Below are 71,526 nucleotides of genomic sequence, written 5' to 3' on the forward strand. Positions count from 1 at the left end.
CTTTAAAACACGCCACCGAAGCAGAGTCACAGATGCAATAAACCTGCACTACATCACAGTCTAACAATGACACCAAAAGCAAGAATCTAGCGTGATTATTTCCACATGCACATCATTTTCGAGCGCTGTCAGTTCATGCTGCGTTCCTTCTGTCTCTCTCTGACTAATAAACAGCCCTATAAATAACATCAGAGCTTTGTAAAAACAGTGGAAAATGTTTGTTGTGGTTTTTTGTTTTGTCGACGGAAGATCCTGCAGACACACAAACATGTAGGGCAGTAATTAGTGTCTGTTGGGTGGGAGACGAGGGACACTCGGAGTCGGCGAGGGGGAAAGACACATGATTTGAACTGGGCCATGGGCAACATACAGTGGGTTTACTGGGACGTGCTTTCATTTGTTGGGGTTCGCCACAAATGCTCTCGAATAAAGAATTCATCGCCTCAAACGATGCAGAAAATGGTCCGTTATAAACATCTGTCCAGACTGTCTGCAGTTATGAAACTCAACACTTCATCCTAAAGGTTTTATGAAGGACGGTTCACTTGACCGTTTCGGCCTAAGTGCTCCTGCGGGGCTTTGGAGAAAACTGCAGATCTATTCGCCAACGGGCCGTCAGATCGGAAGAGGGTTGTTAACACAAAAGGTAGGTTTATCTCTGAAAATTGTGTCGTACTTTGAACTGAATTATGGTCAAAATATGGGCGTAAGTGTGCGTATCGTCACCCGCAAGTTCCTGAAGAGCGTTTCTGAAGCCCAAGTGGGCGGAGCCTGTCGTCGCCATCTTGGCCGTGCGTCACTCCGGATGAGCGGACATGTGCAGCGAGGCGGATTAGCTGAGGTGATGTGATGCTAACACACAGCAGACAAACGGCTAGTAGTGACATCCACCTGTCACTCAAGTGGCCACGCCCTTAATTATGCAGAACTTTAAGACTTAATATACTTTAAACGGATGAGTTATAAAAAAAATTCACCCCCTCACAGTCGTCATGAAGGGCAGGATTAGCTTTATAGACCAAAACCACTTTTTAAACCAGATTGTAAACATGTTCTTTTCTGCTGTAAAGTTGGGCATTTTAACATGCGGGTCTATGGGAATGAGTCTCTCCTGCAGCCGGCCTCTAGTGGCCAGTGGAGGAACTGCAGTTTAACTCACTTCAGTGTGATTCAAGAGAGAGAGCGCTTCGGTGAAACCAGGCGTTTTGCTGGCAAGTTTTTATCCATTTTTTTGTCATAGTCACCCAGTTCGAGATGTTGACTACAAATCTGGGAATCCATGTAATCCGGGTCACTCCCACTGAACGTTAACGTTATTCCTGCACCAAGAACAACAAGTCGACACCATTATGACTGAAAGTTTGCTGAGAAGTATCTCCTACTAAAGCAAGGCTGTATTTGACTGTGGTAGGTGTGTCCATATCAGACTGGTGGGCGTGGCCTTTGACGCAATAACCCAGTGCATTATGGGTGTTGAAGTTTTCCAACATATTTGGCGAAAGGGAGGTTCAGGAGCGCCGATTCATAGAAAGCCCAGTTTGCCAGCGGTGTTTCAACATTCATGGCTTGTTTCATTTTATTGAATATTGATGATACAATATGATTCGTAGTAAAAAAAAAAAATGTTAACATGTTTATAATAAAACAGATAAATTAGATTGGAGAAATAGTCACTATGCTGAATATAGCAGGATATTCTACTGAAATATGTAACTAAATGCTTCCTTAAAAATAAAATATTATTAAAAAAATTATTACAATAATAATTTACATGGACTGCGTTAGATTAAACTGACGTGTCACAGCACTTCGTGTTAGTTTCACGGCTTCTGTTCTCATTTGGATAAAAACATCTGCTAAATGAATAAATGTAAATGTGAATAATAAAGCAAATATATCACCGACATTCTGTTTCTGTTTCATTCATATAAAATGGCTTCGGTTGGGGACAGGTCTGCTGGTGTGGGTAGGGTTAAGCGTGGGTTAATGGATAACAGAGTAATTACAGAAGCAATCACACAAATGAATTACAGATGTGTAATAACATAAGGGTATTGAATGTAAAAACATGTATGAAATGATTCATTTAAATGTTACTTAGTAGTGAAAGTGGGTCCATCTTAACTATAAGAACCGCATCAGTCCGCTTGCAGTAGTAAATATGGAGCGCATCATTTTTATTTTAGAGATTTCGCTGAAACATCATCCAGATTCCAGTCATGCCTAAAGTAAACATCCCAACACTGATTTTTATTTTCGTAAGAGACTTATAATGTTGGCGATTAGACTGATAGCGCTGTGTGAAACTCCAGAGGCGGCTGATGACTAAATGTTGGTTCAGACTCGCTGTGATAAACAGGAAGAGAGATAGTGTGGATCAGGAGTGAGAATCACAGGAAGATGCTGTCGTGTCACGGTATGTCCTCGGAAAGACCGGGAGAGAAAATAAAAGTAATTTTCTCGGTGTTAAACACAAATGTTAGGGATAATAGAGTCGGTTAAAGAGTGACTCCATAAATAAATGAACGTGCAATAAAAGCAATGTAACGGTGACTGTTTGTTGGTATTTTCAGCTGAACTTCTGTGAGACGCTGTCGTACAGACGCTGTGTGAGAAATACAAGAACGTGAGTCGACCGACAACTCTTTAAATCATTTCCCAAATCAATTAGTCTCTCAGTCTCTCCTCTCCGATCCGACTTGTGTCCTATCAGGGCTCTTCTCCTGCTTGCGGACACATGTTGTCTGGAAAACAACAGGCCTGAAATAGCGCCAGTGAAAGAGGAAGTCTAAATCCGGCTGAGACAGGAAGAAAAGTGTGTGAGGAGAACAAACACATGCGTTTATATCCACCTTCCTCTTCCCTCTCGCTCTTCAACTGCAGGAATAGCGGATCGGCTTCTCTGTGTGCCGCCGCACTGCATCATGGGAAGGTTCGGACACATTACAGTAGTGGTCGACAGTGACGTCATCCTTTATTCAAATATTATTAAACATGTTGTAGTTGCACAGTCATAGATATTAACATGATAAATTGTACAACATCATTTTTGTCCAAATAAATGAGGAACACATCCAAAAACAAGAGAGAACCGATGGATTATTAATAACTGATTATGTTGTAGTCAGTGTTTACTCTCTCCGGTCAGATTTTCAGTTTTTCTGTGCATTTTATTCATAGTGAACTAAAACCTGTCAGATAGAAACCTTTACCAAGCTCCGTGTTTTGGTGTTTGCCTCATATTTATTTAAAAATTTCAAATATATTCCTCATATTTTGATGATTTCAGTCAAACTTACAGGGTTATTAAAAGCAAATATAGGGGACGTCCCTTTTGGACACAGTTTTTACATTATATATCAAGGTTATTATTATATTAGACATTTAAACTAAAAGGTAACACACTTTACAATGAGGTTTCATACATCCATTAATCCATTAATATGAACTAACATTTAGTAGCTCTAAAGCATTTATTAATCTTAGTTTATGTTAACCTCAACATTTGCTAGTACATTATTGCTGGACATTATTTAATGAACCTAAACTGACAAAAATTGCAATAAAACAGTTGCATTTTTATGAACTAATGTTAACAAAGATGAATTAAACACTATTGCTCATTAGTTAATGCATTAACTAACTTTACTGTAAAGTGTTACCAACTAAAACCATTAAAAAAATTGTTACTTTAAATAAATGAAAGTGAACTGAAGCAACATTTGCCATGTTCATTTAGTTTACTAAAATAAGCTAAAACTGAAATAAAAATGATATAGATATATTAATGAAAAAACTGACAGCAAAGCGTGTAAAACAATTGAAATTAAAATGTAAATGGTAACACTTTACAATAAGGTTCATTAGTTAACATTAACTAACATTATTGTAAAGTGTTACCATGTAAATATAATAAATCTGCAGTAAAGCATTGAGAAGATGATGATGGGAACTGAAGTGAACTCCTGAACACATGAAGCTGTGTTTCCCACAGGACAGAGAGACTGCGTTTGTTCTCTACAGGTGTGTGTGTGTGTGTGTGTGTAACAGAGAGAGGAAACAGATGACCTCTCTCTCTCTCTCTTCCTCTCCGTCTCATTCACTTGTTCCTTCCAGCTGTTGATTCATTCTCACACGTTTGGAGAACGCTTATTGTTTCTCAAACAACGGAACCGGGGAACCGCAGTGTTTTATTCGCAGCTGTGGAGTGTGTGTAAAGACCCACGTGTGCATGACACTGAGAAGCCATCATCAGCCACGGCTGTGACGAACACACTTCAGGATCTGCACAACGACTACAAGTCAATATAATAACTCTAATAATATTATCTGTCGCCCCCTACTGGAGAGTTACACTAACAACTCTCTCTCTCTCTCTCTCTCTGTGTGTGTGTGTGTGTGTCATTACAGGGTTAGTTACTTCACCCAAATATGAAATGACACGAATCCTCATTATTATTTACAGCTGTAGAAGTATGCCACTGGAACAGCAGTGAAGAGTCTCACACACACACACACACACACACACTCGTGATCTCTCTAAACCTGGAGCGATCACCTCTGCTGAGATCACGGCGCTGGTAAACACTGCGTATATCAAACCCGCTGGAAGGAAGTCATTACGATCGGCCTGACCCCTCCTTGACCCCCGCTCAGATTAAAGCGCAGGGTCAAAGGTCAGGCTGGGTTAGACTTCTACTCTCGTTCTTCACTCTTCCAGCCAATCACAGCTCACTCTGGCACAGACACAGGAGTTCAGCACATGGGCAAGAGCGTTTCTCTCTTTTTTTGTATTTAATTATACGATGAAACATTGAAAATGAGATTCATCTGCAGTTACAGAGCTCACGTCTTAGCCCTGTTTGATCGTTGTATAATTTCCTTTAATTCATATTTATGTTTCAATTCACAGTTATGTGTATCTCGCTTATTGTTTCAGAGCAGCTTTACAGAAAATACACGAGTTTACAGTTTACAGCGATCTGTTATCAGACGAACTGTCTAAGTTATGTATTTCAGAAATGCACATATACCAAATCACAGTGAGCTAAAAATGCATTAATTTAAACAATGTAATAACTAAAGGCAGAAACAATGAGCTCATTGAATTAATGAATGTTTGTTAACAAATGTCTGTGAAATTTAGAAAATGTAGTATTGAATACATGAATAGTTAAAAAAAATTATAGTTTATCTGCAGTTACAGAGCTCACGTCTTAGCCTCACGTCATTTAGTTAAAAAACGAGATAAAAAAATTATGAATAGTTAAAAAATTTATGAATAGTTAAAAAAAAAATTATAGTTTATCTGCAGTTACAGAGCTCACGTCTTAGCTTCACGTCATTTAGTTAAAAAACGAGATAAAAAAATTATGAATAGTTAAAAAATTTATGAATAGTTAAAAAAAAAAATGTATAACTCATCCTCATGTTTTTCCAATGTATGCAGAAAAAAGACATGTATAATTAGAATGTTTAAACGCATCTCCTTTTCATCTAAAAATGTAATACAAAATATGCTCACTGTAAACTAATTATTGTAATTTTAACGGTAAAAGACTGTAACATGCACTGGCCAAACCTTACCTGAAAATTACTGTACTATATATATATATATATATATATATATATATTTGAAGAGTTCAGATGCAAAAGCCTCTAAGTGCCATTTGAAATTTTCTTCTAAAATGACCATTTTTATCAAGCTTGTATATTTAAGTTCAGTGATTTCACTTAAATGGCAATGAAGATTACCTATTAATTTCCATTTAAGTGAAATTACTGAACTTAAATATACAAGCTTGATAAAAATGACCATTCCAGAAGAAAATTTCAAATGGCATTTAGAGGCTTTTGCATCTGAACTCTTCATTTGGTGAAAAACATACTGGGATATTTCTTGGAATATTACAGTAAATACGATACTGTTAATGTAGCTGTCACGTATCAGTGCGTTTTAGTCCTGTTTCGTGATCTTGTTTCCACCTGTTATTGTGACTTTTGGTTTAGTCCTGTTAGTGTTTCCCGCTCTGTTTAATTAGTAAATCCCTTCACCTGTGTTAAGTTAATTATCCCATCAGTCCCTGTTCATTTAAGCCCTGTGTTTTCCTTCAGTGTTGGTTGATCATCGTTGTCACTGAAGTCCTCTGGAGTTTTGTTCTTATGGTCCAGAATGTTCCAGAATGTTCCAGAATGTTCCAGAATGTTCCAGAATGTTCCAGAGAGTTAAGTCTGTAAATAAATCAGCTATACTGCTATTCATGTGTCCTCGTCTTCGGTATCCTGCAACAACCCTGACAGTAGCCTATAGTTTTTGGAAGTAAAAAAAAAAATTTTTAATAATTCACAGTGAAACTTTGTAATTTGACGTTCCCAGAATATATTTATTTGTTTAAACAGCAGCTTTTGTCAATTAATCAACATCAGAAAACATCCTTGAAGCAACATAAAGTTATAATAAAAGTAATAAAGTCATACTAAAGTTGGAACTGTTTATCTCACACAATTGCAAGTTTACATCTCAAAATTCTGACTTTATTTCTTGCACTTGCGACTTTATATCACACGATTCTGAATTTATAATGAGATTGTGACCTTATATCTCACGATTCTGACCTTATAACGCACAATTCTGACTTTCTATCACGCAATCTGACTTTATAACAAACAAAACTGACTTCATATGACACAATTGTGACTTTAAAACACACAACTGTAACTTTATATCATGCAATTCTGACTTTATAACACACAATTGTGACTTTACATCACACAATTCTGAGTTTTTGACACACAATTCTGACTTTAAATCACACAATTGCGATTGAGAAGATAATTCCCCATTACCTTTTTTATTTTTTATTCTGTGGCGGAAACAAGTTTCCATAACAATCCCCTGCTCATATACACAGACTGAGGGTCTGCGCTGCACAAACACACGAGTGAAAACAGAAAATAAATTCTATTCTAATAAATTCTATTAATCAGATCCAGCATTGGAACACTGATACACACATTCCACACTGTTTATAATGAAGAACAAGTCCAAGACCCATCGGACAGACCAGAGTCACATGGTGTCTTCACACTAATAATTAGTTGGAGATAAAGAAAACAGAGGGAAAAGTGTATAGGTTAGATGGGTAAGATGGCCCTTAGGGGCCCAATCTGCCATCAGAAGAGTGATGGTGGCTCCTATAGTCTGAGCCGTCGCCCACCGCTGACCAGTGTGTGTGTGTGTGTGTGAGTGTGAGTGTGTGTGTCTGCCATCTGACCCTCTGTCTGAAAAACGATCCTGCTTTAGCAAAGCAAGCACTGACTCCGTTTGTCCAAAGGTGTGTTTCTGCAAACATCCGAATCCTCCTAAAGCCTCGGTGTCGTCTCAGTGTTCTCACCTGATCTCGTCTCAGTGTTTTCGCCTGATCTCTCCTCAGTGTTCTCGCCTGATCTCGCCTCAGTGTTCTCGCCTGATCTCGTCTCAGTGTTCTCACCTGATCTCGTCTCAGTGTTCTCACCTGATCTCGTCTCAGTGTTCTCACCTGATCTCGTCTCAGTGTTCTCACCTGATCTCGTCTCAGTGTTCTCGCCTGATCTCGTCTCAGTGTTCTCACCTGATCTCGTCTCAGTGTTCTCGCCTGATCTCGTCTCAGTGTTCTCACCTGATCTCGTCTCAGTGTTCTCACCTGATCTCGTCTCAGTGTTCTCGCCTGATCTCGTCTCAGTGTTCTCGCCTGATCTCGTCTCAGTGTTCTCACCTGATCTCGTCTCAGTGTTCTCACCTGATCTCTCCTCAGTGTTCTCGCCTGATCTCGTCTCAGTGTTCTCGCCTGATCTCGTCTCAGTGTTCTCACCTGATCTCGTCTCAGTGTTCTCACCTGATCTCGTCTCAGTGTTCTCACCTGATCTCGTCTCAGTGTTCTCGCCTGATCTCGTCTCAGTGTTCTCACCTGATCTCGTCTCAGTGTTCTCGCCTGATCTCGTCTCAGTGTTCTCACCTGATCTCGTCTCAGTGTTCTCACCTGATCTCGCCTCAGTGTTCTCGCCTGATCTCGTCTCAGTGTTCTTGTCTGATCTCTCCTCAGTGTTCTCGCCTGATCTCGTCTCAGTGTTCTCACCTGATCTCGTCTCAGTGTTCTCACCTGATCTCGTCTCAGTGTTCTCACCTGATCTCGTCTCAGTGTTCTCACCTGATCTCGTCTCAGTGTTCTCGCCTGATCTCGCCTCAGTGTTCTCGCCTGATCTCGTCTCAGTGTTCTCGCCTGATCTCTCCTCAGTGTTCTCGCCTGATCTCGTCTCAGTGTTCTCGCCTGATCTCGTCTCAGTGTTCTCGCCTGATCTCGTCTCAGTGTTCTCGCCTGATCTCTCCTCAGTGTTCTCGCCTGATCTCTCCTCAGTGTTCTCGCCTGATCTCGCCTCAGTGTTCTCGTCTGATCTCGCCTCAGTGTTCTCGTCTGATCTCTCCTCAGTGTTCTCGCCTGATCTCTCCTCAGTGTTCTCGTCTGATCTCTCCTCAGTGTTCTCGCCTGATCTCTCCTCAGTGTTCTCGCCTGATCTCTCCTCAGTGTTCTCGCCTGATCTCGCCTCAGTGTTCTCGTCTGATCTCGCCTCAGTGTTCTCGTCTGATCTCGCCTCAGTGTTCTCGCCTGATCTCTCCTCAGTGTTCTCGCCTGATCTCGCCTCAGTGTTCTCGCCTGATCTCTCCTCAGTGTTCTCGCCTGATCTCTCCTCAGTGTTCTCGCCTGATCTCTCCTCAGTGTTCTCGCCTGATCTCTCCTCAGTGTTCTCGCCTGATCTCGTCTCAGTGTTCTTGCCTGATCTCGCCTCAGTGTTCTCGCCTGATCTCTCCTCAGTGTTCTTGCCTGATCTCTCCTCAGTGTTCTCGCCTGATCTCTCCTCAGTGTTCTCGCCTGATCTCTCCTCAGTGTTCTCGCCTGATCTCTCCTCAGTGTTCTCGCCTGATCTCTCCTCAGTGTTCTCGCCTGATCTCGCCTCAGTGTTCTCGCCTGATCTCTCCTCAGTGTTCTCGCCTGATCTCTCCTCAGTGTTCTCGCCTGATCTCGTCTCAGTGTTCTTGCCTGATCTCGCCTCAGTGTTCTCGCCTGATCTCTCCTCAGTGTTCTCGCCTGATCTCTCCTCAGTGTTCTCGCCTGATCTCTCCTCAGTGTTCTCGCCTGATCTCGTCTCAGTGTTCTCGCCTGATCTCGTCTCAGTGTTCTTGCCTGATCTCGCCTCAGTGTTCTCGCCTGATCTCTCCTCAGTGTTCTCGCCTGATCTCTCCTCAGTGTTCTCGCCTGATCTCTCCTCAGTGTTCTCGCCTGATCTCTCCTCAGTGTTCTCGCCTGATCTCTCCTCAGTGTTCTCGCCTGATCTCGCCTCAGTGTTCTCGCCTGATCTCTCCTCAGTGTTCTCGCCTGATCTCTCCTCAGTGTTCTCGCCTGATCTCGTCTCAGTGTTCTTGCCTGACCTCGCCTCAGTGTTCTCGCCTGATCTCGCCTCAGTGTTCTCGCCTGATCTCGTCTCAGTGTTCTCGCCTGATCTCTCCTCAGTGTTCTCGCCTGATCTCGTCTCAGTGTTCTCGCCTGATCTCTCCTCAGTGTTCTCGCCTGATCTCGCCTCAGTGTTCTCGCCTGATCTCGTCTCAGTGTTCTCGCCTGATCTCTCCTCAGTGTTCTCGCCTGATCTCGTCTCAGTGTTCTCGCCTGATCTCTCCTCAGTGTTCTCGCCTGATCTCGTCTCAGTGTTCTCGCCTGATCTCTCCTCAGTGTTCTCGCCTGATCTCGCCTCAGTGTTCTCGCCTGATCTCGTCTCAGTGTTCTCGCCTGATCTCTCCTCAGTGTTCTCGCCTGATCTCGTCTCAGTGTTCTCGCCTGATCTCTCCTCAGTGTTCTTGCCTGATCTCGCCTCAGTGTTCTCGCCTGATCTCGCCTCAGTGTTCTCGCCTGATCTCTTCTCAGTGTTCTCGCCTGATCTCGTCTCAGTGTTCTCGCCTGATCTCGCCTCAGTGTTCTCGCCTGATCTCTCCTCAGTGTTCTCGCCTGATCTCTCCTCAGTGTTCTCGCCTGATCTCTCCTCAGTGTTCTCGCCTGATCTCGCCTCAGTGTTCTCGCCTGATCTCGTCTCAGTGTTCTCGCCTGATCTCTCCTCAGTGTTCTCGCCTGATCTCTCCTCAGTGTTCTCGCCTGATCTCGTCTCAGTGTTCTCGCCTGATCTCGTCTCAGTGTTCTCGCCTGATCTCTCCTCAGTGTTCTCGCCTGATCTCTCCTCAGTGTTCTCGCCTGATCTCGTCTCAGTGTTCTCGCCTGATCTCTCCTCAGTGTTCTCGTCTGATCTCGCCTCAGTGTTCTCGTCTGATCTCTCCTCAGTGTTCTCGCCTGATCTCTCCTCAGTGTTCTCGTCTGATCTCTCCTCAGTGTTCTCGCCTGATCTCTCCTCAGTGTTCTCGCCTGATCTCTCCTCAGTGTTCTCGCCTGATCTCGCCTCAGTGTTCTCGTCTGATCTCGCCTCAGTGTTCTCGTCTGATCTCGCCTCAGTGTTCTCGCCTGATCTCTCCTCAGTGTTCTCGCCTGATCTCGCCTCAGTGTTCTCGCCTGATCTCTCCTCAGTGTTCTCGCCTGATCTCTCCTCAGTGTTCTCGCCTGATCTCTCCTCAGTGTTCTCGCCTGATCTCTCCTCAGTGTTCTCGCCTGATCTCGTCTCAGTGTTCTTGCCTGATCTCGCCTCAGTGTTCTCGCCTGATCTCTCCTCAGTGTTCTTGCCTGATCTCTCCTCAGTGTTCTCGCCTGATCTCTCCTCAGTGTTCTCGCCTGATCTCTCCTCAGTGTTCTCGCCTGATCTCTCCTCAGTGTTCTCGCCTGATCTCTCCTCAGTGTTCTCGCCTGATCTCGCCTCAGTGTTCTCGCCTGATCTCTCCTCAGTGTTCTCGCCTGATCTCTCCTCAGTGTTCTCGCCTGATCTCGTCTCAGTGTTCTTGCCTGATCTCGCCTCAGTGTTCTCGCCTGATCTCTCCTCAGTGTTCTCGCCTGATCTCTCCTCAGTGTTCTCGCCTGATCTCTCCTCAGTGTTCTCGCCTGATCTCGTCTCAGTGTTCTCGCCTGATCTCGTCTCAGTGTTCTTGCCTGATCTCGCCTCAGTGTTCTCGCCTGATCTCTCCTCAGTGTTCTCGCCTGATCTCTCCTCAGTGTTCTCGCCTGATCTCTCCTCAGTGTTCTCGCCTGATCTCGCCTCAGTGTTCTCGCCTGTTCTCGCCTCAGTGTTCTTGCCTGATCTCGCCTCAGTGTTCTCGCCTGATCTCGCCTCAGTGTTCTCGTCTGATCTCTTCTCAGTGTTCTCGCCTGATCTCGTCTCAGTGTTCTCGCCTGATCTCGCCTCAGTGTTCTCGCCTGATCTCTCCTCAGTGTTCTCGCCTGATCTCTCCTCAGTGTTCTCGCCTGATCTCTCCTCAGTGTTCTCGCCTGATCTCGCCTCAGTGTTCTCGCCTGATCTCGTCTCAGTGTTCTCGCCTGATCTCTCCTCAGTGTTCTCGCCTGATCTCGTCTCAGTGTTCTCGCCTGATCTCTCCTCAGTGTTCTCGCCTGATCTCGCCTCAGTGTTCTCGCCTGATCTCGTCTCAGTGTTCTCGCCTGATCTCTCCTCAGTGTTCTCGCCTGATCTCGTCTCAGTGTTCTCGCCTGATCTCTCCTCAGTGTTCTCGCCTGATCTCTCCTCAGTGTTCTCGCCTGATCTCTCCTCAGTGTTCTCGCCTGATCTCTCCTCAGTGTTCTCGCCTGATCTCGTCTCAGTGTTCTTGCCTGATCTCGCCTCAGTGTTCTCGCCTGATCTCTCCTCAGTGTTCTTGCCTGATCTCTCCTCAGTGTTCTCGCCTGATCTCTCCTCAGTGTTCTCGCCTGATCTCTCCTCAGTGTTCTCGCCTGATCTCTCCTCAGTGTTCTCGCCTGATCTCTCCTCAGTGTTCTCGCCTGATCTCGCCTCAGTGTTCTCGCCTGATCTCTCCTCAGTGTTCTCGCCTGATCTCTCCTCAGTGTTCTCGCCTGATCTCGTCTCAGTGTTCTTGCCTGATCTCGCCTCAGTGTTCTCGCCTGATCTCTCCTCAGTGTTCTCGCCTGATCTCTCCTCAGTGTTCTCGCCTGATCTCTCCTCAGTGTTCTCGCCTGATCTCGTCTCAGTGTTCTCGCCTGATCTCGTCTCAGTGTTCTTGCCTGATCTCGCCTCAGTGTTCTCGCCTGATCTCTCCTCAGTGTTCTCGCCTGATCTCTCCTCAGTGTTCTCGCCTGATCTCTCCTCAGTGTTCTCGCCTGATCTCGCCTCAGTGTTCTCGCCTGTTCTCGCCTCAGTGTTCTTGCCTGATCTCGCCTCAGTGTTCTCGCCTGATCTCGCCTCAGTGTTCTCGTCTGATCTCTTCTCAGTGTTCTCGCCTGATCTCGTCTCAGTGTTCTCGCCTGATCTCGCCTCAGTGTTCTCGCCTGATCTCTCCTCAGTGTTCTCGCCTGATCTCTCCTCAGTGTTCTCGCCTGATCTCTCCTCAGTGTTCTCGCCTGATCTCGCCTCAGTGTTCTCGCCTGATCTCGTCTCAGTGTTCTCGCCTGATCTCTCCTCAGTGTTCTCGCCTGATCTCGTCTCAGTGTTCTCGCCTGATCTCTCCTCAGTGTTCTCGCCTGATCTCGCCTCAGTGTTCTCGCCTGATCTCGTCTCAGTGTTCTCGCCTGATCTCTCCTCAGTGTTCTCGCCTGATCTCGTCTCAGTGTTCTCGCCTGATCTCTCCTCAGTGTTCTCGCCTGATCTCGTCTCAGTGTTCTCGCCTGATCTCTCCTCAGTGTTCTCGCCTGATCTCGCCTCAGTGTTCTCGCCTGATCTCGTCTCAGTGTTCTCGCCTGATCTCTCCTCAGTGTTCTCGCCTGATCTCGTCTCAGTGTTCTCGCCTGATCTCTCCTCAGTGTTCTTGCCTGATCTCGCCTCAGTGTTCTCGCCTGATCTCGCCTCAGTGTTCTCGCCTGATCTCTTCTCAGTGTTCTCGCCTGATCTCGTCTCAGTGTTCTCGCCTGATCTCGCCTCAGTGTTCTCGCCTGATCTCTCCTCAGTGTTCTCGCCTGATCTCTCCTCAGTGTTCTCGCCTGATCTCTCCTCAGTGTTCTCGCCTGATCTCGCCTCAGTGTTCTCGCCTGATCTCGTCTCAGTGTTCTCGCCTGATCTCTCCTCAGTGTTCTCGCCTGATCTCTCCTCAGTGTTCTCGCCTGATCTCGTCTCAGTGTTCTCGCCTGATCTCGTCTCAGTGTTCTCGCCTGATCTCTCCTCAGTGTTCTCGCCTGATCTCTCCTCAGTGTTCTCGCCTGATCTCGTCTCAGTGTTCTCGCCTGATCTCTCCTCAGTGTTCTCGCCTGATCTCTCCTCAGTGTTCTCGCCTGATCTCGTCTCAGTGTTCTCGCCTGATCTCTCCTCAGTGTTCTCGCCTGATCTCGTCTCAGTGTTCTCGCCTGATCTCTCCTCAGTGTTCTCGCCTGATCTCTCCTCAGTGTTCTCGCCTGATCTCTCCTCAGTGTTCTCGCCTGATCTCGCCTCAGTGTTCTCGCCTGATCTCGTCTCAGTGTTCTCGTCTGATCTCTCCTCAGTGTTCTCGCCTGATCTCGTCTCAGTGTTCTCGTCTGATCTCTCCTCAGTGTTCTCGCCTGATCTCGTCTCAGTGTTTTCGCCTGATCTCTCCTCAGTGTTCTCGTCTGATCTCGTCTCAGTGTTTTCGCTTGATCTCGCCTCAGTGTTCTCCTCAGTGTTCTCGCCTGATCTCGTCTCAGTGTTCTCGCCTGATCTCGTCTCAGTGTTTTCGCCTGATCTCATCTCAGTGTTCTTGTCTGATCTCGTCTCAGTGTTCTCGCCTGATCTCATCTCAGTGTTCTCGCCTGATCTCGTCTCAGTGTTTTCGCCTGATCTCTCCTCAGTGTTCTCGCCTGATCTCGTCTCAGTGTTTTCGCCTGATCTCGCCTCAGTGTTCTCGCCTGATCTCGTCTCAGTGTTCTCGCCTGATCTCGTCTCAGTGTTCTCACCTGATCTCGTCTCAGTGTTCTCGCCTGATCTCGTCTCAGTGTTCTCGCCTGATCTCGTCTCAGTGTTCTCGCCTGATCTCGTCTCAGTGTTCTCGCCTGATCTCGTCTCAGTGTTCTCGTCTGATCTCTCCTCAGTGTTCTCGTCTGATCTCTCCTCAGTGTTCTCGCCTGATCTCGTCTCAGTGTTCTCGCCTGATCTCGTCTCAGTGTTCTCGCCTGATCTCGTCTCAGTGTTCTCGCCTGATCTCGTCTCAGTGTTCTCGCCTGATCTCGTCTCAGTGTTCTCGTCTGATCTCTCCTCAGTGTTCTCGTCTGATCTCTCCTCAGTGTTCTCGCCTGATCTCGTCTCAGTGTTCTCGCCTGATCTCGTCTCAGTGTTCTCGCCTGATCTCGTCTCAGTGTTCTCGCCTGATCTCTCCTCAGTGTTCTCGTCTGATCTCGTCTCAGTGTTTTCGCCTGATCTCGTCTCAGTGTTTTCGCCTGATCTCGCCTCAGTGTTCTCCTCAGTGTTCTCGCCTGATCTCGTCTCAGTGTTCTCGCCTGATCTCTCCTCAGTGTTCTCGCCTGATCTCGTCTCAGTGTTCTCGCCTGATCTCGTCTCAGTGTTCTCGCCTGATCTCGTCTCAGTGTTCTCGTCTGATCTCGTCTCAGTGTTCTCGTCTGATCTCATCTCAGTGTTCTTGTCTGATCTCATCTCAGTGTTCTCGCCTGATCTCGTCTCAGTGTTCTCGTCTGATCTCTCCTCAGTGTTCTCGTCTGATCTCTCCTCAGTGTTCTCGCCTGATCTCGTCTCAGTGTTCTCGCCTGATCTCGTCTCAGTGTTCTCGCCTGATCTCGTCTCAGTGTTCTCGTCTGATCTCGTCTCAGTGTTTTCGCCTGATCTCGCCTCAGTGTTCTCCTCAGTGTTCTCGCCTGATCTCGTCTCAGTGTTCTCGCCTGATCTCGTCTCAGTGTTCTCGCCTGATCTCGCCTCAGTGTTCTCGCCTGATCTCGCCTCAGTGTTCTCGCCTGATCTCGTCTCAGTGTTCTCGCCTGATCTCGTCTCAGTGTTCTCGCCTGATCTCGTCTCAGTGTTCTCGCCTGATCTCGCCTCAGTGTTCTCGCCTGATCTCGTCTCAGTGTTCTCGCCTGATCTCGTCTCAGTGTTCTCGCCTGATCTCGCCTCAGTGTTCTCGCCTGATCTCGCCTCAGTGTTCTCGCCTGATCTCGTCTCAGTGTTCTCGCCTGATCTCGTCTCAGTGTTCTCGCCTGATCTCTCCTCAGTGTTCTCGCCTGATCTCGTCTCAGTGTTCTCGCCTGATCTCGTCTCAGTGTTCTCGCCTGATCTCGTCTCAGTGTTCTCGCCTGATCTCGCCTCAGTGTTCTCGCCTGATCTCGTCTCAGTGTTCTCGCCTGATCTCGCCTCAGTGTTCTCGCCTGATCTCGTCTCAGTGTTCTTGCCTGATCTCGCCTGATCTCATCTCAGTGTTCTCGCCTGATCTCGCCTGATCTCGTCTGATCTCGTCTCAGTGTTCTCGCCTGATCTCTCCTCAGTGTTCTTTGCCTTTTTAGTTTATATTTTAATATTTTAATATAGTCCGAGACCGAGTACACAACACTGCCTACAATAGAGGGTTAAAACTAATAATAGAGTATACCGAGAGTTAGTAACTTTAGTAGTTATGAAGTGTCTAGTGTGGACTTTACGGTCCCGTTTCAGAAAGAGTTCATGGAGTGACAGATAAAATAATGCTCTTACACACAGCCTTCGACACTAACAACAGGAGATATGGAAGTCTCCCTGAAGGGGTTAAAATAAGTCTCTGTTTTTGTGTCGTAATCTTATCAGGAGAGCTCACTTCAGGTCACGACCCGCGGTTACAGATCCACGAGTGTGTTCAACAGGATTCTGAAACTACTGGCCATGTGTTCATCTATAGCTCTCACTGACTCACACACCCACTCTGTCCAGGAAAACACTCTCTTACCCAAGTGCCTTCATTGTGTAAGAGACTTTTACAAGAACAGGTAGATCAGGCATATAAGTGTGTATTCTTCCTAGCAATCCCTCAAGGACTCACACACACACACTCACACTGGGATTCACGAGGTCTTCAGGGTACTTTCCCAACACACACCAGCTTACCCAATGAAGTTAGTCAGTGTCCGGCGCAGACAATCACAGGTGACACGCATGTGCACGTATATGAACACACACACTCTGTGAAAGGGTTGATCGACGCGGATGAATGTCTGAGGAAGGACAAGGAGAGGGAAGAGGGGTCAGAGGTCAAACGGGAGATGCTAAGGTCGTATTGATGACAGGGGAAGGAACTTTGAAAGAGAAAGAGAGGTGATGAACGACTTGGAGTGATAAGAGAGATAGAGAGAGAGAGATAGAGAGAGATGGTAACTGAGGAGAGATGTTTTATCAATGAATGACACAATGAGAAAAAGTGGGAATGAACTATGACCTTTGACTTCAGAGAGAAACAAACAGAGGCAAGCGTTCGCCGGACTGCCATGCAACATGCAACATTAAGATTAACAATAATCAAAATGATAATAATGCATTTATTATCCTGTGAACATCCAAAAACACCTTATTTAACACTCCACTGCTCATTTTCTGTCTATGAAGTGCTTTCTCTGGAAAATCTGATAAATAATGTCTTTAAGTGTTGCAGCATTGTGCCGTTTCAAGATAACATTATACAGTTCTGTTCAAAACGGACTTTAGATGGGCTCTCAGATAAAACATGAAAGAGAGAGAGAGAAAGAGAAAGAGAGAGAGAGAGAGAGAGAGAGAGAGAGAGAGAGAGAGAGAGAGAGAGAGAGAGAGAGAGAGAGAGAGAGAGAGAGAGAAACAGAAACATGGTGACATTTAAATCATTGTTTTAAAAGGAAGGGTGTTCGCTCGCCCTCCAGTGGCGGTACTCGGTGTTGCTCTGTGGTTTATCAAATATTACATTAAATATCATCCAAATAACTTAAAGGAAAAGCGAGGAAAAAACTGTATTACAACTCATAGAGAAGATTGACATCACACTTTAGGTATAAAATTATTATCTGCAATATTATAGATATTAAGAGATTACAGTAGTGGCATACGTTTAATATTAAAGTCTTTATCAAATATCGTGAAGCTGATTTGAAACTATTTCTATTGTATAAAGCACCATATAAAGGTGACTGGACTTGAATGTTAGCCTAAATTACATTAACATTTAATCACATAAATGTAAATGAATAGGCCTAATATTTATTTTTACGAGTGGAAAATAAGAACAATTCTCCGTGTTCCACTTCTTAGAGTGAGAATAATGTATTAATTCATTTTTTTAATTAATTAATTAATTAATTAATTTGATTTTCTTCAAAACATGATTTGATTATTATTATCTTCTTAGTCTAATCTTTATTTTAACATATAAGCATGTGTGTGTGTGTGTGTGTGTGTGTGTGTGTGTGTGTGTGTGTGTGTGTGTGTGTGTGTGTGTGTGTGTGTGTGTGTGTGTGTGTGTGTGTGTGTGTGTGTGTGTGTGTGTGTGTGTGTGAGGCTCAGTGTAACTGGAGTCATGTGATCATGAGAGATTTTTATCCTGTGAAAGTCATGAGACAGAAGCCTGACTCTGCCAGAGCTAAACACACAGACAGGCACTTTATATTAAATATATTAAATAAGGCCAATTTTTATGGCTTTTTATTAGTGCAGAGAGGATACATGGAACCTTATATTCGCTAAGAAAATGTTAAAAAATAAAAATAAATAAGATTTTCATGGCATAAATGAGAAAAGAGGAGACTAGGGTCAAAATCATAGAGGAGAAAAGTGACTTCAAACAGAAACAAAACCATATAAAGCCTCTAGGTGGCGCGCGGTGGCTCAACACCGAATCCTCCATTCACCCACATTGATGTTTATTGAGACATTTGAGCTCGAAACGGGTAAACTTTTAGCTTTTAGGCCCCTTTTTCCCTCCAAAGATTGGTAAATAACTGACATATAAACGGGAAAATTAACTAGAAAACTCTACACAATAATTAAACACAGAATCCACAGTCGACTGTGATTGGTCCTCCTTGATAAGCGTTGAGAAAAGTAACATAGAACATTTGACAACGTCGCACGTTTTCTGCTTCAGCAAGGTTATAGACATTATTTTACACATTGATAATGTTCTGAGAAATTTAATAGATATTAAACAAAGCGAATAGACCCTATTATTTAGATCCGTCGAAACTCCCGATAAGCCCCGCCCACTCGAGGCTCGTGCATGTGTTCGTGTTCGTCATTCCTACGCGTCTGGTGTATTTCTGTGAGAGGAGAGCAGCGCGTTCCCGCATCTGAGCATCACAGGTACGCGATTCATTCTCTCACGCTTTCTTTTTTTAAACTGTTCGCTATGTTGGCATTACTGCAAGTGTTACTGCATTATATATGATGACATATAACATTAAAAATAGGAAATATTTGATCAAAGGCCTGGTCAGCCCGAACTCATTTGAAATGTCTTGCATGCGCAGTATTTTCAGATTTTCTCAGCCTGGTTGATTTACGTTTTTTATTAATTTTTTTAAAGCATGACAGCATGTAACCTATAATGCAATTGTCCGTTATAATGTTGGCAAAGCACATTTATATGTCATAAACTGGATGGCATCTGATGAAACAGCTGTGTTGTTTACAGTCATCATGTCTTACGGAATGATTGACAGCTGTCACTCACAGCCGAGAGATTTCAACAATCTCACTCAAACATGCAGCTCAAACATCCAGAAAATCACACAAAACAGTGAGTATATTTCACTTACATGATTACGTTTGTCATAAATGTTCTAATAAAACTCAATCCCAGACAGCAACATAGTGTCAGCCCACATGTGGATTCCAGGCGTACCAGATGTGGGCCGGATCTGTTGCTGTCTGGGTATAATAGCATTAGCATATGTATGCAGTCTTTAATTCAGTGCTGTAATGTCTCATTATGTGTGTTTTCTGTGCATAGCTGGCCAAATCAAGAGCATGCTGTTCCAACTGGGTACCAGACCGGACACACCGGAGCTTCAGGACAGACTGTGAGTACAGTGTCCTCCATCACGGACTGCTCTCACTCATATTATATCAGATATTATATTTATTATATATGAGATATTATAATTATATTATATATATTATATGAGATATTATATACTGTATATTATGTAGGGAGTGTATCCCACACTCGGAGCAAAGGCACTCAGTATACTGAAATAAATACTTTAGCCAAAGTGAATAAAAAATACTTATAGAATTGATTTAATACTTGTTCAAATTTTTATTCAGAAGTGTTAACTTAAGCAACAAATCTGTTCAAAGTCAATCACAACGAATGTAGAGTATATCCAGAGCATATCCAGAGATGAGCATAAATACATGAATATTTATTTCAAATAAAAATATGAAATTAATCAAAATAAAATACCGAACACTGTGAAATTCAATTTTTATTTAAATAAACCCGCTGTCACCTGTTAAATGAATAATCAGATTTAAAAAAAAAATAAAATTGTGTGTATTTTACCTTTTAGTCGCTTGTCAGTGTTTGAATACTAAATATGAGTTCTCCTTTGCCACATATTGCACTTTTAATAACTGTTTTAACATCAAGCACTCCTTACTTTTTATTACTGATTCGTCGTTGTTTCTTTGTCACTCTAATGCAGTGTTTCCCAACCCTGTTCCTGGCGGCACACCAACACTGCACGTATTCTTTGTCTCCCTTATCAAACACACCTGATTCAACCCATCAGCTCATAATCAGGTGGGTTAATGAACTGATGGGTTGAATCGGGTGTGTTTGATTAGGGAGACAAAGAAAACACGCAGTGTTGGTGTGCCGCCAGGAACAGGGTTGGGAAACACTGCTCTAATCTATCAATAACGTCTGTCCACTAAAAGCTACGTGGATATATTTGCATACAACGATATATAAATGATATATCTTAGTCTTAGCGAGTCTTACCAGTCTTAGCGAGCAGTGCTGTTTGACTAGCTACCTGATAAAAACAACAACCGCTTAACTATCAAGACTGACTGGGAAAACTGCTTTATCTGAAAAACTAAAGTTTCCCAGACACACTATTTCAGCTCATTTTGGTCTGAAATTCAATGAATTCCAGCATTATCTGTCATTTCACCAGCTAGGTTAACTTTAGACCTGATATAGTCCAGCTATTAGCCAAAATAAGCTTGAACATTATGCCGTTTTTGCCAGAATAACTTGCGAGATGTTTGATATTCCATCATGTAAGCAAAGTCAACAGTGAATACAAGGTGTTTGGTTTCATTTCTTCCCTCATAAAATTTCTTTGTGATCTAATTGGTGACTAGTCTACACTTGGTTTAGACGTCTATTAAATTTCCACTGACAGCCCAAAATTTGCCGTGTTTTAGCCTAGACGTCTGGCATCTGTTTGGACGGCTATTTGACGTCTTTAAAACGCTTTTTTTTGGGAAGAGAGTGTAATAAATAATCATAATCACTGGTGGTCTAAATGTCTGTATTGTTGCACACAGCCAGCAAATGCAGCACTACACAAACCAGCTAGCGAAAGAGACCAACAGACACCTGAAGGAGCTGGGCTCGCAGCCACCGCCCCGGTCCCCTTCAGAACAGGTGAGCACACTGCGCTCGCTCTTATTACATCACACATCCAGCCGGCTGTTCTCTGAGAATAACCCCGTCAGGGTGATGAGGACGCGAAGCGGAGGGTTCTCCATCAGCCTGAAGGGGTTTATTCTGAGATAACAACCGGCTGGATGTACATTATCTCGCTTATTACTCGGCTACTTGCCACATAAGTAAACAGTTAGGCACAAAATATTGATCTGATTTGAACATTTGTATTAGGTCTTTAAACACAAAGCTTCGCGGAGAGAACAGTTTCAGCGGCAACATTTAAGAGATATGATATACAGTCATAACACTTATTACACAGCATTTCACCACATTAATAATTATGGGGATAAGAGATGTTAATTTCTGATTAAACCGTTTTAAAATCGTACCTCTTTGTATCTTATAACCCAACAGTGTACAGAACAATAGACACAAAATGGCGCTGCGTTTGCATGAAACGAGAGAGCGAGTCCACGATACTGGATGGCATAATTAAATAACTGTACACAAAATATTGATTCGACTGACTTTGAATTCTTTATTAGCTTAGCAAACGCAAAACTTCCACAAAGAAAAAACCTTCCTAGTGAGTGTATAGCGCTGCAGGCTGTGATAATATAATATACCGCCGGATGTTACGATTGACCAATCAGAATCGAGCATTCCACAGAGCCGTGTAATAAATAAGAGATATTATGTATATTATGTTGGGAATTTATTAGAGCCAGAGCGATATATCGGCCGGCCGATATTAGGCATTTTCCATAATATCGGTATCGGCAGTTATAATGGCCGGTAATTTGATATTAAAAAAACATAAAATAAAAACGGACGATACATGCTTTAATCATCTTTCCTTGGCCTGTTATATTGAAAATGTATGTTTTACAATTTGCAGTATGATGTTATCTATTGCTAAGACCGCTAATGAGCTTGGAAACCACAATGAACTTTTTCTGCCTAAATAAAGTAATGATTACTGTATTTATAGCTAGCATATCTCTAGTTACAGTCCCTGCATTGTAAAATGTAAGTTATACTTGCGAGGAGTGAACATTTAGACACAGAGAAAAAGTATCAAACGTATCTTGTGCAGAAAAGTTAGCTTTTCTTTTACATGTGTGTGGAATCCAACAATATTTAATTAAAAATATATATATATATATCGGATTTTAAAACCCAAAAATATTTGTATCGGTATCGGCCTTCAAAATCCTTTATCAATCGGGCTCTAGAATTTATCACACCGGGATAAATCGGCTCGACATGCTAACGCTAGTCTTCTCACAGCGCCAGCAGCGGATCCAGAAGGACCGCCTGATGAACGACTTCTCCGCCGCGCTCAACAACTTCCAGGTGGTTCAGCGTCGAGCCGCGGAGAGGGAGCGCGAGTCCGTAGCCCGGGCGCGAGGCGGATCCAGACTGCAGGAAAATAACACACATTTCATCATTATCTATTGCTGATTTTATTATGTGTCGTTACCTTAGTAAAAAAAACCCTTTAATCTTGCAGGTTGATGAGCTCAGTCAAGACGAACAGCTTGTGACATTTGAAAAGTAGGTTCAACATATTCCTTGAGTTCATTGAGTCTCTGTTGAAGTGTTCAAATCTGCGTGAGAAGAGTTTCACCCAAAAGTGGAGCTTCTGTCATCATTCACTCAGACAGCGGGCCGACATTATGCTGCTAAAAGCCCTGTGACAAAACCTTAAAGCATTTAGAAAATGATGATGTGAACGGCCTGGACTAAGGGGGAATATTTGATTTGTGCCAAACTTAGTTCTTTATGGCTTTGATAATTGGCAAGAAAGATAAAACAGCACGTTTGAACTTGTGCAAGAAACAATCACTCTTTAGATTGACATGAAGGTGAATAACTGATTACATGAGTTTCAATAAGAGTAAGAATCAAATCTGAACAATGTGGGTCTGATTGCGAAATGTTTATTTGAAAAGAAATGAAGGGTGGCGAACGCAGATAGATGAGGAGCCTGTCACTGAAGAGGACCTGGAGCTTATTAAAGAGAGAGAGACCAATATCCGTCAGCTGGAGGTGAGTGAGCACTTCCTGTATGACATCATCAGCGTACCAAAATCATCTTTTCTTCAAGACCCATATGCTAATTCAAGCTAATCTGGTATAAAATCACCAGAGCGTACCCAACACTTATTTGGGGAATGGGAGAAGGATGATTTAATTTTGAATTCCTAGTTATTCATTTCATGTCTCAGAATGTGGATTTCTTCTTTGTAATTTCACCATTGTAAGTTAACAGCATAAAATGTTACCGAATTTACTGTGATCGTGTCAGATATGCCGATGTAATTACAACCGTTCGGAAAACTATTCTATACGGCGAGTCTGAGTGAATAGAGAAGAGGACAGGACACAAAAACAATAGATTTTTTGCCTCCATTGGTATAAAAATAAATAAATAGCCAATCACTGTCGAGTATAAATTAGTGCCCGAAGTATTTTTTCTCCATTCATTTCTCCCATAGGGATTAAAAAAGCAAGCTTTGATTTGAAGCAAAAAAAAAAATCGGAGAAAAATACAAAGATGCGAGACTGTGAACTTTTGAGAGCATAGGAAGACTCGATTACATCATTTGCAGAGCTTCAAGAGAGTGGCCGAGCTAAAGAGCTCTTTTGACATGTTTTTCTAGTTTCAACTCTCTGATTGGTGGGATTTTCTGTGCTGCATTATGAGCAATGTAGTTTTTCATCATGAATTCTGCTGAAACATCTCTACCACTTTGTCATCACTTGTTGATAATGTCATTTGGGGGATGAGTTATTGTACAATGTCTCAGCTGCCTTCTGCTCTCGATTCAGTCAGACATCATGGATGTGAATCAGATCTTCAAGGATCTCGCAGTCATGATCCATGACCAAGGGGACATGATAGGTGGGTTAGACTAGTTCTCTCTCTTCCTATTTCTGCACAGGTTCAGTCGTTCACACATGTTAAAGGGTTAGTTCACCCAAAAATGAAAATTAAGTCATTAATTACTCACCCCCATGCTGTACCAACCCCGTAATACCTTCGTTCATCTTCGGAACACAAATGAAGATATTTTTGATTAAATTTGAGAGCTGTACATAGACTGCCTAAGGGAATGACTCTTGTCGGCCCAGAAAGTCAATGAAGAAAATGTTTAAATATTCCATGTGACTACAGTGGCTCATCTATAAGTTTATCAAGCGACGAGAATACTTTTTGTGCGAAAAAGCAAACAAAGATAACGACTTTATTCGACTATTCCTTTTCTTCATTGTTGGCCTGAAACGAGACTTCCTTAGATTTCCACGACGCATGCGCGAGCCACGGTGAGCCACGGTAGTCACATGTGATATTTAAACATTTTCTGCATTGACTTTCTGGGCCGACAAGAGCCAGTCCCTTAGGCAGCCTATGTGGTAGTGATACAGCTCTCAAATTTAATCAAACATTTGTGCTCCGAAGATGAACGAAGGTCTTACGGGGTTGGTACAGCATGGGGGTGAGTAATTAATAGGGCTGGGTATTGAGACAAATATCACAATTCGATTCGATTTCGATTCACAAGCTTGCAATTCGATTCGATTCAATATCGATTATTTTGGATATCAGTTACAATAAATGGCAATTTTTCTCAAGGAAATCAAATCTCTGAACTAATGCTGTAAACTATGGGAGTCTAGTTGTAGCCTATAGGCTTCATTAGCCTAATATGAAGGTAATAATGAATGAATCACTTAAATTACACTTTTATTTATTTTTATAATAAGAAGATTATATGAAATATAAACATTTAAATGGTGGCTGTCATAAAAACTTGCCAGATTTATTCAAATATGCATTAAATATTGAAGAACATTAAGATAATAATGCATATGTAATATGGTGTATATATTTAGCAAAATGCTCCTCTCTAGAGTTATTTTTTCTAGCTGACTAACGAGTTTATGTGGGTTTTCTGAGGTAAATATGACGATGACATTGATTTCAAGCTGTTTAACTGACGTCTTTCCACGGTTGAAACGCTGATTGAGCGAATCAATGTGACATGATCCGGATTTGGATAAGTTGTACTCTATCTTTAACACACTTTCAGATGCTCATTCATGTTTATTTGGCGCTGTGACTGGTATTATTAACCCGGAAGAGAGATCAGCGCTGCTGCTTCTCCAGAGCGATCTCACGCCACAGCGCCAAAAACACTATTTATGTTTTTGAATTTCTAAAGAAAATGGACGTAATTTGAAAATTGAGACTTTGTTTGATATCAATAGTAACAAAGGACAAAGATTATTGCGATTTTTTGGATGCGCGCAGCCGCGATACAATGATCCATTCATTCAAATGAAACAGGATGACTAATCGATTCTTGAGATTTAAGAATCGATATCGGTTCGTAAAAATGAGAATCGATATTTATTACCCAGCCCTAGTAATTAATGACTTAATTTTCAATTTTGGGTGAACTAACCCTTTATAAAGCCTGCTTTCCTTGTGTCATCATACACAGATAGCATTGAAGCTAACGTGGAGAGCGCCGAGGTGCATGTGGAGCGAGGGGCCGAGCAGCTCCAACACGCCGCTTACTATCAGGTATGACCACCACACCTGCACACATTGTGACAGACGCTATGTTAACGTCTCAGTGCTGGTAGAGACTGTTCGTGATTGTGTTTTCTTTCCTTTTCAGAGAAAATCCCGCAAGAGGATGTGTATTCTGGCTCTTGTCATGTCGCTAGTGGCAACCATCTTTGCTATAATCATTTGGCAAGCAATCAGATAAGATGAGAGCTGAAGCTGACTGAAGTTCTGGATCCTGCTCCGGTGTGTGTCTGTGTGTGTCTGTGTGTGTGAGACATTGATAGTAAGAGAATAGTTTCTATATAAAACGTTTGTCTGTGAATTATCTGGAGCAAATACACTACAGCATTAAAACAAGAATTCAGTTTGCATGAATGTAATTCCTTTTACAACTTGTATTTCGTTGCAGGTCTTGGTAAATCTGAAATTATGCAAAACTCTTAACTTTAAGAAATATTTATTTCTTTAAATGAACTAAAATGAACTGTTTTGATGTTGTTGTGTATGATTTGATGCACAGTGTTTTGATTCTCACAAGTAAATGTATTTCTTGATAGCACATAATAAAGATCAAATAAGTTTTAATACATTGTTCTTCAGCTTTTCCTATCTACATATTTCAGTTGATCAGAGAAATGAGAAATGTTGTTGAGGATCCTGCTTAAGACTTTACACTCCAAATAAAAGTGCCATTATAAAGTAGAATTAATAGTTTATTTATTTAGTTTCTAGAACACAACTGTTTTCAACACTGATGATAACCATAAATGTTTCTTGATCATCAGATCATCATATTAGAGTGATTTCTGAAGGATCATCTGACTGGAGTAATGATGCAGAAAATACAGCTTTGATCACAGGAATAAATTACACTTTACTATATATTCACATAGTAAACAACTGATTTACACTGGAATAATATTTTACTATTTTTATATATTTTAATATTTTACTGTATTTGTGATTAAATAAAATTTTGGTGAGCAAAAGAGAAAAATCACATTTGAAAACTAGTGCAGGTTATATCCTTCAAATATAGGTTTTACTTGTAATGGTTTTATTTCGAAGCCTCCGTCAGCTTTACAAATCATCAAAAAATATAAACATGTTAAATAATAATAAATAATGTCTTGGTCCTATATTCTTAGGAATAAACTGATTTAAGTAGGGCAGCAAAGCGCAATGTAACTGTTCATCCACCAGGTGGCGCACAATAAACACCAGTGACTGGGGTCATCAGGGGTCAAAGGTCACCGATGCTGACCCAATCCTCCAGGTTGTGCTCTGTTGCTCAGATCTGTTTCAGCATCACAGATTATCATAATTACTGAAGATAATGCTGAGTTTGAAGAGCCTGCTGGAGTTATTTTCGAGTGGTTCTTCTGCGTCATTAATAATATGCATGATCAGTCCAAACACCCCCAATGTCCTCCACTGATTATCACACACCTCACTCGGCATTCTGGGACAGTGTTGAGTATGATTGAAGTGTGTGTAGAGGGAGTGTGTAGGAGTTGGAGACTCTGCATTGTTTCTTAGCTCATCCCTTTGTTTGATACATCACAAGTGCACACATTTCCTTAATTTCATGTAAAATTATTTTAATTTGACCACTGACCATAGTTTCACCGGGAATGATTTTTATTGGTCCTGGAGCAACCTTTATATCAGATCTCAGGAATGGGGGATTGGTTTTTAGGCTCTTATAAAACAACATCATTGTGTCTTTAAAATAGCAAAGACAGCCATATAGAAATAGAGAGAGTGTGTGTGTAGGGAAGGTAATGTTATGTTTGTCATATTTATGTTTATTACATATTATCTTTTCATATGAGACTATACTTTTCCCTTCGATCTTTTTCATTTGCTGCTCCAGAGATTATTTTTGCAGAAATCATGAGAACAAAGGAAATGTTCAGTGAAAAGAGTCGGTGGTCCTGAAATTTGTGAGTGTGTGTGTTTAATTAGGTTATTACTGTAAGTCCAAATAAAAACTACAGATTTTTAAATCAATGTTTTCTTAAATGAGACAGAGTAAAATTTAAATTAATATCCAGTATTTATTGTAAGCTTCTTAACCCCCCCCCCCCCCCCCCAATTGCATGCTAGTAAAACCATTCATTTGTTTCCATATTGTTAGCCATTTTATAATGTGTATCAGTGTATTAATACGCAGGATTTACTCATTAGTAACCGGGTTTCTCTGAGGAAGATAATCAGCTGAGATCATGTGTTGAGAAGAACAGTAGCGTGGGTTTCACACACACACACACACACACACACACACACACACACACACACACACACACACTAGGGTGACCATATTTTGATTACCAAAAACCAGCAAACTCAAATGATACTCGAAGTTTACTCAAAGATACCTTGTTAATTTCAATACATTTAAAGTAGGTTATGCCTCCTCTGTATGGATAGAAAATGGTTATATTGTTATATGAAAACAGGACATGTCCTGGGAAAACAGGACAGTTGGTCACCTTAACACACACACACACAGACAGATGGTGTTGTGGTGTATTTTAATCACACACTCGAGTCTAAACTCGACACGTGTGTCCGACTCTGACACAAAACTTCACTGTGCAACAGGAAATATGATCGATTGTAAGATTAACGTGATTAGACAGTATCTAATATATGTTGAGGAGTAAGTTCAATTTAGCAAACAAAAACAACAAGGAACGATAGTAAAATGGAGATTCAAAACAGAAAGCTAGACGGATCTTACAGACACAAACCAGCAGCAAGGGCAAACACACACACACACACACGGATCCGGGGACTGGGGTGTGGATCTATATATAGAGTGCTGGTGTCTGATAGCCAGCTCATGTCTGACTCTCCAACACACTCTGTCTACAACACACACACACACACACTCTACTACGATCTCCATGTTTAAACAGAGAATAAGCACAGAGATTCAAAGCATGCCATGTTTTAACACTTCCACTGATCCCTGAGTCTGTAGAGACGGTTTGTCCTCAATTTCCTCCTCAGGTGAAGTGTGTTTTACCCCAGAGTGTGAATGAAAGGCACCTTCAGCTGCCAGACTGTGGTGTGTGTGTGTGTGTGTGTTGGGCTGTTAACCAGGAGTTATTTTCAACCAGAATAAAACTGAAACAACCTGATTTGTGTCCCAAGGAGAACAGTAGCGTCCCGGTGTCATGATCTCATGCCTCATTACTGAGACGTTCAGCCAAACACACTGCCTGACATTCTCCTTTTTACTCCTGGAAAAATGTTGGATTGTACACGCTACCTTTATTAACAGGACAAATATGTTTTGTATGTAATTTTGGGGGTATAAAACACTCAATTTACTTCATTGCTATTCTCAAGTAGTCTATATTGGGGAATTGGAGAAATGTGTTTTTAGTCCGTTGAAAAGGTTTTAATTTTAATATTTAACATAAGCTCATCACGAGATGAACAACATCCAGGATCAACACTGTGCATGAGATTACATTACATTTAACCAGTTTATATGGAGAGGGACTGAAATGTTTAAGTGTTTTGACCTACACTGAACATGACGGGAGAAGATGGAAGAAGATGTTCCTTAGGGAACCAGGTTACTGCTCTCACATTTATTAATAAAACTCAAATTTAACAAAAAGAGACAGGGTTGTGTCTTTTTATTTCATCAATGTGTATCTATGTAAGAATATTTTTAATAATATGATATCATCAACACGTCTTGTTACATGTATTTTTTTTATGTATAATGGGAGTAACTTCAGAGTGTTGTCTTGAAAGAAATCAAGCATCACTGGCAAAGCCTCAAAAAACACCACACCTTTCTAAAAGATCTTTTAAAAACAGTTTTCTATTTTATTTTTATATTTACATCTTTTACGATTACATCTACATTACTTAAACAGCTGTGTTTATTGCATTATATAGCAGAAATGGAGGTGAGGGACCTGAGTGCCAAAACGGAGGCTCTAGACCCTTCCAGAGCTGAGATATTGAGATATTTATAATGTCATAAATGCTACGTGGGATCTCAATATCTCAGCTCTGGAAGGGTCTAGAGCCTCCGGGTCACATGATAATCAAAAAAAAAAAAAAAGTTTCTCCAATCATCTTTAAACTCTGGATTCTGATAGAGGGCCATGAGACTTAGACCTGAGTGCAGAAACGGAGGCTCTAGACCCTTCCAGAGCTGAGATATTGAGATATTTATAATGGATAAATATTTATAATGTATCTCAATATCTCAGCTCTGGAAGGGTCTAGAGCCTCCGGGTCACATGATAATCTCTTCACCTGTTCCTCATCAAACGTTTGATATTGAAGAGGGAAATGAGGAATCATATGAGCTGGTGCTGACATGATTATTCAATATTTGAGATTCTACACCAGATTTGACAGAATCAATGATTGCTTTAGTGAAGACAGAATCAGGAGTCAGCCTGAGCGCTCCACCTGCAATCTTTTTTTTATTTTTATTTTTTTATTTCCAAAATTATATATTAATACATTAGAAACAACAATTCACATATATTTTCCAAATTATTATACGCATCATGCAATATGAAACATTGAAGTTAACATTCTTATCAATGAAATTAAAGAACATTAGGATTACATATAAAAAATAAAAAAAGAAACATAACATAGCCTAACATAAAGGAGGTAGGTATACACAGTATACATATAGCCTATAGTTACATTAAATAAGAGGAGTTCAATTCTTTGAAGATGTCCATCGTTCTGGTTGCTTTGCGATTTGAGAGACCTTCAGTGTTTCAAAGTAAATTTTCAAGTCAGCTTTAAAGTGGTAAATGTTAGGTGTCCTTCCAGACCATTTATGTATGTAAAATTTACCAAGAAATACGATCAAATTTAACATAAAAATGAGACTCTTGTTTATATCTTTTTTACCATAAAAAAAAAAAACATCTCTTTCTTCAGGGGGACTCATCTCTTCCACCGGCTCCCTGCACGAGATATATCCAGCTGCAGACCCCCGCAGCACCACCAGTTTCAGAACCCCAGTTTCAGAACCCCAGCGCCAGAACCGGAAGTGAAGGAGGGGCGGAATTATTATTATTGCTTGCATTATAATTATTTTAGCAAGCATGTGGACAAACTGGGCCTTGAGTTCCTCATTTGATACATTGTAAGTTAAATTTAAACAAATTTGTTGTGATAAAACAGGCTTGGATTGAATTGGTCCTTTTGTATAGATTTTTAACAAAATAATGCCGAATTTTCTCTTTTTTTAGATTTTGTCATTATTTTACACGAAAAATGCATGCTGCACATGTTCTTGTAAAATAAAGTATATTTTATAAAAAAAATACCCATGCTTTTTTTATTTATTTTTTATTAAACAATCAAAATCATCTTACAAATACATCTTCAATATCAAAACAATTTAATATTTTTGTAAACACAATAAATAAATAAATAAATAAATAAATAGAACATAAAATATCACAGAGGTCTAATGAGTTATATAATTTTGAAAACCAGACCAACGCCACTTTTGCGTCATCGATGGGTAACGCCCCCTTTTGGGGGAAAACACCTCTATACTGTCTATGGGAAAACAAACGGATTCCCATGAGAACAGAACTTGCACTAGATCTGCAAAGTTTCTTGATAGCAAAAATGGCACAAACTTAAAGAAGCTAACGTTACTGAATACGGGGTTACAGAGGTGTTCCTTTGAAATGGTCGAAAACTGGATTAATGACCCCACACAGCGGCCAAATATGGACTATTCAGACATCTAACGATACCACTATCTCGTGGAATCACCAAGTAAGCACGTAGCCTTTTTTTTGTTCATTAACACTCACAGTATGACAAACTAGACGAAAAAGTGGCGTTGCTCTATTTAGGTGGCGTTATAAGGTTTCAAATCTAAGCTCCGCCCCTCAATTACGTTCCTGGCGCTGGTGTTGGTTAGAATCTAACGCCGCCCCTCACTTCCGGTTCTGGCGCTGGGGTTCTGAAACTGGGGTTCTGAAACTGGCAAGTGGTGAAACTGGTGGTGCTGCGGGTCTGCAGCTGGATACTATAGACCCTTTGCACGTGACGTCACGCTCTACTCGCGCGAATTCTGAACGCCATGACGGACGGCGGAAGAGCTATTCTGTAGACGGACGGCAAGCCAAACTAGTACGTGTTTGTGTTCGTTCTTCGTATAAAATGGTTATTTCGTGTTGTGCCGTGGGGTGTGCAAATAGACAGGGTAAAGCCAATACATCCTTTTATCGCATTCCATTTGATGGGGAGAGAAGGCATCGATGGATTGCTGCTATCAGACGAAAGGACTGGCAGCCCTCCAAGTACTCCAGGATTTGCAGCGAGCATTTTTTACAAGGTAAGAATCATTTCCTAGTTACGTGTAATTCATTTTTTGTAATACCATACCGTCATCCATGTCCAAATGGAGACCCAGTCAAATTGTCATTTAACATTAATGAGCAAGTGCTACCAGCTAGCGTAAGGCTGTGCAGTCTACCCATTCACACTGATCGCCCGTCTCTAACAGTGTCATCTGTAACGTTATCTCATACAAAAAATAAACAACGCAGATTTTGCATTTAAATGTCTATGCTTCTCTCTGATGCTCATAAACTTACGTTAGAGGCAACATAAACATTGTGCCTGTGAGGCTTTTTAACACTACACTTGACAGTTAACGTTAGCTGGCAGCTGGATACAAACTGTTAAAATGCTGACAGGTAAACTGTGTACAAGTTTGTCTGATTATATAGTTGATTTCCAAAGTGATTGTGAATTACACCTTTCCCATCCAGAGTTTGTTTTTGTCATTTAACAGGAATTTACTGAACAAATAGAAAATGGATGAAGTGTCAGGATAGTTATATGGGCTGGGACAATGGTTCTAAGCTCCCTCTTGGTGGTACTCTCAGGCAGTTGATTTCTTTTATCAGGAAAGAAGAGTGATGACCCTTTATCCCCTGATTATGTGCCGTCAGTGTTTGCGCACACCAAGTCCCCTGAGAAGCGGCGAGCCCTGGGCAGTCTAGGGAAGTATGAGGTCAGAGAGGCAATGAAGAAAAAAAAGCGTCAGGAGTCATCCAAACGTGAAGCTGCCAGGGCACTTCTCAATCTGTCAGCTGAGATGAATGTTTTACATGAGGTTGAGGACGAGATTGTAGAGGAGGCGATTGTAGAAGAGGCTAGTATCAGTGAAACTAATGGTAAATGTGATGCAATGTGCCAAACCAACCTCACTTCAGACTACATTGAGTCTCTTGAATTTGAGTGTCAGCAACTCCGGGGTGATACGTTTGCTCTGAAGGAGAAGCTGAAGCCCTCAGACCTGGAACAGAGCACTTTTGAAAACAGCGACAAACTTAAAACCTTTACAGGACTGCCCAACTATAAAGTGTTTATGGCTGTGATTGACTTAATAACTCCCTTACTTAAGAATACAGCAAACATCACCATCTTCCACCAGCTACTGTTGACATTAATGAGGATCAGGCTTAACCTGCCGATTGCTTTTTTGTCATATCTGTTTGGTGTTCATATGTCCACAATTTCAAGAGTTTTTACAAATGTCATTAATATACTAAATGACAACTTAGTACCTGTGTGTGTGGTATGGCCTGACAGAGATGATGTCCAAACATCTCTGCCAATGTGTTTCAGAAAGTCTTTCAAGCAATGCATGTCAGTAATAGACTGTTTTGAAATTACCATTGACAGACCTAAAGATCTGAAGGCAAGGGCCCAGACATACTCTCAGTATAAATCACACAACACCATAAAATACCTAATAGGTATAACTCCACAAGGGATAATCTCCTTCATCTCCAAGGGCTGGGGTGGGCGGTCAACTGATGCTCACATTACAGCAAACAGTGGGTTTTTGGATAATCTCCTACCAGGAGACTTGATCCTAGCAGACCGTGGCTTTAGGATTCAGGAACAAGTTGGCTTGTACTGTGCAAGGGTTGAAACTCCTGCCTTTACACGGGGGAAAAAACAGCTGGGCGCTGTCGAACTGGAAGATTCCAGAAAACTTGCAGCAGTCCGCATACATGTTGAGAGGGTAATTGGTCAAGCACGATCCAAGTACAGAATGTTGCATGGACCTGTGCCCATTAGTCTTCTGATTAAGTCATCAGAAGAAGAGGAGTTCACTTCTCTTGACAAAATAGTTAGAGTGGCTTGTGCCCTAACGAATCTGTGCCCCTCAGTGGTGCCAATAGATTAGCTGAAAAAAAAACCCCAGTTATTCTTTAACAGAGAGGTTTCTACGTTTTTTGAAAGCACTTTGAGTAACAATTTCCAGTGTAAATAGTTGTACTAGCACATTAACAATCAATTCTTTACTTATCTATTAAAATCAGCTGAAATGAAATGAGTTAAGTTATAAGTTGCATAGAACCTATATTGGAAAAAGTAAAAATTGTCATGCGTCAGTTCCCTAACACATTCACATGTATTTAACTGAAACATGCAGGACAAACATTATAAATCGCAGTTGAAAATACGTCTATTCAGACAAGCTTTTAATATGTAGCTTCCGTCCTGTTTCAACTGCTATTTTATCTACTCTTATGTTTTTATATATTGTTGTTTATTGATGTTTTTACTGGAAAGCGCCTTGTGCACATTTTGGTTGATGTAAAGCGCTCAACAAATAAAATTTGATTGATTGATTGATAAAAGAAGTTGTATATGAGTGTACATTATGTAATTTAGGTTGGCTTTTATAAACGTGTTGAAAGATGTTTTTTGTAAAATAAACCAGCGCTCAACCTTTTGACCGTCCTGTTGTCCCTTATAAAAGGATATTTAATGTATGTAGAATTACACACGGGCAAATCTTACTAAATAATTCAATTCAATTTTATTAGTAGTATCAAATCATAACAAGAGTTATTTCGAAAAACTTTACAAATAGAGTAGGTCTAGACAACACTATAATTTACAAAGAGCCAACAATTCTCGTTGTTCACTTCGTTTTGAACAACACCCTACTACTCCTCCAATTCTTGTGAGTCTGTGGACTGTGTTTTGTCTGACAGCAGTCTATCTGGGCATGTATACTTCTTAGCCAATAACTCGGATAAAATGGCTGACCTATAGAAAGACTCGACATTCTGCACTGCTTCTGTAAAAAAGTCAGCATCAGGAAAAATTCTCTGAATGAAAAAATCAGATGTAGACCACACCATGAAGTCACAAAACTTTCGCCTCGTAACAAACAACTGGGCTTGCACCTGGTAGTGGTATTGATGATCTCTGTTAAGTGCATGTGTACCATCTGTGTTCTCAATGCAGAAATGTTTCTTTTCAGTGGCACTGAGGACTCCGGTGTCTTTGGCACAGTGTGGGCACTTGATTTCCAAAATACCATCGCCACAGCAGGAGCAGGACACCAAGGCATCTGGAGATGCTCCAAGGTAGGGACGGGAGGTATCAATGTGGAGACCGGCATCACGAACACTTAGGTCTTGATGATGTTGTGCAGCGTACGCCTCATACGTTTCTCTGGCTTTTTGTTCATGTTCACATCCCCATCTGTAAATTAGAAAAATAATGTTATTAAGTCATCGTAACTCTTTGAGTGCTCTTTTCATTGGATTTGTTCTCTCATTTCCTAAGAACTATAAGTACTATAGATGTCAGTACCCAAAATTGGCCTAATTTTAATAGCACATAATATTCTCTTGTATCATATTCTTATTCTATCATAGTCGTTTACAAATATGTGAATTAAATATAACAGGTATAGGGATGCACAATATTAGATGTTGGCCAATATTCGATATGCCAATATTTTGGCTTTTTGATTTCATTGAAATCAAATAAATGTCTCTCTCCTGTACTGCCTTTATCTTATTACACTCATGTGTTGTAGATAAGGCAATACAAAAGACAAACAACATTTGATTCTACCATAAATATATAATTTTAAAAATGTATACAGACATTCACCCCTGAAAAATAGATCAATTATTTCACTTAGAATAAATGAGGAGAATAAGTGATATGCCTGTGCCACAATTTATTTTTAAGTTCAGACTTCAAACTTCAGTCCTTAGGAGTAGGGATGTGACAGTGAAGATAAATTTCACTAATTTAAAGGCAAAAGTAAAATGCGCGTTTGCACGGGCATGCATTATAGGGATAGTTCACTTTGAAATTAATTTTTGGTATGTTTTATCTTACCTCAAGGGCATCCAAGATGTAGATGTCTTTGTTTCCACAGTATTTTCAATTTTGACATTTTTAGGTCAAACCGTTCTTGTCTGTCAGTCATATAATGGAGGTCTATGGTCACCACCTCAAAGAGCATGCACAGAGAAGTCCAAATTAAACATGATTTAATGACTCGTAAATGTAAGTACACATTGATGGCCTAAGACACGAAACGAGAGGTTTGTGTGAGAAAACGAACAATATTTATATCGTTTTTACCTTGTGTAGCCACAGCCACATCCAAGTGATCTGAATCAGTTATCCAATGTCCAACTGGACCGAACTGAACCGTGTCCAACATTCCGTCGGTAGTGATCGCTTGCGCATGTACGTCACTTATTGTTTACACAGAGATTTCGGAAGTTTTACTATTTCGATATATCTAAATATGTTTAGTGAAAGGTAAAACGTCCAAAATCTATGTGTAAACATTGAGTGACGTACACACACAAGCGATCACTACCGACGGAACGTTGGACACGGTTCAGTTCGGTCAAGTTGGACATTGGATTGGTCTTAGTCCATCAATGTGTACTTACATTTACGAGTCATTAAATCATGTTTAATTTGGACTTCTCTGTGCATGCTCTGAGGTGGACCCCATAGACCTCCATTATATGCCTGACAGACAAGAACGGTTTGACCGAAAAATGTCAAAGTTCAAAATGCTGTGGAAACAAAGACACCAACATCTTGGATGCCCTTGAGGTAAGATATAAAACACATCAAAAATTAATTTCAAAGTGAACTATCCCTTTAATGGTGGTCGTGCGTAGCAGCACTGTTTTGTTATTGTGCCTTGAATTGGCGCTAATTTGAAAACAATTTTTTTTACATCGCTTATAAAAAGCTGTTGCGGCAGTGTGCACTTCACTCTCTATGTTAATTTAAAACTTTATTTAAATCATTTAAGACTGATCTTATGAGGACACTCAACAAAACTGACATTTTGGCATAATTTGTACGTGTTATGTTTTGTTCAAGCCTGAAAGAGAATTCAATACTGACGTGAGTCTTTTTTTCCACACAGCTGGCATGTTGGAAGTTTAAGTTATTAAAAATAGGTAAGGGCACTCAAAGAGATTGAGGGATGCATGTTTGTAATTTAATGTTGATAATTTGTAATACTGACTGCAATAAATTTTCCAATGATAAACATTTCTTTGTCTTGTGTTTGTTTCTTTGATGTTTTTTTTTTTTTTAAGAAAGCTGGGGCCCTCTACATTAGAACACAACATGTATACATTTCCATTGTTGAAACATAAGTTCAAAGCACATCTTTGTTTGTGTCATTATGTCACACATGCCTGGTTGCAACTGTAGAAAATCTGCATAGGTCAGGGTAACAGATCTGCCTAATTAGGGATTTTGAAGGATTTGTAGGGTCTGTCCTTGCAGCTGACTTGAACCTAGATGCCGTCACCCTACCAGCCCTCATGTCAAACCATAGCCTTGACTTTCCCTGTTGTCGTGTCTCTTCCTCAACTCTTACTGCCTACAACATTGTAAATTATAGAAGATGAAATTAATGACATGACACCTTCAAGCACATTTTAGTCATATGAGATTAAGAGGGATGACTATACCTGCTCTGGTGTGACTTCCATATCATTAAATACTGCATCACATTTCTTCTCAAGGTCCGAGGCAGACAGCTTCCGGTTCTGAGCACTGTATAACTCGGTCAGGGGATGTGGTAGACCCAGAGACACCACCTTTGGTTGAAACTGTTTACAGTAGTGCGGCAATATGCGTAGTATACCACTCTTCTCAGAAGGGTTTGGAGTTGCATTATCCAGAGCCTTGTAGAATTCTTCTATAGCTGCTGCAGACACACCCACTTTTTTCCCAGAAGGACAACCTGAATGGCTTTGGTTGTTTACACCACAACGCTTTTTGGCAGGATTTGAGAAATCAATTCCTGACCCTTCTTCGTACAAAGCCTTGCCTGCTTTCAAAGGAGGAAGTCCCCACTGTCTGGGCCCATCAGTGCAGCTTTTGTCTCCCAGATGTTTGACAGCAGAGTCTATTGCGTACAGCAAAGCTGTTACGTGGGAGCACACCTCTCCCAGGCCCGCTTTACATGTACAGTGGCCACACAAAACTGTCCCATCCTTCTTCAAAGATACCCATGGTTGAAGTTGGGTTTCAGACAGTGACTGGCTATGATGCACCTACAATTACAAAAAGTGGCATAAATACATTATTCTTACATGTATGTTATTGTTTACTTCTGCAGTGACACCATACATGCACCTTGTGGATACATCTTAATCACAATGCTGTTTAACAGGTCAAATTTTAAAATAGGCTACAGTGAATATCACAGATAAAGATGGCTAGATGTTACAATTATGTGTGCCTACTGATCACACTCCGTGGTTTACTGGCTATAATGCACCTACATTAAAAAGTGCCATAAAAACATTATTCTTACATAAATGTTATTGTTTACTGTTGCAGTGACACCATAAATGCACCTTGTGAATACATCTTAATCACAACGCTGTGTTTACCAGGTCAAATTTTAACATAGGCTACAGTAAATATAACAACATAAAGATGGCTAAATGTTTCAATTATATGTGGCTATTACTGATCACGGATACTCCGTGGTTTACTGCATGGATTAAAGTGTGATCGATCATTAATGACTGCACTTCCCAGAGCAGGGATGCGTCCAGGCCTTTTTACAGTCTATGGTCCAGGCATACATTTAAAAGCCACGGCCGACAATGTCCTCTAAAATCATAGGCTACGTGTTATATAAATATTTACTTAAGTAAAAAATAGATATTAATACAAAATAAACCATATATTGATGTCTTACCTTTGCCATTATGAGGTAGCTCCCCCCGCCGTTAGCGTAGCATCGCGTACCTGTTACCCAGCCAGCTACAAAGAACTGGTAAGCATCCAGACTTTTAAATGCTTTGAGATCAGCTCCCGTGTATGGCGATACCCCGTTTACCACATAGTGGTACAAATCGTGTGGGCCGAAGTCGGGCAGATCCGTTGATTTAATGAGCTCCGTAAAAGCTGAGGGAGGAAGAAGTTATGGGTCGGTATCCAAACCGGCGATCTCTAACTTCTCCAAATACCGCTCTTTGTGAGGACCTAGCAGATGCCCTACCTCGACCGATAACGGCACGACAACTTTTTCAGTAGAAGAAGCCATGCAGTTTAGTGGTATCTTATACTAAGTTAAACTGTTTTAAAAACTAATCAAATTTCCCGCTCATCTACTACTGTGTTTAGCCTGTGCATCCAGTGATGTTGCCGTCCAGCATGGCGTCGTCACGTGGTCGTGGTCACGTGGTTGCAAAGGGTCTATAGCCCTGCACCGGCGTAAAGCGAAAACGGAAGTGTCCGACCGCACACTCACGGTCACGGATCAGAAATCCAAAATGGCGGCCACGTGCAACTAGCATAGAGGCAACTAGCGGAGATGCTGCACTGATGATTGACTGTGTTGCTACTGTTATATCTTTTTTGCAGGTAAGATTACTTGTGTTTATTATAAGTCAAAAGGGTCCATGAACAGTTATGTTTAGTATTTGAGTATTTAGGATTTATGTTAAGTAACGTAAGTTTTGAGCACGAAATTGTTATCACCCCTGGATAGAGCGTGATCAGAAACAACGCGGCAATGAAACTTCGTATGTGAAACGATATTTGGTATTATGCAATGGAGATGGAAAGACAGTATGCACAGTACTGTTATTTAGAGGTTGTGTGATATTGATGGGTATAATAATAGTTTAAGTGACGCGAGTTCAGTAACACACGTGGAGTTCGCGGGTGTCCGCCATTTTGCGCAAGTTGCATGCAGCGCCAGCGGGGACATTAGAGTTAAAGGGCAACTCCTAGGGCTGTAACGATACACCAAACCCACGATTCGGTTCGTATCACGATTTTTGACCCACGATTCGATTCTAGGGCTGCACGTTTTCAAGTTTTTCATTGACCTTTAACCGAGGCCCTTATCGGTTAATACTCGGTTAACCATGTGCGCGCCGCAACCTCGAGATACAAAGTTAATTTTTAACACCTTTAATAACTGGTTGGACCCCCCATTTGAAACGAAATTAATTTATAGAAATAAAACGCAGTGGTAAGTTCAGAGCAGTTAAAGTAGGCGCGTTTCCATCACCCTTCAAACTGAAATTGCATATTGAAAATACGCACATTGGCAACACGTCCATTTCCCAAAAACTCCGTGTCCGCAAATAATAATAATAATCATCATTATTGTCACATTTTATTAGGCTGCATATGTAGAAGACGCTTTTATCCAAAAAAGGAACAAAGCACAAATAAACACAATACTTTGACGCATATCCCGTTTGTGTGCTTAATGTGGAGGCTGCGAGACGCCCATGTGAACACTTGCAGTTTCATTGCAGTTCTTTCAGTGGAAACAACTTAAAATACTCTTTCATTTCTGGTCATACAGAAAATAATAATACATTATTCGCGTAATACAAAATACATTTATTTGCGTAAACTCACAATAACAAGAAAACGTTGTGCTTTAACAAACAGGCGCGCTTCATGATTTCCGTGAACTGAAGCGCGAGAACTGAAACAGACACCGCATTCGAATTTGTTCGTTTTAAATTGGACATTTAAAGCTTTAGTCTAGATAAAGCTTTAAATGTCCAATTTAAAACGAACAAATTCGAATCGAAAGCCAATATCTTCTGACTATGTAATTATGTAGCCTAGCTAATTATGTATTTCTCTCTAAAGGTGCATCCAGGGATGGAGATTTGTTTTTAGCAGAAACTGATTTAGAAAACAATAGTTTATTAATAAACAATTAATGCCTCGTTATTTTACATTATTTTATTATCAGACACATTTATTATATCTTATAAATCATCTATAAATCCCCTTTCTGTAGGCTGTGGTTACGGCTCTTCTCATTCAGCACTGCGGGGGAAATCATTTCCAGGTTCTAATTTGGCTTCAGAAAACCAATATTTTCCATTTTCATTTGTCAAATATTTTAAATGTTTAAAGGGGCAAAAAAATCAAACAAATATCTGAAAATTCGTCGATAGGGCTATATATAGCCTATATATTTTTGCGCAGCATTTGACGTAGTCCTACAGTTCAAATGAACATTTTGGTGTTCAACTCTGCGTTTTACAAAATACAACAACCGCTCATTTTTCGTTTTGCAATTAGGGCAACGGATTAAATAAGGGGAAACAAATGAACACTAAAGTACACTGACCGTTTGGACATAATACGAGGCAGAGTTCTTTTTTAAAATTCATAAACGATACAAGGAATAGCCTACTAGACAAAACCTCAAAGAAATGCCACAATCAGGACCGCGGAGCAGAAATGAGGGAGAAACACACAGAAACTCTGCGACTGTCCCTGCCATTAATGCTTGGATGACACACCACGTCTCCTTCCATAAATAATAATAATGTCTAGTGCGGTGGCTGTGATATACCAACGTCCATTGCCATTATTTTTGGAATGGCTTATCGCGAAGGGGAAAAAAAAAACGTTTTAGTCGCATAACACCGTTAATAGAAACGCTGTCATTTCACAATATTTTTTTATCGACAATCAGAAAAAAAAAACGCAAAAGTTTTGTGCAAATATGTATTGACGCCACTTAACCGAGCAAAAATGTTTCACTCAGTTATGCAATTTTAAACGGTTAATCGGTTAACCATGGACGCCCCTATTCGATTCGTATCGCGATTCTATCATGGCGGCGGGGCTTGGGGTGAAAAATAGATTTTGAGAGGAAAAAATATACAGGTATTTTTAATAAATAACATTTGGAAAAACGTATAGAATCTGAACACCAAAAAACAATAATAACTATGCAAATTATTAAACTAAACTAGGCAGTGTAGGCTGCTGCTTTTGGGTTGTTTTCTGTGCTCTAACTATATATTTTTTATAAGGCTATACCCTTCTTGTTTTGAACTTCATGCATGTCTATTGCATGTTAAACAAGTATATAATGTAATGATAACAAGACTGTTTTATTTTGGTGATGATGTGTAGCCAGATATATCAGCAGGGCGCGTGCGATTACCTGCGTCTGTCTTTGAAGTCGTGAAAAGGTTCCCAGATTGCACAAGGCTGTTTGATCTCCTATTTACATCTGGAAGACGTATTTTAAAGAGTGTTTGCTCATCTGCAAGACGTCTATAAGATGTTTCCTGCAGATGTCAAATAGACGTTTAGAAGATGTCTCTAAGATGTAATGATTTAGAATGCACGTTAAACTGACATCTTATAAACGTCTATTTGACATCTGACAGGAAACGTCCTATAGACGTCTTGCAGATGAGCAAACACTCTTTAAAATACGTCTTCCAGATGTAAACAGGACATCAGATACCCTTGTGCTATCTGGGTTGCCGTGTACCATAATTTTAACGTTCACTGAATCAATGCCATATTGGTCTCTAAGTGAAGCATCAGCTTCAACGCCATGCGATGCATTGCTGCTCAGCTGAGCCTTGAAAAGTGGAACTCAAAGTTAAAAATAATTAACACCTTCATTACATCTCTTTTTATGAATCTGCTTCTTTGAACGCGTTCGTTGAATGAACGGTTTAATGACTCGCTCAAACGCCGTTGTCATAACAATGTGCGCGCTAAGTGAAAGCCTTTCAATGCTCATAGACGCTGTTTAGTTTCGGTTACAGTGGTTACTGAAAATTTCCTCGTTTTTGTCCACATCGTAAACATATTTATATAGCAACAGATACATATAAATAAATAGCGGTAATAGGGCATATCGCGCTATTGAGCCACTCAACATTACCGGAAGGGAAATTCCATAGCCGCGACAGCCTTCACAGAAGAACGCGCCAAAGAGAAATGTACTGTTCATACGGATTACATAAGCAGAGAGCGGTCTGTTTTCTTTCTTTTTGAATTGTTCTTTTTAAAAGTAGACATTTCAATGTAAATTTATTTCTCAGGTCTATAAGCTTATAGGGTTAAGATTCATGAGACGAGCTCCGGCAGCTCAATGTCGTGATTATCTCTAGGCTAGCTATATTTTCTTCTTATTTATTAAATCCAGGAAATTGGTTGATGAAACATTTATTAAAATTGAGATACAATCAGTGTTGTTTTTGGCAGCCCTTTTAGTTTTAGTGTTTGTCTTTTGGACAAATGCTTTTAAGTTTTAGCCTCTTTTTTTTATTCACTTAAACTTAATAGTGCAAAAAAAAAAATAGTATAACATGATAACTCTTTAACATTTTAGTTTAACAATAAGTAATAACTTAACAATATTAACAATAACTTCAGAAGCCTGCACAATATTGTCAACTTATAAAATTTACCTAAACTTTTAAGTACAAAAAATTTAAACAAACAGCGGCAATCCAAACAAACCTTGAAAATGTAAAATACTTACTGCTTGTATTATATATTAAAAAATGATCAAAACTTAAAAGTTGCCTTGCATCTTTTTTGGATTAGCGTCAAATGAGGTATAAAATACCTAATTTATACAATAATTGTATAAAATCTGAACATTTAGGGAAAAAAACATTAAGTGGGGAATAAATAAGAGACAATTGTAACACTAAATCTGGTAAAACTTTACACATTGCTCTTTGTATTGTACAATGAAAAAAAACAAGGTAACAAAAATCAAAATAGAAAAATTGAAACATGTTTAAAATGTATGTAATGTAGCAACATATAATCGATGGGACAGAACAAAGGCTATTAATAATCTTTCATTGCGCAAAAGTATTATGATATGAAAGGCTCCAATACATCGCACAGCGCTGAAAGTTTACTGAAAGTTTAAGTGCCGCTTCCAGAGAACAGTCACGACATTGTTTTTTTTTTTTTCCTCAAACACGAAAAATAAAACAAAATAAATATTTTATGTTCTGGGGAGAGCTAACCCTTCATCCGGTGGGCAGCCTAGTATTTCTTTTGGTTTGTACAGTGTAATTTACAGAATTATAAAAAATATAGGCTATATTTTTGCTACCTAAATATTAAAGATGTTTTGTGTTAAAGATGTTTTGTGTCGCGTCCGTGTACGCGTGTGTTTCATTCATCCATAAAATGCAAGTGTAGACTTATATTTTTCTAATGTGTGTGGACGTACTGGATTTTATCAAGGGAGTAGGCTATGGATATACAGTATAAACAGAAGTGTCAGTATATTGGTATTAAATGCATTTTCTGAGAATGTATTATTTTGACGGATTTCAGTTTTGGCTAATTTAACCTCAACTAGTTTTGTGGTGTAGGTCTACATATTTTATAATGTTAACTTCAAATAATATAAATAGTAATTTAAAGATAGCATTGGATCTGGACTGGAAAGACAATTCTGCCTTCTCACATCGCGATACACACAGCTCTCACTCGTCTCCGCTCGCCACAGTAAACACGACTCGCGTCGTTCTCCGGTCTTTGCACTTGTGTACTTGCACGATGTAGGTATTTCCTGCGTTTAGCCCAAGTGTTCAAGTAGGTGTGATGACTAGAACTTTTGATTACCCAATGGGACACACTTATAGTGACACAAAAATGCAAGTGTTTACAGAGCTTTATTTAAATTTTCAATTCTTTGCATTTTAAAATCAACAATGTCTGGTTAGTATCCCCAATGTAACAAAAAGCATAATTAAAAAAACGGTGCTTTTAATTAAGTGATTTAAAAAGCAGCTGCAAATGTACAAAATGCACATACCATACTCATCTTTGCAACATTATAATGACACTTTAACAATGTGTTTTTCTACCAAATTACATGTAAAATGTAGTTCATTTAACTTACAGTGGAATGTTTTCCTCATCATCTTGTGATTTCAGTGCATGTGAGTTCCCGCACCTAATGCATGATGGGATACGCTCCAATGCGGTATTCAAGATAGTGTACATTTAGTGTGTGTTCAGGGCATTGCGCGGATAGTAACAATCGGTTTTGAGTGTTGTTCACCCAAAATGAAAAATTCAAGTTTATAGAGTTTTAGTGTCGGTGGTACTACATTAAACTACTGTATTATGTTGAGTATAATAAAGCAATGAGGGGATATTTGTCAGTCCTGATAATGCCAAATGTCCTATGTTACCAATAAAATTGCAAGCATATTCATCTAAATATAATTCTGTATTATTTTCAGCTTCAGAATCATGAATTCTTTTTATTCCCGTGTCTGTGGTCCTGTGCATTGGTTTCCCAGCACCAAGTCCAAACCTTTTCATTTCCACTCCTAATGTAATACCAAATTTAGCATTTTAATCAACAGTAATTTCTTTGTTTACCTTTTACCATATGTCTTACAGTATCGCAATATCATTCGATATTCAGAGTTTACGAGTTATGATATATATCGAATCCTAACATGAGGGTATCGTTACACCCCTAGCCCAAAAGCTCTAATTGAACAAAGGCCTATTCCTGGCTTAATCCAAGCCCTGTCTGTGTAACCAGACTTTTGAGATTAATTAACTTAAAAGTTACTTTACTAGATAGAAAAGGTGGGCATAAACATTCAAAATGTGTAAATTAGTATAAAAACAAACTCAGTATGTGTTTTCTTATTGATTTTGCCAGATCTCCTGCTTCAGTGATGCTCCTCCTCCTCCAGTGAAACTCCTCCTCCAGTGAAGCTCCTCCCACTGCAGTTCACCAATAAACGCTGGAATATTCCCCTCAGCTACAAGTGAAGAGGAGCATCAAACCATCAGGAAGAGCTGACACAAACACAGAGTTTATTGAAGGACACTGAGATCCAGAACACTGCAGAATGAAACGTACTGAAGAACAAAGAGGTTGGTGTTCATTCTTGATTCTTTATTAAAGGCACAGTATGTAAGTTTCGCCACTAGAAGTCGCTTATTCTAAACAAAGGCATAGCTTGATGATGCCGTGAATGAGCGTGGAATGGAGGTCTCCAACCGACCACCGCTTCGTCAGGGCGACCGGCCCCACCCCCGCCCACTGACTGGTCCCCGGACACGCCCCCGTCCCACAAACCCACTATTTGTCCAATAACCCACTATATTTTTTAAAGTTTTTCCGCAGTTCATGCAATAAGCTGCAATTGGACGCGATCCCACCGGCAATCTATTGAATGGGGATTTGGGGGAGTATTTTTGATAGACATTTTAATTAAAGTTTCTGTCGTGATAAAAACTATTTTCCCGCACTCAGGAGACCCCCCCGGGGTCCGTAGCACCAAGCGCCGTCCCAGAATCCACTGTCCGCGAACACACTATTTGTCCAATAACCCACTTAAATGTACTAACCCCGGCCTTCATGCAATAAGCTGCAATTGGACAGATTGCAATCTATTGAATGGGAATTTGGGTAGTGTTTTTTTTTTGGACATTTTAATTAAAGTTCCTGTCATGATAAAAACTATTTTACTGCACTCAGCTAGGGCCCCTGAGTCCGTAGCACCAAGCGCCGTCCCATAATTCCACCGACCACGAACCCAATGGCATAAATGCTACGTGGGATCTCAAAATCTCAGCTCTGGAAGGGTCTAGAGCCTCCATTTTTGCACTCAGGTCTAAGTCCCATGGCCCTCTATCAGAATCCAGCGTTTCAAGAAGATTGGAGAAACTTATTTTTTGCACCAAAAAAAAAAAAAAAAAAACGACAGGGGTACCACTGTCGTTTTTTTTTTTTCGGGTGGAAATTTTGAGTTTCTCTGATCTTCTTGAAACTATGGATTCTGATAGAGGGCCATGAGACTTAGACATGAGTGCAAAAATGGAGGCTCTAGCCCCTTCTAGAGCTGAGATATTGAGATCTCACGTAGCATTTATGCCATTATAAATATCTCAATATCTCAGCTCTGGAAGGGGCTAGAGACTCCATTTTTGTACTCATGTCTAAGTCTCATGGCCCTCTATCGGAATCCAGAGTTTCAAGAAGATCAGAGAAACTCAAAATTTCCACCCGAAAAAAAAAAAAAAACGACAGTGGTACCCCTGTTGTTGTTTTTTTTCGGGTCGAAATTTTGAGTTTCGATATCTCAGCTCTGGACGGGTCTAGATCCTCCATTTTTGCACTCAGGTCTAAGTCCCATGGCCCTCTATCGGAATCCTGAGTTTCAAGAAGATTGGAGAAACTTATTTTTTGCACCCAAAAAAACAAAAATTTTGAAAAATTTTGAGTTGCTCTGATATAGGCAAGGTCTGCTCTCTCCCACGCACGTTTACCGCTTTACCGTTAACCGTTTTATACCTCGACGGTTTATTTTCCAGGAGTTATTTTTCGGCTTAAGCAAAATGTGGGTTTCTATTATACTCCAGCGGCAAAGCACAGCTAAAGCCTTTAATATCCATTTATGAAGATATTCATTTCATATTCAGCGACATTCATGATGTAGAAAATGTTATTATTGAGCCCATGAAAGCCAAAATGAGCCAATTGAGAAAGAAAGTTTGCATGTGCCTTCTGTGAGCACCGTCTCTCCAACCAAATGCCGAAAGTATTTTTTTCCAAAAGGAAGTCTACTGTTTTCATGACCATTGTCTTTTCACACAAAATGACTTGATTATCAGAAAACCTGATTAGCAAAGCCCAACTCATGCCATAGGTTGCAGTGTAGGGCTGTATTTTCATACCTGTAGGTCATTTTCTTTGTTCTGTTACGGCAAAAATCCTTTCCAACATCATCAGTGTAAGAGACACTCAGAGTCAAATTAATGAAATAAAAGAAGTACTTTATTCTTGCAAGAAGGTTCAGTCTGACACAGAAGTAACGCTGTGGTGACACCCAGTCTGCCCCCTCCACACAGCTTTTATACTCAAACTCAAGGTTTCAAGTTGTACAAGTTAGCGCCTGATAATGACACTGCTGCAGAAAAGGTCAGCACTTGCTGACCGGCCTAGTCAGGATGACATCTGGGGTCAAAGGTCTTCTTTCCACCTGTTTCTATGTTTCCCCATGCATGTTCCTCACGTAGGACTCGTAAAAAGCACATGCTGTACTCATGCATTTTGCTCAACACAAATCTATTTCTATCAAATCATTCATTGATCAACTTCTAATAATAACTCTTAATAACTATAGAGTCAAGCTAACTTAAAATTTTTCCACAACAGTTCTGAAGCACGGATTTAATTTTTTACTCATTCGGTTTGCTTTCACAAGGCAACATTTCAAAGCAGCGTACCAAAATGTGTTTATGCAAGCCACGTGTATAAAACGATCGTCTTATTGGTCAGAGTTCAACCAAAGAGTATAGAAGAACAAGAAGCAAAACTCTGATGCTTTTTTGGTAAAAGCCACTAGGTGGCGCTTCAGGAGCGCGGCCGCCATTTTGGGGTGAAAATTCCAACTGGAGTTACTGGACAACAGCATAGATAACAGTTTTTTGAGGTAGTTTTTTCTTCTAATTTTTCCCAAGCGGCAAAATTCTAATCTGAAAAATGAAGCCTACCCGGAAGTGGGAAAAACTGCAATTCATCGAAAATCCGCTAGAGGTCGGTCCCAAAAGGGGGTGAATATCCATAGACCTCACATTAAAATGTCCGTTTTCACAGCATCAATTCATATGTTTACAGTTTGACTTTTATTGTATTTTTCGATAGGTTCCGAGTGCCTGACAACTGTGAGGTGAGTGAATTTTTTCTAACTCGTTAGTTTAGATCGTATTTGGATGTAAAATGTATGAAAAATAAGGGCGGTTAACTTTGATTGACAGCTGATAACGGGCTGCGCCCAGTGGAATTGGACGTCTTGGCCATGATCTGACACGACGCATCTCTGTATCCTTTCTGAAACATTTGTATTTCTGAACATTTGTATTTTGTATTTCTCAAGATTTTCTAATATGGCGCCGCCCATACTCCCCATAAACAGCCTCAAACCTGTTCTTCAGAAAGTCTATGAGTGACGTCACAGACGCTTTGTCCATTTTTTTATACAGTCTATGGTATTTCCATTGTATGCAACTTTACACATTTACTACTTATATTAGTTACCAACTCCATTAGGCCTGAAATATATTTTGTACGTTTTAATCCCCTGGATCATGCTACAAACATGATGATCATTGATGCGCTGTGTCCGTTATCCTATAACTTGAATTGCCACTTTGAACAGTGGCTGTGTTTTTCTTGTTTACATAGTTTTGTTTTAACGGTCATTAATATAAGATAATACTGCAAAATACTTGTGTTGCAATGGAGCGTTCACTTCTTGTCAATATACGTTCTTTGGTTCAACCGTTTTCATTCCTCAAGATGGACAGAGATAATCGCTCCGCTGGCTTTGTTTACAACTGTCTGCTGAATGTAGCCTTGATTCCTGCTCTGCCTGATAAATTAAATATTAAAAAATATATTACATTTATGAAGCAAGTTAGGCTTCGTCAAGACAGCATTCTTGCAACACGGAATACTGCACACGTTTCTCTTATGAACTGTCTGAGATTCATTCTTTGATAACACGTTACTTGAAGGGGTATGCATAAGACTAACATGACGTATGTTATGAATATGAAGGAAGGTTTATGCATGTTTGTGACAACTGTCATTAAGTGTCTTTTGCTCAGTTATGAAAGTTTTAATGCAAATATGACATTGTTTGAGATGTCTTTGTTATGACACCTTGACATTACCAAGCAGGGATGGAAATCAACTCTTTTGTCCACCGGCGGCCACTGTGGATTTCAAAATCGACCAGCCACTCGACGTTTTTACTAGCCACTTTCTTGTTTTTAACCGACAATGTGTAACTGGTAACACTTTACAATAAGGCTCATTAGTTAATGTATTTACTAACATGCACTAACCATGAGCAATACATTTGTTACTGCATTTGTTCATCTTTGTTAATGTTAGTTCATGAAAACACAGCTGTTCATTGTTTGTTCATGTTAGTTTACGGTGCATTAACTAATGTTAACAAGATTTTAATCAAGTATTAGTAAATGTTGAAAATAACATTAACAAAGATTAACAAATGCTGTATATGTGCTATTCATTATTAGTTCATATTAACTAATGTAGTTAACTAATGTTAACTAACGAACCTTATTGTAAAGTGTTACCGTGTAACTGCATGTGAAAGTTAATGTGTATCTACATGTGAGTTAATGTGTAACTGCATGTGAGAGTTAATGAGTAACTGTATGTGAGAGTTAATGTGTAACTGCATGTGAGAGTTAATGAGTAACTGTATGTGAGAGTTAATGTGTAACTGCATGTGAAAGTTAATGAGTAACTGCATGTGAAAGTTAATGTGTAACTGCATGTGAAAGTTATTTAGTAACTGCTGTGGAAGTTGATGTGTAACTGCAGTGAAAATCTATGTGTAACTACAGGTGAAAGTCGATGAGTAAAGTGCATGTTACTGTGATGAGTATCTGCAGATGAAGTTTATGAGTAGCTGCAAGTGGAAGTTAATGTGTAACTGCTGGTGAAAGTTATTGAGTAAATGCTTGCGAAAGTCATATGTGTAACTGCGTGTGATAATTAATGTGTAACTGCAGGTGAAAGTACGAGTAATTTGAGGTGAAAGTATGAGTAACTTGCAAGCGAAGTTAACGTGTAACTGCAGTGAAATGGTGAGTAGCTGTACGTGAAGTTAATGAGTAACTTGCAAGCGAAGTTAATGAGTAGCTGCATGCGAAAGGAAACGAGTAACTGCAGTGAAAGTTGATGTGTAACTGCAGTGAAAATCGATATGTAACTGCATCGGAAAATGTCCAGTAGCTGCATGCGAAAGGTAACGAGTAGCTGCATGTGAAAGATATGAGTACTTGCATGTGAAAGACGAGTAGCAAGCATGTGAAAGGTAATGAGTAACTGCAAGCGAAGTTAACCGGTAACTGCATGTGAAAGTCTATGTGTAACTGCAGAGAAAGTTTATGTGGAACTGCATCTGAAAGTTGATGAGTAATTTGTAAGCGAAGTTTATGAGTAGCTGCATGTGAAATGATGAGTAACTGCACTGAAGTTAATGAGTAACTTGCAAGCGAAGTTGATGAGTAACGGGCATGTGAAAGGCGACGAGTAACTGCTTGTGAAAGTTGATGTGTAACTGCATGTGAAAGCTAATGTGTAACTGCAGTGAAAATCGATATGTAACTGCGTGAGAAAGTTGTTGAGTAATTGCAAGCGAAAGTTTACGAGTAGCTTCATGTGAAAGTTTACGAGTACCTGCCTGTGAAAAATGATGAGTACCTGCATGTGAAATGACGAGTAACAGCATGCGAACGATAATGAGTAACTGTATGTGAAAGTTAATGTGTAACTGCATGTGAAAGTTAATGAGTAACTTTATGTGAAACTTAATGTGTAACTGTATGTGAAAGTTAATACTTGTAGGTAGGTAGGTTGGTTAATGTGTAACTGTATGTGAAAGTTAATACTTGTAGGTAGGTAGGTTAATGTGTAACTGTATGTGAAAGTTAATACTGGTAGGTAGGTTAATGTGTAACTGCATGTGAAAGTTAATACTTGTAGGTAGGTAGGTTAATGTGTAACTGTATGTGAAAGTTAATACTTGTAGGTAGGTAGGTTAATGTGTAACTGTATGTGAAAGTTAATACTGGTAGGTAGGTTAATGTGTAACTGCATGTGAAAGTTAATACTTGTAGGTAGGTAGGTTAATGTGTAACTGCATGTGAAAGTTAATACTTGTAGGTAGGTAGGTTAATGTGTAACTATATGTGAAAGTTAATACTTGTAGGTAGGTAGGTTAATGTGTAACTGTATGTGAAAGTTAATACTGGTTGGTAGGTAGGTAGGTTAATGTGTAACTGCATGTGAAAGTTAATACTGGTAGGTAGGTAGGTTAATGTGTAACTGTATGTGAAAGTTAATACTGGTAGGTAGGTTAATGTGTAACTGTATGTGAAAGTTAATACTGGTAGGTAGGTTAATGTGTAACTGCATGTGAAAGTTAATACTGGTTGGTAGGTAGGTAGGTTAATGTGTAACTGCATGTGAAAGTTAATACTGGTAGGTAGGTAGGTTAATGTGTAACTGTATGTGAAAGTTAATACTGGTAGGTAGGTTAATGTGTAACTGTATGTGAAAGTTAATACTGGTAGGTAGGTTAATGTGTAACTGCATGTGAAAGTTAATACTTGTAGGTAGGTTGGTTAATGTGTAACTGTATGTGAAAGTTAATACTTGTAGGTAGGTAGGTTAATGTGTAACTGTATGTGAAAGTTAATACTGGTTGGTAGGTAGGTAGGTTAATGTGTAACTGCATGTGAAAGTTAATACTGGTAGGTAGGTAGGTTAATGTGTAACTGGATGTGAAAGTAAATACTTGTAGGTAGGTTAATGTGTAACTGTATGTAAAAGTTAATACTGGTTGGTAGGTAGGTTGGTTAATGTGTAACTGTATGTGAAAGTTAATACTGGTTGGTAGGTAGGTTAATGTGTAACTGTATGTGAAAGTTAATACTGGTAGGTAGGTTAATGTGTAACTGCATGTGAAAGTTAATACTTGTAGGTAGGTAGGTTAATGTGTAACTGTATGTGAAAGTTAATACTGGTAGGTAGGTTAATGTGTAACTGCATGTGAAAGTTAATACTTGTAGGTAGGTAGGTTAATGTGTAACTGCATGTGAAAGTTAATACTTGTGGGTAGGTAGGTTAATGTGTAACTGTATGTGAAAGTTAATACTTGTAGGTAGGTAGGTTAATGTGTAACTGTATGTGAAAGTTAATACTGGTAGGTAGGTTAATGTGTAACTGCATGTGAAAGTTAATACTTGTAGGTAGGTAGGTTAATGTGTAACTGCATGTGAAAGTTAATACTTGTAGGTAGGTAGGTTAATGTGTAACTGTATGTGAAAGTTAATACTTGTAGGTAGGTAGGTTAATGTGTAACTGTATGTGAAAGTTAATACTGGTTGGTAGGTAGGTAGGTTAATGTGTAACTGCATGTGAAAGTTAATACTGGTAGGTAGGTAGGTTAATGTGTAACTGGATGTGAAAGTAAATACTTGTAGGTAGGTAGGTTAATGTGTAACTGTATGTGAAAGTTAATACTGGTAGGTAGGTTAATGTGTAACTGCATGTGAAAGTTAATACTTGTAGGTAGGTAGGTTAATGTGTAACTGTATGTGAAAGTTAATACTTGTAGGTAGGTAGGTTAATGTGTAACTGTATGTGAAAGTTAATACTTGTAGGTAGGTAGGTTAATGTGTAACTGTATGTAAAAGTTAATACTGGTTGGTAGGTAGGTAGGTTAATGTGTAACTGTATGTGAAAGTTAATACTGGTAGGTAGGTAGGTTAATGTGTAACTGCATGTGAAAGTTAATACTGGTAGGTAGGTAGGTTAATGTGTAACTGTATGTGAAAGTTAATACTGGTAGGTAGGTAGGTTAATGTGTAACTGTATGTGAAAGTTAATACTGGTAGGTAGGTTAATGTGTAACTGTATGTGAAAGTTAATACTTGTAAGTAGGTAGGTTAATGTGTAACTGTATGTGAAAGTTAATACTTGTAGGTAGGTAGGTTAATGTGTAACTGTATGTGAAAGTTAATACTTGTAGGTAGGTAGGTTAATGTGTAACTGTATGTAAAAGTTAATACTGGTTGGTAGGTAGGTAGGTTAATGTGTAACTGTATGTGAAAGTTAATACTGGTAGGTAGGTAGGTTAATGTGTAACTGCATGTGAAAGTTAATACTGGTTGGTAGGTTAATGTGTAACTGCATGTGAAAGTTAATACTGGTAGGTAGGTTAATGTGTAACTGTATGTAAAAGTTAATACTGGTTGGTAGGTAGGTAGGTTAATGTGTAACTGTATGTGAAAGTTAATACTGGTAGGTAGGTAGGTTAATGTGTAACTGCATGTGAAAGTTAATACTGGTAGGTAGGTAGGTTAATGTGTAACTGTATGTGAAAGTTAATACTGGTAGGTAGGTAGGTTAATGTGTAACTGTATGTGAAAGTTAATACTGGTAGGTAGGTTAATGTGTAACTGTATGTGAAAGTTAATACTTGTAAGTAGGTAGGTTAATGTGTAACTGTATGTGAAAGTTAATACTTGTAGGTAGGTAGGTTAATGTGTAACTGTATGTGAAAGTTAATACTTGTAGGTAGGTAGGTTAATGTGTAACTGTATGTGAAAGTTAATACTGGTAGGTAGGTAGGTTAATGTGTAACTGTATGTGAAAGTTAATACTGGTAGGTAGGTTAATGTGTAACCGTATGTGAAAGTTAATACTGGTAGGTAGGTTAATGTGTAACTGTATGTGAAAGTTAATACTTGTAAGTAGGTAGGTTAATGTGTAACTGTATGTGAAAGTTAATACTGGTAGGTAGGTAGGTTAATGTGTAACTGTATGTGAAAGTTAATACTGGTAGGTAGGTTGGTTAATGTGTAACTTTATGTGAAAGTTAATACTGGTTGGTAGGTAGGTAGGTTAATGTGTAACTGTATGTGAAAGTTAATACTGGTAGGTAGGTTAATGTGTAACTGTATGTGAAAGTTAATACTGGTAGGTAGGTAGGTAGGTTAATGTGTAACTGTATGTGAAAGTTAATACTTGTAGGTAGGTAGGTTGGTTAATGTGTAACTGTATGTGAAAGTTAATACTTGTAGGTAGGTAGGTTGGTTAATGTGTAACTGTATGTGAAAGTTAATACATGTAGGTAGGTAGGTTGGTTAATGTGTAACTGTATGTGAAAGTTAATACTTGTAGGTAGGTAGGTTGGTTAATGTGTAACTGTATGTGAAAGTTAATACTTGTAGGTAGGTAGGTTGGTTAATGTGTAACTGTATGTGAAAGTTAATACTGGTAGGTAGGTTAATGTGTAACTGCATGTGAAAGTTAATACTTGTAGGTAGGTTAATGTGTAACTGTATGTGAAAGTTAATACTTGTAGGTAGGTAGGTTGGTTAATGTGTAACTGTATGTGAAAGTTAATACTTGTAGGTAGGTAGGTTAATGTGTAACTGTATGTGAAAGTTAATACTTATAGGTAGGTAGGTTGGTTAATGTGTAACTGTATGTGAAAGTAAATACTTATAGGTAGGTAGGTTGGTTAATGTGTAACTGTATGTGAAAGTTAATACTAGTAGGTATGTTAATGTGTAACTGCATGTGAAAGTTAATACTTGTAGGTAGGTAGGTTGGTTAATGTGTAACTGTATGTGAAAGTTAATACTGGTAGGTTGGTTTATGTGTAACTATGTGAAAGTTAATACTGGTTGCTAGGTATGTTTGTTAATGTGTAATGTGGGATCACATTATAAAATAAATGTTTTTCTCCAAAACACGTTGGCCACAATTACTCATACCCTTTTGTTAAATACCTTTTTGCAATCTCTTTTTGCCAAGATATCAGGCATTATAACAGAAAACTCAGAGCAGTTGTGTTTGCACAACACCTGACCTGAGATCAGAGACCATTCCTCCATACAGACTCTCCAGATCCTTCAGATTCCCAGATCCATGTTTGTGCTTCTCTTCAGTTCGGACCACTCATTTTCTATAGGGTTCTGGGACGGTCATGGCAGAAGCTTCTTTTTGTGCTCCCTAACAAATTTTTGTGTTGATTTTGATGTTTGTCTTGGATCGTTGTCCAGATGGCAGATCCAACCATTACCCATAATAAGATTTCTAGCAGAAGGTGTCAGGTTTTGATTTTTTATCTGTTGATGTTTAATAGAATCCACAATGCCATGTATCTGAATAAGAAGTCCAGGACCTCCTGCAGAAAAATAGGTCCCCAACATTAAAGATCCAATGGTTTATTAAATTGTACACATGGGGTACTTTTTATCCTCATGTCCACCAAACTATCTAGTGTGCTTACTCAGGGTTCCCGCGGGTCCTTAAAAAGTCTTAAAATGTCTTAAATTAGATATTTAAAATTTAAGGCCATTAAAAGTCTTATAAAGTCTTATTTTTAGGTATGAAAGGTCTTAAATTTTAGATGACACTTCGACTCAGTCATATCTTAATGTTTTCCAAATTAAAACCATCTAATTTGCGTACGTATTAATTTTTATCTTTGTGGATTTGCTTGTTCACGTGACAATTCGCGTCACATTCGCGGCAGAATAACGTCCGTTTCCTGCACGCGAGACAGGAGAGGAGGAGAGAAGAAAGTTGGCAAATGTCAGTTCAGTCGTAAGTTAATTCTTTATGTGCGTAGAGGTGTGCGATGTGTATTGTCTATTATGATACTCTATTGTTTTAACGATGGACGAGGCACTGTGAGTGTGAGCTGACATCGCATTTGTCTCTCGTGTTTTCACGCGTGATGTGTGCAGTTATAGGCATAGACATGTATTTATTATGGTTATAGGTATGTCCCCAAATTGTTGCCTTATATTTATATCATGTTGTTATATTAGAATATCACATCAGTAAGAGTGCCGTTTTCCCGTGCACAAGTGTTCTCTATGTTATACAATAGTTAAATTAAAAATAAAGTGACATTTTGAGTTAGTTTTTAGCCATAACATTATCGATATTGTTTGTTTTCCCTTTATTTCGCCGACTAGAATTTCAAAATGAAACCATAGCAGAGTCTCAATGCAACAGACAGCGATGATTTCTTGAAGGAAATCCGCGTCTTGAACGAGTCATTTTAACGATTCAATCACTTGCTTCTTTCCCGTTTGAACAAATCGGTTGAATGAATGACTCCCTCAACTCGCTTATTAAGACAGCGATTTGCCGCCGCCTACTGGCGGTTTTAGTTTCATATTAAAAGTAAAAAATAAGAAATCATTTCACATTTAAATATTGAATATTGATTTTTAAAAAAAAAACAAAAAAAAAAACCTTATAGCTTGATTTCTGCAATTGTAAATGGAGTCTATATATTAATGCCACTTCTAAGGCTGCTTCTGCGTCTACTCTGCACTGCAAAGATGGATTTTTGATTGAATGATTTAATTTGACTGCTAACAGTGGTGCTGTATAATTATTGTGTAATTAAATATTATTGTATAAATAAGTGTATAATTACTGTATATACGTGATGCACGTGATGCATAACTCTAAATAAGTTTAGAAAAAAAAATCTCCATAAATAGGTGAAAATGCCCTGGAAATCAATTTAAGGTGGCAAATATTGCACATTAATTAATAATTTCTGTCACTGCTGTGAACTGACCACTGCATAGAATATGAAAAATATAAATATCTCCGCGAGTCTGCTGTCAACAACAGGCCTAAACCAGCCATGGCACCAGCACAAAAACACAATCAGTAAAATATCAACTAATTATTGTTGATAATAATTAGTTGATATTTTACTGATTTTGTTTTTGTTTTGTGTTTATCAACAAAATGTGAAAATATCGAGATATATTTTTGTCAATATCGCACACCCCTAATGTATGGTATTAATTTTGATTTCTTCAGGTCTTAAAAAGGTCTTAAAAAGCCTTAAATTTTACTTTAAAAAGTGTGCAAGAACCCTGTTACTGCCAAAAAGCTCTTTTTTTTAGTCTCATCTGACCACAGAACCCTGTGCCGTTTGAAGATCCAGTCGTGTCTGACACCTGAATATGCTGGAGTTTGTTTTTGGAGGAGTGAGGAGGATCTTTCTTGAAACCCTCTCAAACAACATGTGGGGTTGTAGGGGTTGTTTGATAATTTTTTTTATTTAATACTGGTAGGTAGGTAGGTTAATGTGTAACTGCATGTGAAAGTTAATACTGGTAGGTAGGTAAGGCAAGTTTATTTATATAGCACATTTCATACACGATGGCAATTCAAAGTGCTTTACATAGAAAAAATTAAATAATCAAAAGTAATCAGAATAATTAGAACAGTTTAGAATAAAACATGAAAAATAAAATAATTCAGTAATACAGAATAATAGAATACAGTAAATAATTAAAACAATTTAGAATCAAAAATAAAACGTAGTACGCAGTAACAGTCGGACGAACAGTGGCAAATTGCACAGCTAAACAGATGTGTTTTGAGCCTGGATTTAAATGTGACTACTGTAAGAGCTCACCTGATCTCTTCTGGAAGCTGGTTCCAGTGGCGGCTGTTGGCATAATAGCTAAAAGCAGACTCTCCATGCTTCGAGTGAACCCTTGGTGTTTCTAGCTGATGTGAGTGATCTATGTAGGTAGGTTTGAATAAGCATCAAAAAATTATTTGTGCACTATCAACATTTCCATTAGTTTTTTAAAGTGCCTACTAGGCTGTTTTTATTTTGCAGCTCTCCTACAACAGGTTTACATTAACCCAATGTCAAAAGCACTATTTTACTCATGCTGCACATCACTTCATTTCTCAAAGCAGACTGAGCTCATGAAGTAGCGTGTGTATGACACGCCAATTCGTATTTCCATTTTTTGGCGTGCTATCAGTAAGGGTTAATGCCCGACGAGGTGTCCATTGTCAGGTTTTAATGGACGACGGCGAGGCGTAAACCGGCCGACGCGCAGCGGAGGACGGTTGCCTCCGCCGAAGTCCATTAAAACCTGACAATGGACACCTCGGAGGGCATTAACCCGCTTATACCATGGTCACTTGCCAAATAAAACATTAGTTTATATTTTAATTAGGCTAAATCTAGTTTTTACAAATAATAACTTGCCTTGCCTGCCTGACTGTTTATTTAGCAACCGGAGATATAGTCCGCTTAGCTCGTATCCCTTCAGGTTCACAAATGCATTTTTTTTTTCATGAAACACAGTAGGCATAGTTTTTTTTTTTTATTACACATAAAACAATTAATCAAACAACAATAAAAAAAAACAATTAGCTCTGATCTCCAGCGATTTGCGCTTAACGTTATAGAGGGCAATAAATTAATCAGATCAAAGAGAGGGTCATTTGCCTCAGGCTCCTTAGGCTTGAAACGCTGTAACGTTCAGCCTTCTCCTGCCTTGGTTGTCTGGACAGCTGCGTAAAACTCCCGCAGGGTCTCATTCAGGGGTGCGTTTCCCGAAAGCATCGTTATCCAACTATGGTCGCAAGTTACGTCGTTACCAATAGAGTTCAATGGAGCAGAGCAGCAGCGGTGTAATTTTCTCCGTTTTATTTACATTTTTTCTTTCTTCAGCAGCATACCAGTCGTCAAAGTTGCCATATTCTCCATAAATGTTAAAAGAAATAGCACGAAGTCGCTCATTGTTGTATTAGGCTATAATATCTAACGTTAGATGATAGAGCATGTGACTGCCTGTTGCTATGGTTACTCACAGCCGTTGTAGGCAGCGCATTTATTTATTCATTTCGAATGGTAAACAGGCAGTTTCACCAGAACTACTTTACTAGGTGTCCTATCACTTTTTAACGGACACCCTGCAGCCAATCAGAATCGAGTATTCACCCAGACCATGGTATAAAGACGCATAATCGCCTTTCAGCGTGTTTATAAACGCCGTTGACTTAACGTTATATAAATATATGACTTACATCAACCCCGTCCCTAAACCTAACTGTCACTGGGGTTAGTGGCATTTATGACTGTTCCCTTACCATCCTCCTAGGTAAAAAAAAGATATGACTTACCTCATCCCCGTCCCTAAACTTAACCGTCACTGGGGTTAATGGCATTTATGACTGGAGATTTGACTGCGTGTACAGACCCGCGGAATGACGCGGACGTTAATGGCGTAGGCATACACGCAGATACACGCAGATAGCTCAAAATGCGTAGAGATGACACGCCACCTGACTCGAAAGTGGCGTGTATGTTTACGCAAAAGTCATGATGTCATGTTGCTCAAAGAATCTGAAAACATTTGGACCCTCCCAAAAGGGATGAAAATTATAGTTTGGGGGGTTAGTAAAAATAATAATTAGTAATTGAGTTGGCTACACAGATTTGTGTTCACTTCAGTCGTGATAATTCAGTGCGTTCATCTGAGTCTCACTGATCTGTCACTGCTCATCAATGTCAGAATATTTGCGATGACCAATCAAAGTAGGCTGCTTTATGTTTTCAAAAGCATGCAAGTTGTTGAGTTTCCAGCATGTTTTGTGATGCTTTCTCCGGTGTGTGTAAAGTCTCAGTGTGGCCGTGTACCATGAGTGATCGCTCTTGTATTCGACCTCGAGCGCTCTTGGAAAAATTGGTTGCAATCTGAAATGTCAACAATAGAGGCTGCTAAAAAATACATAAAGCACCTTTAAATGTATTTTTTAAAGTGCCTTTTCTTTTATGCAACTTAATAAAGCTGCTACAATACGAGTAACTTAAGTCTAAACGTAAGGAAAACTCAAGAAGAAAACATATTTGCTGTGATTCCTCTTCTGTGGAGCTGATCGGTCCTGAATAAATAAATCCTGCCCATTGTCAGACTGCATTTGTGAACTTACAAACCCACACGGCTGGTTTAGAGGGCAAAACGGCGACCTTTCTGAGAAACACAGCCGCTGTCATCAGACTATTGTGTGATCCATACGAATAAATCAAAGTCTTGCTCTAGGGCCCAATAGTGAAAGTTAACGAATCAGGTTTGTACGGTGGTTTTCATTTCACAGCTCTGTCTCCTTTAACACACCTGATTCAGATCATCAACTAATAAGAAAACAACGAGTTACTGTTGTGGATCTGCACAATTAACCGTTAAAAGATAGCGATCCCCACACGATCTTATTCCTAAACGACAACAATTTGGTTATGTCTATAGTATTGGAATAAAAGTTTGTAAAAAGAGGCCACGAAGTCGTTCCAAATGGCGGGTTTCGATTCGTGGTGAAGGTTTCAAGCGTCTTCCGTCTCTTCCATGGCAAAGTGAATTTCAATTAAATGTAAACCTTTAATCTTATCAATTAACTCGTTTCATCTGACTCCATAAAATGAAAAGGTTTATCAATGATATCTGTGCATCATCTAATACGTTAAACATTACTTTACTTTACGTAATCAAAATGTTCTATCTGAATGTAAATTAATTTACCTTAATTGTTTTTAGCGATGCTCTTGCTTTTGGTTGTAGTTTTAGCTCTGTCTTAAATGACAATCTTCTCAATCTATGGCTTCACTGAGACAGTTTAAAAACAGTGCAGTGGTTTACAGTATGTGTGTATTTGAGACTTTATTTGCATTTGAGATTTGAGACAGTGCTCACAATGGGCCGGTCCGCACCGTACCTTTACTTTTATCGCGTTTCGCCACTTCTGACATTTTGTCGGTGATGCCCCGAATTCTGTGACCCTAGGCACTGTATTGAACTAGTCCAACCTGATCCCAATCCTACGGTCACCAATAAGGCCTCATTATGCTTCTGCGTCAACTCCACCGCGTAGCTACGTCGTCACCACTACGGCGTCGTGGCCGTTTTATGCTTCTCCGTGAGGCTGTGGTGCATCGCGGTGCATTTCGCCGCCAGAACGCTAGGGGGGTTCGCGAATCTCTTTGGTTCCGTGCGCCGCGAGCGAAAGAGAGAGAATGTTGTTTTTGCAGCTGTCAGCTGGAGCTAATCCATAGACATATACACGGAGCTAATCGACGTTAAAATAACGAGACGACACAAACTTTATCCCCACAGAATCAACACGGATGTCCAGGGCCCGTTACACCCATAGACAGTAAAATAAAGGGTCCACCCGAGCTGCCATAACGATACCTGTTCGAAATGACTTGAATGATTTTTTTTCAGTCTCCACATGGAACTGTGCTATGGCAGGATATAATGTGTCCCGTGGCAGACTTGGTTAGTACTGTATTATCAATGATGTAACCGTGAACATTGTATTGAAAATAAACAACAAACTGTGTTTCAAAACAAATGTCGATTTATTGATTGATTGAAGTTTATTGCGAGCAAAAAAGAAAGAAAAGAATATAGACATTAACAATGAAATAAAAAAAACAGTTTATTTTTCGTTTAATTATTTACTTTCTTTATAAGAGCATTATAATTATCAGAACGAGGGTGCAGGTGCAAATGTTAAAAATAGCGCTAATAGCGGGAGGGGAATCGGAAAAGTTACACTCCTGAATTGATGTATAATCTGACCAATCAAAGCCCTTGCTGTCTGCGTCGCCTCGACGCGCAGTTACAAATTTTTGGAGGTGCACGTCGAGCTACGGCAGAGGGGTCGGAGAGGGGTTCGCGACGACGGATAGGGGTCTGCGGGGGTACGCCGTCGATTCGACGCAGAAGCATAAAACAGGCTTTAGTGTCACAATTTTAAATTAGTGTCAAATTTATGGAAGCTTGTTTTTTCTGTGAAAAAACTATTCTGGCTTTATATCTAAACTTGGAACTGCGATAAAATAAAGTCAAAGCAAGTTATGAACCCGAAAAATTCAGTTTCCCAAATCTTCTCAAAACTCTGGATTCTGATAGAGGGCCATGAGACTTAGACCTGAGTGCAAAAATGGAAGCTCTAGACCCTTCCAGAGCTGAGATATCGAAAATCAAAATTTCGACCAGAAAAAAAAACGACAGTGTTACCCCTTACGGTTTTTTTTTTTAGGGGCGAAAAATTAAGTATCCCCAATCTTCTCAAAACTGTGGATTCTGATAGAGGGCCATGAGACTTAGACCTGAGTGCAAAAACGGAGGCTCTAGACCCTTCCAGAGCTGAAATATCGAAACTCAAAAATTCGGCCCGAAAAAAAAAACGACAGTGGTACCCCTTACGTTTTTTTTTTTTTTTTCGGGCGAAAAATTAAGTTTCTCCAATCTTCCCAAAACTCTGGATTCTGATAGATGGCCATGAGCCTTAGACCTGAGTGCAAAAATGGAGTCTCTAGCCCCTTCCAGAGCTGAGATATCGAAACTCAAAAATTGGGCCGGAAAAAAAAACGACAGTGGTACCCCTTATGTTTTTTTTTTTGGGGGGGCGAAAAATTAAGTTTCTCCAATCTTCCCAAAACTCTGGATTCTGATAGAGGGCCATGAGACTTAGACCTGAGTGCAAAAATGGAGTCTCTAGCCCCTTCCAGAGCTGAGATATCGAAACTCAAAAATTGGGTCCGAAAAAAAAACGACAGTGGTACCCCTTACGTTTTTTTTTTGGGCGAAAAATTAAGTTTCTCCAATCTTCCCAAAACTCTGGATTCTGATAGAGGGCCATGAGACTTAAACCTGAGTGCAAAAATGGAGGCTCTAGCCCCTTCCAGAGCTGAGATATCGAAACTCAAAAATTGGGCCCGAAAAAAAAACGACAGTGGTACCCCTTACGTTTTTTTTTTTTGGGCGAAAAATGAAGTTTCTCCAATCTTCCCAAAACTCTGGATTCTGATAGAGGGCCATGAGACTTAGACCTGAGTGCAAAAATGGAGGCTCTAGCCCCTTCCAGAGCTGAGATATCGAAACTCAAAAATTGGGCCCGAAAAAAAAAACGACAGTGGTACCCCTTACGTTTTTTTTTTTGGGCGAAAAATGAAGTTTCTCCAATCTTCCCAAAACTCTGGATTCTGATAGAGGGCCATGAGACTTAGACCTGAGTGCAAAAATGGAGGCTCTAGCCCCTTCCAGAGCGGAGATATCGAAACTCAAAAATTGGGCCCGAAAAAAAAAACGACAGTGGTACCCCTTACGTTTTTTTTTTTTTGGGCGAAAAATTAAGTTTCTCCAATCTTCCCAAAACTCTGGATTCTGATAGAGGGCCATGAGACTTAGACCTGAGTGCAAAAATGGAGGCTCTAGCCCCTTCCAGAGCTGAGATATCGAAACTCAAAAATTGGGCCCGAAAAAAAAAAAACGACAGTGGTACCCCTTACGTTTTTTTTTTTGGGCGAAAAATTAAGTTTCTCCAATCTTCCCAAAACTCTGGATTCTGATAGAGGGCCATGAGACTTAGACCTGAGTGCAAAAATGGAGGCTCTAGCCCCTTCCAGAGCTGAGATATCGAAACTCAAAAATTGGGTCCGAAAAAAAAACGACAGTGGTACCCCTTACGTTTTTTTTTTTTGGGCGAAAAATTAAGTTTCTCCAATCTTCCCAAAACTCTGGATTCTGATAGAGGGCCATGAGACTTAGACCTGAGTGCAAAAATGGAGGCTCTAGCCCCTTCCAGAGCTGAGATATCGAAACTCAAAAATTGGGCCCGAAAAAAAAACGACAGTGGTACCCCTTACGTTTTTTTTTTTGGGCGAAAAATTAAGTTTCTCCAATCTTCCCAAAACTCTGGATTCTGATAGAGGACCATGAGACTTAGACCTGAGTGCAAAAATGGAGTCTCTAGCCCCTTCCAGAGCTGAGATATCGAAACTCAAAAATTGGGTCCGAAAAAAAAACGACAGTGGTACCCCTTACGTTTTTTTTTTTGGGCGAAAAATTAAGTTTCTCCAATCTTCCCAAAACTCTGGATTCTGATAGAGGGCCATGAGACTTAGACCTGAGTGCAAAAATGGAGTCTCTAGCCCCTTCCAGAGCTGAGATATCAAAACTCAAAAATTGGGTCCGAAAAAAAAACGACAGTGGTACCCCTTACGCTTTTTTTTTTTTGGGCGAAAAATTAAGTTTCTCCAATCTTCCCAAAACTCTGGATTCTGATAGAGGGCCATGAGACTTAGACATGAGTGCAAAAATGGAGGCTCTAGCCCCTTCCAGAGCTGAGATATCGAAACTCAAAAATTGGGCCCGAAAAAAAAACGACAGTGGTACCCCTTACGTTTTTTTTTTTGGGCGAAAAATTAAGTTTCTCCAATCTTCCCAAAACTCTGGATTCTGATAGAGGGCCATGAGACTTAGACCTGAGTGCAAAAATGGAGGCTCTAGCCCCTTCCAGAGCTGAGATATCGAAACTCAAAAATTGGGTCCGAAAAAAAAACGACAGTGGTACCCCTTATGTTTTTTTTTTTTTTGGGCGAAAAATTAAGTTTCTCCAATCTTCCCAAAACTCTGGATTCTGATAGAGGGCCATGAGACTTAGACCTGAGTGCAAAAATGGAGGCTCTAGCCACTTCCAGAGCTGAGATATCGAAACTCAAAAATTGGGCCCGAAAAAAAAACGACAGTGGTACCCCTTACGGTTTTTTTTTTTTTTGGGCGAAAAATTAAGTTTCTCCAATCTTCCCAAAACTCTGGATTCTGATAGAGGGCCATGAGACTTAGACATGAGTGCAAAAATGGAGGCTCTAGCCCCTTCCAGAGCTGAGATATCGAAACTCAAAAATTGGGCCCGAAAAAAAAAACGACAGTGGTACCCCTTACGCTTTTTTTTTTTGGGCGAAAAATTAAGTTTCTCCAATCTTCCCAAAACTCTGGATTCTGATAGAGGGCCATGAGACTTAGACATGAGTGCAAAAATGGAGGCTCTAGCCCCTTCCAGAGCTGAGATATCGAAACTCAAAAATTGGGCCCGAAAAAAAAAACGACAGTGGTACCCCTTACGCTTTTTTTTTTTGGGCAAAAAATTAAGTTTCTCCAATGTTCCCAAAACTCTGGATTCTGATAGAGGGCCATGAGACTTAGACCTGAGTGCAAAAATGGAGGCTCTAGCCCCTTCCAGAGCTGAGATATCGAAACTCAAAAATTGGGCCCGAAAAAAAAAAACCGACAGTGGTACCCCTTACGTTTTTTTTTTTTTTGGGCGAAAAATTAAGTTTCTCCAATCTTCCCAAAACTCTGGATTCTGATAGAGGGCCATGAAACTTAGACCTGAGTGCAAAAATGGAGGCTCTAGCCCCTTCCAGAGCTGAGATATCGAAACACAAAAATCGGGCCCGAAAAAAAAAACGACAGTGGTACCCCTTACGTTTTTTTTTTTTGGGCGAAAAATTAAGTTTCTCCAATCTTCCCAAAACTTTGGATCCTGATAGAGGGCCATGAGACTTAGACCTGAGTGCAAAAATGGAGGCTCTAACCCCTTCCAGAGCTGAGATATCGAAACTCAAAAATTGGGACCGAAAAAAAAACGACAGTGGTACCCCTTACGTTTTTTTTTTGGGGCGAAAAATTAAGTTTCTCCAATCTTCCCAAAACTCTGGATTCTGATAGAGGGCCATGAGACTTAGACCTGAGTGCAAAAATGGAGGCTCTAGCCCCTTCCAGAGCTGAGATATCGAAACTCAAAAATTGGGTCCGAAAAAAAAACGACAGTGGTACCCCTTATGTTTTTTTTTTTTGGGCGAAAAATTAAGTTTCTCCAATCTTCCCAAAACTCTGGATTCTGATAGAGGGCCATGAGACTTAGACCTGAGTGCAAAAATGGAGGCTCTAGCCCCTTCCAGAGCTGAGATATCGAAACTCAAAAATTGGGCCCGAAAAAAAAACGACAGTGGTACCCCTTACGTTTTTTTTTGGGCGAAAAATTAAGTTTCTCCAATCTTCCCAAAACTCTGGATTCTGATAGAGGGCCATGAGACTTAGACCTGAGTGCAAAAATGGAGGCTCTAGCCCCTTCCAGAGCTGAGATATCGAAACTCAAAAATTGGGCCCGAAAAAAAAACGACAGTGGTACCCCTTACGTTTTTTTTTGGGCGAAAAATTAAGTTTCTCCAATCTTCCCAAAACTCTGGATTCTGATAGAGGGCCATGAGACTTAGACCTGAGTGCAAAAATTGAGGCTCTAGCCCCTTCCAGAGCTGAGATATCGAAACTCAAAAATTCGGCCCGAAAAAAAAAAACGACAGTGGTACCCCTTACGTTTTTTTTTTTTGGGCGAAAAATTAAGTTTCTCCAATCTTCCCAAAACTCTGGATTCTGATAGATGGCCATAAGACTTTAGACCTGAGTGCAAAAATGGAGGCTCTAGCCCCTTCCAGAGCTGAGATATCGAAACTCAAAAATTGGGCCCGAAAAAAAAACGACAGTGGTACCCCTTATGTTTTTTTTTTTTGGGCGAAAAATGAAGTTTCTCCAATCTTCCCAAAACTCTGGATTCTGATAGAGGGCCATGAGACTTAGACCTGAGTGCAAAAATGGAGGCTCTAGCCCCTTCCAGAGCTGAGATATCGAAACTCAAAAATTGGGCCCGAAAAAAAAACGACAGTGGTACCCCTTACGTTTTTTTTTTTTTGGGCGAAAAATTAAGTTTCTCCAATCTTCCCAAAACTCTGGATTCTGATAGAGGGTCATGAGACTTAGACATGAGTGCAAAAATGGAGGCTCTAGCCCCTTCCAGAGCTGAGATATCGAAACTCAAAAATTGGGCCCGAAAAAAAAACGACAGTGGTACCCCTTACGTTTTTTTTTTTTGGGCGAAAAATTAAGTTTCTCCAATCTTCCCAAAACTCTGGATTCTGATAGAGGGCCATGAGACTTAGACCTGAGTGCAAAAATGGAGGCTCTAGCCCCTTCCAGAGCTGAGATATCGAAACTCAAAAATTGGGCCCGAAAAAAAAAACGACAGTGGTACCCCTTACGTTTTTTTTTTTTGGGCGAAAAATTAAGTTTCTCCAATCTTCCCAAAACTCTGGATTCTGATAGAGGGCCATGAGACTTAGACCTGAGTGCAAAAATGGAGGCTCTAGCCCCTTCCAGAGCTGAGATATCGAAACTCAAAAATTGGGCCCGAAAAAAAAACGACAGTGGTACCCCTTACGTTTTTTTTTTTGGGCGAAAAATTAAGTTTCTCCAATCTTCCCAAAACTCTGGATTCTGATAGAGGGCCATGAGACTTAGACCTGAGTGCAAAAATGGAGGCTCTAGCCCCTTCCAGAGCTGAGATATCGAAACTCAAAAATTGGGCCCGAAAAAAAAACGACAGTGGTACCCCTTACGTTTTTTTTTTTTGGGTGAAAAATTACGTTTCTCCAATCTTCCCAAAACTCTGGATTCTGATAGAGGGCCATGAGACTTAGACCTGAGTGCAAAAATGGAGGCTCTAGCCCCTTCCAGAGCTGAGATATCGAAACTCAAAAATTGGGCCCGAAAAAAAAAAACGACAGTGGTACCCCTTACGTTTTTTTTTTTGGGGCGAAAAATTAAGTTTCTCCAATCTTCCCAAAACTCTGGATTCTGATAGAGGGCCATGAGACTTAGACCTGAGTGCAAAAATGGAGTCTCTAGCCCCTTCCAGAGCTGAGATATCGAAACTCAAAAATTGGGCCCGAAAAAAAAAACGACAGTGGTACCCCTTACGTTTTTTTTTTTGGGCGAAAAATTAAGTTTCTCCAATCTTCCCAAAACTCTGGATTCTGATAGAGGGCCATGAGACTTAGACCTGAGTGCAAAAATGGAGGCTCTAGACCCTTCCAGAGCTGAGATATCGAAACTCAAAAATTGGGCCCGAAAAAAAAACGACAGTGGTACCCCTTATGTTTTTTTTTTTTTGGGCGAAAAATTAAGTTTCTCCAATCTTCCCAAAACTCTGGATTCTGATAGAGGGCCATGAGACTTAGACCTGAGTGCAAAAATGGAGTCTCTAGCCCCTTCCAGAGCTGAGATATCGAAACTCAAAAATTGGGCCCGAAAAAAAAAACGACAGTGGTACCCCTTACGTTTTTTTTTTTGGGCGAAAAATTAAGTTTCTCCAATCTTCCCAAAACTCTGGATTCTGATAGAGGGCCATGAGACTTAGACCTGAGTGCAAAAATGGAGGCTCTAGACCCTTCCAGAGCTGAGATATCGAAACTCAAAAATTGGGCCCGAAAAAAAAACGACAGTGGTACCCCTTACGTTTTTTTTTTTTTGGGCGAAAAATTAAGTTTCTCCAATCTTCCCAAAACTCTGGATTCTGATAGAGGGTCATGAGACTTAGACATGAGTGCAAAAATGGAGGCTCTAGCCCCTTCCAGAGCTGAGATATCGAAACTCAAAAATTGGGCCCGAAAAAAAAACGACAGTGGTACCCCTTACGTTTTTTTTTTTTGGGCGAAAAATTAAGTTTCTCCAATCTTCCCAAAACTCTGGATTCTGATAGAGGGTCATGAGACTTAGACATGAGTGCAAAAATGGAGGCTCTAGCCCCTTCCAGAGCTGAGATATCGAAACTCAAAAATTGGGCCCGAAAAAAAAAACGACAGTGGTACCCCTTACGTTTTTTTTTTTTGGGCGAAAAATTAAGTTTCTCCAATCTTCCCAAAACTCTGGATTCTGATAGAGGGCCATGAGACTTAGACCTGAGTGCAAAAATGGAGGCTCTAGCCCCTTCCAGAGCTGAGATATCGAAACTCAAAAATTCGGCCCGAAAAAAAAAAACGACAGTGGTACCCCTTACGTTTTTTTTTTTTGGGCGAAAAATTAAGTTTCTCCAATCTTCCCAAAACTCTGGATTCTGATAGATGGCCATAAGACTTTAGACCTGAGTGCAAAAATGGAGGCTCTAGCCCCTTCCAGAGCTGAGATATCGAAACTCAAAAATTGGGCCCGAAAAAAAAACGACAGTGGTACCCCTTATGTTTTTTTTTTTTGGGCGAAAAATGAAGTTTCTCCAATCTTCCCAAAACTCTGGATTCTGATAGAGGGCCATGAGACTTAGACCTGAGTGCAAAAATGGAGGCTCTAGCCCCTTCCAGAGCTGAGATATCGAAACTCAAAAATTGGGCCCGAAAAAAAAAAACGACAGTGGTACCCCTTACGTTTTTTTTTTTGGGCGAAAAAGTAAGTTTCTCCAATCTTCCCAAAACTCTGGATTCTGATAGAGGGCCATGAGACTTAGACCTGAGTGCAAAAATGGAGGCTCTAGACCCTTCCAGAGCTGAGATATCGAAACTCAAAAATTGGGCCCGAAAAAAAAACGACAGTGGTACCCCTTACGTTTTTTTTTTTTGGGCGAAAAATTAAGTTTCTCCAATCTTCCCAAAACTCTGGATTCTGATAGAGGGTCATGAGACTTAGACATGAGTGCAAAAATGGAGGCTCTAGCCCCTTCCAGAGCTGAGATATCGAAACTCAAAAATTGGGCCCGAAAAAAAAACGACAGTGGTACCCCTTACGTTTTTTTTTTTTGGGCGAAAAATTAAGTTTCTCCAATCTTCCCAAAACTCTGGATTCTGATAGAGGGCCATGAGACTTAGACCTGAGTGCAAAAATGGAGGCTCTAGCCCCTTCCAGAGCTGAGATATCGAAACTCAAAAATTGGGCCCGAAAAAAAAAACGACAGTGGTACCCCTTACGTTTTTTTTTTTTGGGCGAAAAATGAAGTTTCTCCAATCTTCCCAAAACTCTGGATTCTGATAGAGGGCCATGAGACTTAGACCTGAGTGCAAAAATGGAGGCTCTAGCCCCTTCCAGAGCTGAGATATCGAAACTCAAAAATTGGGCCCGAAAAAAAAACGACAGTGGTACCCCTTACGTTTTTTTTTTTGGGCGAAAAATTAAGTTTCTCCAATCTTCCCAAAACTCTGGATTCTGATAGAGGGCCATGAGACTTAGACCTGAGTGCAAAAATGGAGGCTCTAGCCCCTTCCAGAGCTGAGATATCGAAACTCAAAAATTGGGCCCGAAAAAAAAACGACAGTGGTACCCCTTACGTTTTTTTTTTTGGGGCGAAAAATTAAGTTTCTCCAATCTTCCCAAAACTCTGGATTCTGATAGAGGGCCATGAGACTTAGACCTGAGTGCAAAAATGGAGGCTCTAGCCCCTTCCAGAGCTGAGATATCGAAACTCAAAAATTGGGCCCGAAAAAAAAACGACAGTGGTACCCCTTATGTTTGTTTTTTTTGGGCGAAAAATGAAGTTTCTCCAATCTTCCCAAAACTCTGGATTCTGAAAGAGGGCCATGAGACTTAGACCTGAGTGCAAAAATGGAGGCTCTAGCCCCTTCCAGAGCTGAGATATCGAAACTCAAAAATTGGGCCCGAAAAAAAAAACGACAGTGGTACCCCTTACGTTTTTTTTTTTTGGGCGAAAAATTAAGTTTCTCCAATCTTCCCAAAACTCTGGATTCTGATAGAGGGTCATGAGACTTAGACATGAGTGCAAAAATGGAGGCTCTAGCCCCTTCCAGAGCTGAGATATCGAAACTCAAAAATTGGGCCCGAAAAAAAAACGACAGTGGTACCCCTTACGTTTTTTTTTTTTGGGCGAAAAATTAAGTTTCTCCAATCTTCCCAAAACTCTGGATTCTGATAGAGGGCCATGAGACTTAGACCTGAGTGCAAAAATGGAGGCTCTAGCCCCTTCCAGAGCTGAGATATCGAAACTCAAAAATTGGGCCCGAAAAAAAAACGACAGTGGTACCCCTTACGTTTTTTTTTTTTGGGCGAAAAATTAAGTTTCTCCAATCTTCCCAAAACTCTGGATTCTGATAGAGGGCCATGAGACTTAGACCTGAGTGCAAAAATGGAGGCTCTAGCCCCTTCCAGAGCTGAGATATCGAAACTCAAAAATTGGGTCCGAAAAAAAAACGACAGTGGTACCCCTTACGCTTTTTTTTTTTGGGCGAAAAATTAAGTTTCTCCAATCTTCCCAAAACTCTGGATTCTGATAGAGGGCCATGAGACTTAGACATGAGTGCAAAAATGGAGGCTCTAGCCCCTTCCAGAGCTGAGATATCGAAACTCAAAAATTGGGCCCGAAAAAAAAACGACAGTGGTACCCCTTACGTTTTTTTTTTTGGGCGAAAAATTAAGTTTCTCCAATCTTCCCAAAACTCTGGATTCTGATAGAGGGCCATGAGACTTAGACCTGAGTGCAAAAATGGAGGCTCTAGCCCCTTCCAGAGCTGAGATATCGAAACTCAAAAATTGGGTCCGAAAAAAAAACGACAGTGGTACCCCTTATGTTTTTTTTTTTTTTGGGCGAAAAATTAAGTTTCTCCAATCTTCCCAAAACTCTGGATTCTGATAGAGGGCCATGAGACTTAGACCTGAGTGCAAAAATGGAGGCTCTAGCCACTTCCAGAGCTGAGATATCGAAACTCAAAAATTGGGCCCGAAAAAAAAACGACAGTGGTACCCCTTACGGTTTTTTTTTTTTTTTGGGCGAAAAATTAAGTTTCTCCAATCTTCCCAAAACTCTGGATTCTGATAGAGGGCCATGAGACTTAGACATGAGTGCAAAAATGGAGGCTCTAGCCCCTTCCAGAGCTGAGATATCGAAACTCAAAAATTGGGCCCGAAAAAAAAAACGACAGTGGTACCCCTTACGCTTTTTTTTTTTTGGGCGAAAAATTAAGTTTCTCCAATCTTCCCAAAACTCTGGATTCTGATAGAGGGCCATGAGACTTAGACATGAGTGCAAAAATGGAGGCTCTAGCCCCTTCCAGAGCTGAGATATCGAAACTCAAAAATTGGGCCCGAAAAAAAAACGACAGTGGTA

At 40.2% G+C, this 71,526-nt stretch overlaps 3 protein-coding genes and 2 long non-coding RNA genes across 7 annotated transcripts; 4 read left to right on the forward strand and 1 right to left on the reverse strand.

Moving 5' to 3' along the window:
* Positions 1 to 18,212: 18,212 nt before the first annotated feature.
* On the forward strand, positions 18,213 to 25,838 carry stx12l (syntaxin 12, like). 2 transcript variants are annotated; one of them, XM_089118219.1, is made up of 10 exons: positions 18,213 to 18,369; positions 18,701 to 18,805; positions 19,019 to 19,088; positions 20,569 to 20,668; positions 21,962 to 22,094; positions 22,180 to 22,228; positions 22,627 to 22,723; positions 23,507 to 23,579; positions 25,183 to 25,265; positions 25,363 to 25,838. In XM_089118219.1, exons 2-10 carry the CDS (start codon positions 18,706 to 18,708, stop codon positions 25,453 to 25,455), a joined length of 798 nt encoding a protein of 265 aa, XP_088974345.1. In that variant the 5' UTR covers positions 18,213 to 18,369; positions 18,701 to 18,705; the 3' UTR covers positions 25,456 to 25,838. The 2 variants fall into 2 exon arrangements, with proteins under 2 accessions (XP_088974345.1, XP_088974346.1); XM_089118220.1 differs by lacking the exon at positions 23,507 to 23,579.
* A 5,471-nt stretch (positions 25,839 to 31,309) lies between these two features.
* On the forward strand, positions 31,310 to 34,607 carry LOC148976901 (uncharacterized). Its single transcript, XR_016145895.1, has 2 exons — positions 31,310 to 31,611; positions 34,570 to 34,607. It is a non-coding gene; the product is annotated as an uncharacterized LOC148976901 (long non-coding RNA).
* Positions 31,966 to 33,617, forward strand: LOC148976902 (uncharacterized). The gene is made up of 2 exons (XM_089118142.1): positions 31,966 to 31,975; positions 32,189 to 33,617. The coding sequence occupies exons 1-2, from the start codon at positions 31,966 to 31,968 to the stop codon at positions 33,478 to 33,480; spliced, it is 1,302 nt and encodes a 433-aa protein (XP_088974268.1). The 3' UTR covers positions 33,481 to 33,617.
* Positions 34,097 to 38,769, reverse strand: LOC120486084 (uncharacterized). The gene is made up of 4 exons (XM_039681936.2): positions 38,305 to 38,769; positions 37,061 to 37,648; positions 36,782 to 36,969; positions 34,097 to 34,793 (listed from the first exon to the last, which is right to left on the reverse strand). The coding sequence occupies exons 1-4, from the start codon at positions 38,311 to 38,313 to the stop codon at positions 34,250 to 34,252; spliced, it is 1,329 nt and encodes a 442-aa protein (XP_039537870.2). The 5' UTR covers positions 38,314 to 38,769; the 3' UTR covers positions 34,097 to 34,249.
* Positions 38,770 to 38,810: 41 nt separating this feature from the next.
* On the forward strand, positions 38,811 to 50,204 carry LOC120481028 (uncharacterized). Of its 2 annotated transcripts, XR_016145893.1 has the most exons (5): positions 38,811 to 38,972; positions 45,055 to 45,272; positions 48,049 to 48,073; positions 48,162 to 48,225; positions 49,084 to 50,204. It is a non-coding gene; the product is annotated as an uncharacterized LOC120481028 (long non-coding RNA). The 2 variants fall into 2 exon arrangements; XR_016145894.1 differs by lacking the exon at positions 45,055 to 45,272.
* Positions 50,205 to 71,526: the final 21,322 nt, after the last annotated feature.

This window comes from Pimephales promelas, chromosome 12 (genome assembly GCF_988280905.1).
Source record: "Pimephales promelas chromosome 12, fPimPro1.hap1.1, whole genome shotgun sequence".
Lineage (NCBI taxonomy): Eukaryota > Metazoa > Chordata > Actinopteri > Cypriniformes > Leuciscidae > Pimephales > Pimephales promelas.

What these genes read in the sequence shown, in the direction of transcription:
- stx12l (XM_089118219.1), top strand. Translation starts at nt 18,706, where the DNA reads ATGTCTTACGGAATGATTGACAGCTGTCACTCACAGCCGAGAGATTTC. An exon ending in CAGCTTGTGACATTTGAAAA is followed by an intron (nt 22,229 to 22,626) that starts GTAGGTTCAACA and finishes TTATTTGAAAAG; the next exon opens with AAATGAAGGGTGGCGAACGC. An exon ending in TGACCAAGGGGACATGATAG is followed by an intron (nt 23,580 to 25,182) that starts GTGGGTTAGACT and finishes CATCATACACAG; the next exon opens with ATAGCATTGAAGCTAACGTG.
- LOC120486084 (XM_039681936.2), bottom strand. An exon ending in TGGAAGTCACACCAGAGCAG is followed by an intron (nt 36,970 to 37,060) that starts GTATAGTCATCC and finishes ACAATGTTGTAG; the next exon opens with GCAGTAAGAGTTGAGGAAGA. An exon ending in TTTTCTACAGTTGCAACCAG is followed by an intron (nt 34,794 to 36,781) that starts GCATGTGTGACA and finishes TCTAATTTACAG; the next exon opens with ATGGGGATGTGAACATGAAC.